The sequence below is a fragment of the Protopterus annectens genome, chromosome 8.part0, assembly GCF_019279795.1.
Source record: "Protopterus annectens isolate FY-2018-M chromosome 8.part0, PAN1.0, whole genome shotgun sequence".
Taxonomy (NCBI): Eukaryota; Metazoa; Chordata; order Ceratodontiformes; family Protopteridae; genus Protopterus; species Protopterus annectens.
The window spans coordinates 21,576,288-21,648,376 of NC_056741.1; positions in this window are offsets into that span (position 1 = coordinate 21,576,288).

Consider the following 72,089-nt stretch of genomic DNA (forward strand, 5'->3'; position numbering starts at 1 on the left):
ATGAGCTCACCTCTCATCCACAAACAGGAATGCTTTAGTAAAGTACCTCCAAGACCCACCATTCTGTCCTTTGCGGGTCCTATAAGGTAATATGTGATAACCTATGTTCTTAATTTACTGTCTGCATAATCGCCTGTTTGTGTACTAATCCTGTTGCAAACTATTCTTTTGCTGCTTACGTATTTATATTTGTTCTGTGTGGGGGCTTTAATCCCTGTGGGTCTGCAATGAAAACAGACCATGGGGGTCAATGTGACTAACAAATAAACACAACTCAAATAAATGAAGAAAATAATTGTCAAAACATTAGTGACTAATACTTAAAATGTAAGCATTCTGGCTATTTGGTTGCAAAGTAAAATCGCTTGTTAATGTATTAATTGTCTAATACTTGCCTTATCCTATTCAGGATTGTGGGGGAGATGACGTCTGTACTGTCAAGCAGTTTCAAGGCAGAGAAACAGTACTGGACATGACACCAGTTCATTGCAAGACACGTACATATAGTCAAACAAGATTACAGTAATATTGTTATCTAATGTTATGTTGCATGAAAACTATGCATGGCAACATAATTTTATTAGGATGGGCAAAACTATATGGAAATGGTTCACAATGTCTGAAATTATAGTGAAGGTAAGCTATCCCATTTGAGACACGTCATTACTCAGTACTGGAACTCCAAGCCTAATTAAAAAATAGACAAAATACAGAGAATGCTACACAGGGAAGTCAAAATTATATATCTAACCATCAGATTATTTATTCATTCATTTCATTTTCTTAACCAGGCCATTTACAGTGAGGCAAAGACTCTGGCAGGAAAAACAAACTCCAAAATAGAACTTTTTAACAATAAGAATAGCCAAGCAACCTGAACAAACTTCAAACTAGATCTCTAATGTTAAATGTAGCCAAGCAACCTGAGCAGCATGTCTTTGAGAGGGAGTCAAATTGCTTAGAGGAAAACCATACTGCTAAAGCAAGAATAGGTCAACAGATCCAGAAAGCATTCAAAGGCCAGACTGTAAGCCTGGAGCTGATAGGCAGAGGCACTATATATTGTGTACCCTCAACTGATTTGAAGACAAAGTCAGATATTCTCAGGACTGGCCTACTGAAATGAAAATAACATATTTACAGAAGGACATAATATGAGTGGATTGATATTATGGATACATTAAACTGATAATAGCTCATGGGAATCCATCAGCTGTATGAACACTCTTTCTGCAAGTGCTGATATCACAACATCACAGTTATTTCACTGAAAACCACTGTCAGCATGAATAGAGTTTGCACTTTATGTCAGGCTTGTGCAACCACTGAGAAAGTATATATATATATATATATATATATATATATATATATATCTAAAAATTTGGGGGGTCCCCTCACACAGGTGGTGCAGGAGGATGCTTCTTGCAAAAATATAAAAATACCTTGAGTTCATTTCAGCGAATTAATTTCAAGAGTTGACACTTGAAGTTCCTTTATCAACTCAGCATGATTCTTAGTTTGGGGGCAACAGAGCTGTGAGTAACTCCAGATCTTTGGGGTATGAGAAGAAGTTTTAGGTTAAGGTAAGAAAGAATGAGCTGGGAGGAGCATACTGGTAGATGTGGTAGGTGCAAACAATTCTCTGCTCAGGTGGCACATCAATATGAAGTTGGGAGAGGGTGAAAGCATCTAGGATGTGGTGCATGTGACAAAACGGTTAAGGTGTTTATCTTACAGACACAAGGTGCAGGCACTGATACTTACATGGGGTAGTTGGCTAAGCTTAAAACAGCCTAAAAGGGCAGTTAGCCAAGTACTAATCTTTGAACCTGTGACAGACTAAAATGGCGTGGACTACATAGATTAATGCAGTTTTGTGTCTCCCTGAGACCCAGTTTTGTTCTATTATCTTTGGACAAATACTTTTTTACTATTCAGGATTGACTCAGTGCCTCATGTCCACTGCCTGCCAGACAGGCTGTTCTTATCACATAAACCTGGCAGAATAAAGAGGGTTTTGGGAAAAGAATGAAACATTGAATTAATATGATTATAGATACAGTTAAACAGTTATTTCCGTCAATTTTCATTCGTACAAAGGTTCCTTAGCACTTTTCATTAATGACCTGAACAATGAAAGTCAGAGAGATGCAGAAGGCCACTTAATAACTCCAGCAGGAACACCAGTTATACCAGTAACAGGCAGATTAGCCTAGTAGTCAGACTACAGATATGAAGATGGCACTCCTGTGCCTTTGACACAGCACTTAGATTTCATGGCTTTGGCACAAATTTTGAGTTGCAGTTTCTGTTAAAGAGAAATTAGATATTTCTAGCTACATTATGTGAGACGTTGGGAAAGCCAGTTTCTAGGTAATCCCACTGTGATTGTGTAAACTTAGATCTGTTACTGCATTCTCTGCATTACCGGTATGTAGCTTGTTGCAGACCATTTCGGAAGTCATAATGTGCAACAGGCATAATGTAAATTTGTTTGCTCAGTATGAGTCACTACTTAATTCAACTAAATTCAAACCTTCTTAATGAATTTCAAGTTATGACTTACACCTCCTACCGTTACTTTTAAATATTTGTTCTGATGCTCAGTGGCTTGGTTGCAAGTTCTTTTTGTACTGCGTCACTTCCTCTGTTTTTTTAGCTTCCAAATCACTGGGGAAACGACTTCTCAGCATGCTTGCTGTTCTGCAGATATGTGCAGATAACCTTAAAAGCCCAGTAAAGCAATGAATGAAAAGTAGACTTAGTGCCTTTCATTCTTGGAAACACTGCCACCCAGTGACCAGATAACCACATCACTGTTGGATTCCATGTGTTTAGCTGTTTTTACCTGCAGGAACATTCTAGAAACCTGTATCAATATTTTGATTAGCATGTTTGCGTTTTTTTATCTTGCCTATAATGATTCAAATTATATTCAAAAGATATCTTCTACAAACATTGCCTCCTTTTGCTTATTGTAACTCAGGTCTGCAAAGACTAGACAAGTATAATTCAACTTTTTATTGATTCACGTCTCAATATTCATTTCTTAACTCGGTAAGTGAGCTAGTCCTTTTAGACCATAGCCATCCACAATCCAGACTACAAAGCATAATGCAGTGCAGTGCACTGTATGCATCAGAGAATCAAAAATACAAACGTTATTGAAATGCAACAATATATATTAATTCAGACACAGTAAAATAACTACACACTGTATTAAACTGAATACACAATCTACAGTTGTTAGATGTATTATTTTCAGTTATTTTCTCATTAATTGACAGGTCATGGGGGGTAAAAAGCACATAAAGTTTGATTTTGAAAGAAGCATTAGAATATTTGCACCTATTTGTATCATGTGGTGCAGTGGTTAACCTGGCCACATGGCTTCCTACAGGCAGCCCCAATTCAATGTTGTAGTGACACAGTTTGTAATATTTGCTAACCAGGTAGGCCCACTGGGCACTGGTGTCCCTTTAAAGTAGCATTGTTTGGTTAAATGGTTTGCAGAAAGTCACAGAGTGCAAACAGTGACTGAGGGAATCAAACCTGAACTGAAGGAAGCAGCACATTAACAGCATGTAACCTTAATCCTCCTGTGTTGTCAGACAGTTCAGCCTTGGAATCTCATGTAGAAATGATTATGACCTAAAGGAGTACAGATGAACAGGGGCTGTCTGTACCAAGAGATCAGGAATCATCTCACAACATAATGGTGTTTGCTACAGCAACATTTTTCCGAATTAAATGTATATGTACAGGGTTCCAAGTACTTTCAATAGGTTACCTGGCAGGACAGTTTAAGATTTTAAACACTGAGGAGATGATTTTTCCAAATATTAGTAAGTCAAAGTGTAAATTATAGCTGAGTGCATCAGCTCCCAAGAGCAGCTAGTAACGTTTCCTCATTTGCTACATCCAAGGTATAGGTCATTTTAATAATATTTTATATTTTCTTCCATGTTTTTTTGCTATCTATATATATATCTATATATATATATATATATATATATTTTTTTTTTTTTTTTTTTTTGATGACAGGCGAGCTGATGTACTCAGCATAGCACACAAGGAAGAAGCCATTCTTTGGCATGGTAGGATTCTGCAGACGTTCTAGTCATTTCATAAGTATCATTAATTTATGCATCCTCAGTTTATGTGAGGTGTGATACTTTTACTGATAGCACATAACAGAAGTTATCACCTGGGCACCGTTAATGGTGATCAGACACTTTAATACAGTCTAGGGTTAAGGCTATTAGCTACTAAGAAGCTTCATGCTGTAGTCTTGGGTTTGATTTCCTCATTTCCTACTTACAGACATCTAGCTTGGCTTGACTCTGAACACTGATTTCCTACTGGCTTACCCAATACACAGAGGACCCAAAAAATCTATTTAATCAGCTCCCTGGCACAGAGGAATAAAATCCTGACTATATTACAACCAAATTGTGTTTGACTAGCAGCTCAAACACTGCAAGATTAGGAAGGTGAAATGATATTGATTCACCCATTCTAGAGGGATGGATTTGGTCAGTGTCTGCAGCTGGATTTCTACATGATGGAAGGTTTAGAAGTATGCTGCTGCTTATTCATAGCAACATAGGAGTGCAAGCCCACCCATGGAGTGCTTGCAGCCTCACTGAGCATAATGGGTGTGCAGATCTACACAAGTTTGCTGGAGTTAATCTTGTCAAGGGCACTGCTCACCACTTCACTGTCTACAAGAGGAGTCCATTAGAGACAAAAAAAAAATCTTGAACCAGAAGAGGATGACATGGATATGGATGCCCTCCCCTCCTCCACAGCACGTCTTGAATAGATGAGGGGTCTGAGAAAAGCAAATCACTGAAGACAGAGGACCCTGAAAGGGTGATGTGTGATACAGTGACCAGACACAGCAGATTGAAAATGCCAATAGGGTACTGAAGGGGCTCATTGGTTTGATTGTTAAGATGCCAAAAATGTCTGTTTAGCAGACCATCTCTGTAATAAGCTGAGGCAGGATAAATGTATAATTAATGCAATATATGATACAAACTGGGTTTAGAATGATTTTCAGAGCTTTCCACATAAGGAACACTGCTGATGCTGCCTTTCTTATTATTTGTAAGGTATGGTGAAAAAAATGAGATTATCCTGAAACTGATTAACTGGGACTGTAATAAAACACAAGGAAAAGCCAATAACACTTTATCTTGGAATAATTGATGTATTTTACGTAATTGTACATGTGTGGAGACTGCATGTCCTCCCTGCAGTTGAGTGGACTTTAAAGACATGTAGGTAGGTGCATGAGTGTGTGCGTGTGCCTTCTGCGAAGGTTTGGTGCTGTGCTGGCAACTTGACATGGTAAAATTTCACTGCCTATCAATAGTGGTCTGGTGATCCACTGTGGCAACCCCTAACCGGGAAAAGCCGAAAGACTTTTCTATGCTATGAGGTGGGAATCATAGACAAATAATGGATGTAATATGGGAAAGGATCACATTTGAGAAGGTCCGTTTCAGACATGGACTCTCCTGACACTCTTTTCCTTCTCATGTATCTACCTTACTTTCTTTATGCAACATACATGTAGCAAGAAGCTGGCATGATGAAAGTCAAACCTGTAATTTGCCATCTTAAAGTTCCCCGTTGTTACAGAATGACTCTCAAAGTCATACGGTAAACTAGTGATTAAGGCAGGATTTGAACTCGGGACCTGCTGAATTTTCCATTATCCAGTAACCTACCAAAAAATATAGCTAAAAATGCCCAAGACGAGAGTTGAACTTGGCACTTCACCTTTCATTCATAAGTAAATTAGCTACTACTTTTAGGCTTTGTATGTTGTGTTGATGAATCTCCATGAGTCCTATTAGAGGAGAAAGCATGGAAGAAGAGTACAGAGCAGGGATAATAATGTCCATATAGTTAGAAAGAACGCATCATACATTATTCTTATCTATCTCCATCGTCCCTCACTAATTCAGTTTCATAAAAACACAAACAGACTGTGCACAATGCAGCAGACCAAAAAGTGAATAAAAGCCACTCATTGACTTACATAATGGCATTCATTTAATTTCTTAGTTTAGAAAATAAAAAAAAAAATGCCAAAAGTTGTTTGAGTTCTAAGGTGGTAAGTATGTAGGAAGAGATCCTTTTTGACTGCAGATCTCTCAACATTTCTTCCATTATCATAAGTTTGTCATCTCACTGCAAGTTTTTAACATTTTGTTAAGCTACTCCCTTTTGGCATTTTTGCAGCTAGCAGCCTAGCCTACTTAGAGACCCAATTCGGTCCATTCTGTGTCCAAAGCAGCCACGAGAAGCTGCATTCTTTATCCTGTCACCAGATGGTGCCCATTTTCGACTGACCAGTGCATTACGTAGAATAAGGAGCCACATTTTCTTATCCATTGCAGCATTATCAGAAGGCCAAAGCCGCTGCATTTCAGCATTCTCTAGTACATCTTCTCCTTGTGACTGTCTCCATTCTCTAGAAGTGTCTATGGGCTCTCCAGATGGCTGTCCCAGATCTTTGTCCAGTAGGCTGGCAAGAAACTGCAAATGCCAAAAAAAAAAGTCATTAGGAACATGACCATTAGGGAAAAAATTTTTTTGATAGAATATAATCATTATTGATTTTGTTTCTTTAGGAATGTCAGCATTTACTGGAGAGACAGAGGAACAAGGCATGCAGAGTATGGGCCGGGGACATGCACCTGGCTCTACCAATCAACATCCATGTTGTAGCCTTCATGGAGCGAGTGTGAAAATGCACATTCTTATGGGCGAAGGTATAGGGAAGCTTCGTGTCTGTAATATGTGTATGTCAGCTACTTGAGCAAGGTTAAGACAAGAAAAAATAAACAACTCATACTGCCTTGATGATGGCTGTGCCATGACTGGTTATCACCCAAGTGACGGGGCATGAATGGACAATTGCAGTGGGGGTCAGATGTCTGGCAGGTGCTGGGACAGAAAGGTATAAAACCCAAAAATATTTTACTAATTAACACTGAGTAAGGATAAATGTTCAAAATGGAATGATTCCAAAATAACTATACTATTCTCTACTGTAACATGACTGAATATCAAGATTAACCAAACAGGCACCAGACAACAGGTTAGACATCCAGCTAGCTTTACTAGAGATATACTATCTGTATATACAGTATCACATGACACAGATAACCTATTAGCACTAACATGCTTGTTAAAGCTATTTTTTTTTATTTATTTGCCCTTTGTTGATCAGATTAGTCCTACTAGGCCAAAAGCCTCTTTTCAGATGAGACCTGAGGTGGTATTCATACTAACTGGGGTAAATTTGGCCAGGACAACAGGAGACTTATTCTATTCTTTTCAATAGGTGCCATGAGATCTTGTACATCCACCTAAGCTACCACCAAGTCAGACAGATGGGACCTCTGTTTAATGCCTCATCTGAAGGGTAACACACTGAGGAGTGCAGCATCCCCTAATACTGCACTCCACTGTCCGTAAAGGAAAAATGACTCCAATCACATCATATAGGAAGAGAACCTACAGCTTTCCGATCTTCTACCATCAAAGGTGCTACCTGATGAGTCACTGAAATTAGCTCTGATGCTCACACTAACAATATAGTATCACAACTAAAATTAACCGCACTCAAAAAATGAACGAAGAGAAGAACTTTTAACTAAGAAACGAACTTCGTGACAATAACAGCATTCAAAGAATAGTAAATCACACCAGCAACTCTTGTAGTACTTCAGCACTTTCGTCTTATTTATTATCAAGACTTCTTCAGAAAGACATGTTTCATAACTGTGAGCAACCTTTTTCACTTTGTTTAAATACATTAGTTCTAGCAGTCCATTTAAATTAACAACAGTTCCTTTCCAATAGTAAAGTGTGAACAGCCAAGGTGCTGTGAGCATTTTCATTAACATAACAATCGCAGTCACCAGACTAATCCCCGCCGACCCCCCCCATCCCTCAGTCTCATTTCTCACACAGCCATTCAAGGGGTGGTACCATCCAAACCAGCCCACGGACGGTATCACCCGCACTGACCCTGTCTTCTGGGACTGTCTATTATACATATTCTCCTACCCATCAAACCCCGGCTCCACACTCCATTTCCTGAGCAGCCCCCAAACATCCCCCCCTCAAGTCCACACCACATTCCTCCCACTCCCCCCTCCGATTGCATACCCACACATTTCTCTACACACATACTGATACCCAAGCATAATAGGATTCTCCACCTGATTCCTCCACCTTCGTCCATGCCCTTCTTTGCTTACCTTTGGAGGCACAGAATCATAAGTTACGCAAAGAAACTATACCTAATTTCTGGGTCATCCCATCGGGGACGCACCAATCTGGGGGTTAATATTAGAATTATCATAGCATGACTCTCATACTTCCCGGTCCCCCCCCCCCTTTTTTTTTTGCACACGGCACCACATGGCTATTACTGTTTGACCAATTTCCCTTATGTAACTTCGATTATTAGGTTAATGAAAATGCACACAGCACCTTGGCGGTTCACACTTTACTATTGGAAAGGAACCGTTGTTAATTTAAATGGACTGCTAGAACTAATGTATTTAAATTAAGTTAAAAAGGTTGCTCACAGTTATGAAACATGTCTTTCTGAAGAAATCTTGATAATAAATAAGACAAAAGCGCTAAAGTACTACAAGAGTTGTTGGTGTGATTTACTATTCTTTGAATGCTGTTATTGTCACGAAGTTCGTTTCTTAATATAGTGTCACAGTTACCATCTGGGCTGTCACCTTGTTTTAATGTTAAATAACTTATCTATAATTTATTTACACATTTATTCTATACTAGCTGTAACTATATGTAAATATGTCATGGGAACTTACTACAGTTCTCAACAGAGCCTAGTAATATAATATAATATAATATAATATAATATAATATAATGTAATGTAATGTAATGTAATGTAATGTAATATAATATAACACAGGGACTAGAAATCCTCCCCTGCTGGTCTCACAGTGAGTTCATCTCCCCAAGCCAGATGTGTCTCATAGCGTTTGCGGCACCTATCCTGTGGCAAATAACACCACTAATATAACTAAAGCCTGCTGGAATCCCAACTGTCCTGAAGAACCTTGCCAAATTTAAATCCCCAAGCCAGATGTGTCCCATAGCATTTGCTGCACCTATCCTGTGGCAAATACCACTCATCATCTTCTTTCGGCTGTTCCCATTAGGGGTTGCCACAGCGGATCATCTGTTTCCATTTCTTCCTGTCCTCTGCATCTTGCTCTGCCACACCAACCACCTGCATGTCCTCTCTCACCACATCCATAAACCTTATCTTAGGCCTTCCTCTTTTCCTGTTACCTGGTAGCTTCATCTTTAGCATCTTTTTCCCAATGTACTCAACTTCCCTCCTCAGCACATGTCCAAACCAATGTAATCCTGCCTCTCTGGCTTTGTCTCCAAACCTTCCAACCTGGGCTGACCCTCTTATATACTTATTCCAAATCCTGTCCACCCTCGTCACACCCAGTGCAAATCTTAACATCTTTAACTCTGCCACATCCAGCTCAAACTCCTGCCTTTTTGTCAATGCCACTGTCTCCAACCCATATAACATAGCTGGTCTCACTACCCTCTTGTAGATCTTCCCTTTCACTCTTACTGGTACTCATCTGTCACAAATCACTCCTGACACTCTTCTCCACCCATTCCATCCTGCCTGTACTCTCTTCTTCACCTCTCTTCCACACTCACCATTACTCTGAACTATTGATCCCAAGTATTTAAACTCATCCACCTTCGCCACCTCTACTCCTTGCATCTTCACCATTCCTCTATCCTCCCTCTCATTCACACACATATATTCTGTCTTAGTCCTGCTGACCTTCATTCCTCTTCTCTCTAAAGTATATCTTCATCTCTCCAGGGTCTCCTCCACCTGTTCCCTACTCTCACTACAGAGAACAATGTCATCTGCAACTATCATAGTCCACGGGGACTCCTGTCTGATCTTGTCTGTCCACCTGTCCATCACCATTAAAAATAAGAAAGGGCTCAGAGCTGATCCTTGATGTAATCCCACCTCCACCTTAAACGCATCTGACACTCCCACCGCAGACCTCACCACTGTCACACTTCCCTCGTACATATCCTGTACCACTCTTACATACTTCTCTGACACTCCCGACTTCCTCATACAATACCACAACTCCTCTCTAAGCACCCTGTCATATGCTTTCTCTACGTCTACAAAAACACAATGCAACTCCTTCTGACCTTCTCTGTACTTCTCCATCAACACTCTCAGAGCAAACGTCGCATCTGTAGTGCTCTTTCCTGGTATGAAACCAGACTGCTGATCAGTAATCATCACCTCCCTTCTTAACCTAGCTTCCACTACTCTTTCCCATAACTTCATGCTGTGACTGATCAATTTAATCCCTCTGTAGTTGCTACAGCTCTGCACATCACCCTTATTCTTAAAAATCAGTACCAAAACACTTTTTCTCCATTCCTCAGCCATCCTCTCACTTTCCAAGATTTCATTAAACAATCTGGTTAAAAACTACACTGCCATTTCACCTAAACACCTCCATGCTTCCACAGGTATGTCATCTGGACCAACAGCCTTTCCATTCTTCATCCTTTTCATAGCTATCCTTACTTCCTCCTTGCTAATCCATTGTACTTCATGATTCACTATCCCCACATCATCCAACCTTCTCTCCCTCTCATTCTCTTCATTCATCAACTCCTCAAAGTACTCTTTCCATCTCCTGAACACACTATCCTTGCTTGTGAGTATGTTTCCCTCATTATCCTTTATCACCTTTACCTGCTGCACATCTTTCCTAGCTCGGTCCCTCTGTCTAGCCAATCGGTACAGGTCATTTTCTCCCTCCTTAGTGTCCAACCTTTCATACAACTCTTCATATGCCTTATCCTTAGACTTCACCACCTCTCTCTTTGCCATGCACCTCATCTCCTTATACTCCTGTCTACTTTCTTCATCTCTGACAATCACACTTCTTCTTTGCCAACCTCTTTCTCTGTATACTCTCCTGTACTTCCTCATTCCACCACCATGTCTCCTTGTCGTCCTTCCTCTGTCCAGATGTCATACCAAGCACCTTTATAGCCATCTCCCTTACTAGCTCTGCTATTTGGTAACTCTACACTGCCACCCAATGCCTGTCTTATCTCATCCCTGAACTCCACCTCACAATTACCCTTTTTCAATTTCCACCATTTGATCATTGGTGCTGCCGTCACACTCCTCCTCCTCTTCTTGATCACCAGTGTCATCCTACAAACCACCATCCTATGCTGCCTAACTACACTTTCCCCGGTCACCACTTTACAGTCTCCAATCTCCTTCAAACTGGCCCTCCTACATAAGATATAATCCACCTGTGTGCATCTTCCTCCACTCTTATATGTCACCCTATGCTCCTCCCTCTTGTTAAAATATGTATTTACCACAGCCATGTCCATCCTTTTCGCAAAATCCACTACCATCTGACCTTCTGCATTCCTTTGTTTAACACCATAGCTATCCATCACTTCCTCATCCCCTCTGTTCCCTTCACCAACATGCCCATTGAAATCTGCTCCAATCACCACTCTCTCACCCTTGGGTACAGTCATCACCACTTCATCCAACTCACTCCAAAATTTTTCTTTCTCATCCATCACACACCCAACTTGTGGAACATATGCACTAACAACATTCATCATTACATCATCAATTTCCAGCTTCATAAACATCACTCTATCTGACACTCTTTTCACCTCCAAAACACTCTTAGCATACTGTTCCTTCAGCATAACTCCTATGCCATTTCTCCTCCCATCCGCACCATGAAAAAAAATTTGAACCCACCTCCGATACACCTAGCCTTACTCCCCTTCCATCTGGTCTCTTGCACACACACTAGACCAACCTTCCCTCTGTCCATCATATCGGGTAGCTCTCTCCCTATACCAGTCATACTCCCAACATTCAAAGTTCTGACCCTCACTACTACAGTCCTAGACTTTCTCCTCTCTTTCTGCCTTTGGCCATGCCTTCCGCTGCTTCTCCTCCTTCGGCCAACAGTTGCCCAATTTCAACCAGTGCCCTGTTGGCTAACAGTACTGGTGGCGGTCGTTGTTAACCCGGGCCTCGACTGATCTGGTATGTAAATATTTACTGGTGTCCACATGAATTATTTGGCAAAGTTTTACACTGGATGCTCTTCCTGACGCAACCCTCCCCATTTATCCGGGCTTGGGACCAGCACAAAGAAATGCACTGGCTTGTGCATCCCTGTGGTAAATACCACAAATATAACTAAAGCCTACGGGAACCCCAAATGTCCTGAAGAACCTTGCAGAACTTAAATCCCCAAGCCAGTTGTGTCCCATAGCATTGCTGGCACCTATCGTATGGCAAATAATACCACTAGAATAACTAAAGCCAGAGGAAATCCCAACTGTCCTGAAGAACCTTGCAGAACTTAAATGTATGTCTCATTATAATACAAAAGGCATTAGTAGGTTGTGTTATTTTTTTTTTTTATTTTGCTGTAATCCGTAACGCACTGAGTATAACTGCATGACCCAGCAGTAGGGATTTCAGTTTGCCCCCATGCAAAACATCCTGGTTTCTAACCTTCAAGTCTGTAAAACACTCCACTCTAAACTATAATACTAGCCCTTAAAGTCTGTAAAGAAATGTTTGGCCATGTGTTCTTTCTTGTATGAGATATATCCCCAGTACCCTTCCAGTCTGTTTCTTAGAATCAACAATAGCTGACTCATTCACTTACAGCCCTTAGACAAGGTAATTTCTTAGGGCAACCAAATGGTCAAATTAAAAGAGGTCTCACTACTTTAAAAAAAAAGGCATTAGTAACAAAAGAAGGCCTAACATTATAGATGTGACTTCAGAGCATGTGATAGTTTATTTTTTAATCGCACATACCTTGCTTAGATCATCCCGCTCCATTTGTCATACGGGCTCACTCCTCTCCCCTGCCCACAATTCCCACCCGCCCCCAATACTCCTACATTTACAGCTACATAACCCCTCCCACCCTCCAATCACAACACTTCACACACTCAACAACCACCCTATAACCTAAATTAGCTAATCAAAAACTAATCTCTAGAACATAACAAACGGCCCTCAGTACACACCCAATCACTAAGCATACATCACCAATACCCTATCCTCACATTAATCCCACATTAAACAAAAACACATACCTACTTACCCTACATCCACAGATAGTACAATATGTTACTTTACCAAATTCCAACCCTTTTCCTCCTATTAATAGCTGCACAGCTCATATCATATCATGCACATCTTAATACCCCATGGCAACAGCAAACCCCCACAACTCCCTATCCACCAAAACAAATAGAAACCTCTATTATCATTGCTACTAACATCTTTAATATCAAGACCACTTCCCTTTACACATTGCACCTTGTCCCCCACAAATCACAATCACCTACATCACTGACAAATGATAAACCATTAACAAAGATACATAAAAGTAATAGTTAACATTGCATCACAACTAATTCTTAGTGGAGATCTACATCCCAACCCTGGCCCCCCAACAATACCTGTCAGCCTGCCATCAACTCAGCTAACTTTCACCAGACAAAACTCCCAATGTCCTAATATTAAATATAAACCCTTGACGTATTCTCAACAAGACTAGTGAACTTCATGCCACCCTCTCACACTACACACCCAATATAGTTGTCTTAACAGAAACATGGCTTAAATCAGAAATCAACAACAATGAGATAACACCCCCTGGGTAAAACAACAATGAGATAACACCCCCTGGGTAAAACAACAGTGAGATAACACCCCCTGGGTAACAACAATGAAATAACACCCCCTGGGTAAAACAACAGTGAGATAACACCCCCTGGGTAAAACAACAATGAGATAACACCCCCTGGGTAAAACAACAATGAGATAACACCCCCCTGGGTAAAACAACAATGAGATAACACCCCCTGGATAAAACAACAATGAGATAACACCCCCTGGTTATACCATACATAGACAAGACCGGATAGGAAAAAGAGGCGGAGGTGTAGCCATACTATACAAAATAATCTAACCCTCAAAGCTATAGACATAAGCATCCCACATATACTAATGCAGAAATACTATTAAGTAAACTTTTACTTAATTCAAAAAAGCAAATAAACATAATAGGTGTCTACATCCCACCAGGGAATAATATCCTAGCCCTAGAGCACATCCTACAATGGGCAAATAAGCTCCTTCCCCAAGCAACAATTATACTTGGAAACTTTAATATTGATTGGTATTCCTGTAACTCAAACATACCCACAAACCACTTTTCTCACTACAGCTTCTCCCTGCTAATCCAAAACACTACCAGGATAGACAAAACATAAAAAAGAATCAATCCTAGATTGGATACTTGCCGGTCAACCTAATGTCTCAACTCACAGGCTGTCTCCCCGACAACCGTAGTGACCACCACTCCACCTTTCTACTCTAGCAGCAAATAAACTCTTCCAAAACCCCATCATATCAGCAAATCAGAAACAAAAAAATTCAATACCCCAAGAGTTCATATATGCACTCAAAAGCTGCAGATGGGCACCTCTCAAGTACCTCCCATTAGACAAGGCAGTGGCGTTATTTAACTCCACCTTCCTTAGCATCCAAATAAGCTTGTAGCACCTAGGACAATTAAGCTAAAACCCAACTACGCCCCATGGCTAACCAAACAAACAAGAGCGCTACTAAAAGCAAGAGACAAAGCTTGGGATAATTGGCACCATAACAAATCACTAACCAATCATCCGAAATACTTAGAACTAAGAAATTCTGCCAAAAAAATGTAAGACGAGAAAAAAAGAATATTATGCTAAAATACAACTAGAACACCAAAGAAACCCACAAAAGTTCTGGTCAGCAATCAAGAAAATCCTTCAGCCTGGTCAAATCACTACCCCCCTCCCCAAACACTGGCAACACTGTAGATGACATACCCACACAGTTTAACAAAATTTTCACCAATTCTATACTCAAACTAACAAACACTAGCCACTCCCCCACTCCTCTTTCTCCAACACAAAACAATAACTTCTCCCTACAACCTATTCCTACTGCCACCATAAAAAATACATCAAAAAACTCAAAACAACAACCCTAGCTGCAGACAACCTACCCACAGACTATCCCAAAATCATTACAGAAGCCATCGTGTACCCTATCTCCATCCTTATAAACTGCTACCTGAACAACAGGTCCCAACTGTCTGGAAAATAGCCCTTATCATTCTATTACATAAAGTTAGTTGGGATATTTTGCAGTCACCCTAATGATAATGGACATCAGCTGGGTATAACAACCCTTGTGTTTCTTATGCTTAGTCAAACACTCTGCTTATGCTATGCTGATGAGGTCATAACAAGGCCGAAATATGCATATCCATAGCTAGTGGGGTTTGGCTTTATTGGCCTGAAATTGTCCATTAAAACAACTTCAAATGTAAAAGTCATGGGCAATCAGAATCACCATATAACTGAAACACCTGATGTTCATAAGGGTCATTTGCATATATCCCATGTGCCTCTGTTACAGGAGGTTTGGGAGGTCACTCATTGAAAGTTCTAGCTTGGCTGGAGTTTTCATTTAGTTTTTTCTGATTGTTTTTTCAGTGTGACCTTCTAACTCTTTTTACTAATAAAAATTCTGGAAAAATGCATCCATACCCAATTCCTCCATTATCTCCTGACTAACAATCTACTATCCAAAACTCAACATGGATTCCGCCCACATCATTGTACAACCACTGCCCTTCTAAGCTTCACTAACTTTGTCAACCTTCTCAGAAATGAAGATAACCTAGTCTCATCTATCTTTCTGGACCTGTCAAAAGCATTTGACACGGTCTCACACTCCAGACTGATAAACACACTATCAGAATTTAAAACCAGCCACTCCACACTCACCTGGTTCCAGAGCTAGCTCACTGGGAGGCAGCAAACAGTCAAATGGGGTCCCACAAGGATCCATTCGTGGCCCTCTTCTCTTCACATTATTCACTAATAGCCTACATACTGCCACTAATGAAGCCATGTTAATACAATACGCCGATGACTCTACCTTAATTTGTGCAGCTCCAACACTCCACTATCTTCAGGTAATAACCCAGCAACCCTTCTCTAAAGTAGAAACCTGGCTAACCAATACCCATTTAATACTCAGTCCCAACAAAACAAACTCATCCTGTTTCACCATACAAGATCCCCAGACCCCTCTTCACTATTCAAAATCACCTCAGCAAACAATACCATCATTACCCCTGTTTCCTACACCAAACTCCTGGGACTAGTAATAGAACAAAACATGAACTTTTATCTCCACATAAATCAAACAATCAAAAAAGTCCACAAAAATGGGTGGCCTGTACAGGAACAAACTTTTCCTCACAGACAAATCTAAAATCTCCATTGCCAGAACCCATCTTCTTTCCACACTGCTATATGCGTCTCCCATCCTTACTAACCGAACGAAAACTTACATAGACAAACTAGATAGCTGCTATAATAAAATAGCAAAGTTTGCTACAGATCCCATCATTGTCACGCTCTCAAAGAACTCTCTTTGCTAGAATTCCCCAGCCTACTAATTTTTAACCAGTTCTCATGGACCACCAAATAGTCAACTAACCTGAAAAAACACTCGCTCTCAAAGGCCTACTTACTCACTGTTCCAATAACCAGACCCTGTGCCCCAGTAACAAAAACCTAGTAAACATCACTAAAAGTAGGGATAATGCTGGTGACTTGCTATATTCAAACAGTATCAGATATAACCTCTAACTACACCTCTATCTACTCTATAACTCCTGTAACCTCCTCTTCCCTTACCTATATCCCCTTGTCTTCCTCACTCAGATATAACCTCTAACTACACTTCTATCCACTCTATAACTCCTGTAACCTCCGGCTCCCTTACCTATATCCCCTTGTCTTCCTCACTCAGATATAACCTCTAACTACACTTCTATCCACTCTATAACTCCTGTAACCTCCTGCTCCCTTACCTATATCCCCTTGTCTTCCTCACTCAGATATAACCTCTAACTACACTTCTATCCACTCTATAACTCCTGTAACCTCCTGCTCCCTTACCTATATCCCCTTGTCTTCCTCACTCAGATATAACATCTGACTACACTTCTATCCACTCTATAACTCCTGTAACCTCCTCCTCCCTTACCTATATCCCCTTGTCTTCCTCACTCAGATATAACCTCTAACTACACTTATATCCACTCTAACTCCTGTACCCGCCTCCTCCCTTACCTATATCCCCTTGTCTTCCTCACTCAGATATAAACTCTAACTACACTTCTATCCACTCTATAACTCCTGTAACCTCCTGCTCCCTTACCTATATCCCCTTGTCTTCCTCACTCAGATATAACCTCTAACTACACTTCTATCCACTCTATAACTCCTGTAACCTCCTGCTCCCTTACCTATATCCCCTTGTCTTCCTCACTCAGATATAACCTCTAACTACACTTCTATCCACTCTATAACTCCTGTAACCTCCTCCTCCCTTACCTATATCCCTTGTCTTCCTCACTCAGATATAACCTCTAACTACACTTCTATCCACTCTATAACTCCTGTAACCTCCTCTTCCCTTACCTATATCCCCTTGTCTTCCTCACTCAGATATAACCTCTAACTACACTTATATCCACTCTAACTCCTGTACCCGCCTCCTCCCTTACCTATATCCCCTTGTCTTCCTCGCAGTTGTAAACTCTACTCTGTCAGATGACATACTAAATATTCTGTAGAGGGTTAAGAAAATCTAAGACATGCTGTACTGTATTTGTACTTTATTTGTGTGTTAATGTCATCTCTCATGTATATATTGTTGTTTATTAATCTCCTATGTATATACATTGCTTTACTGATCTCTGCTAGACTGTAAGTAGATACATATAAGCTATATAGTAAACTTTTTCTTTGTTGTACTAAAAATGTATTCGTAAAAATGAACTTTGCTGGAGCTTTTCTCCTCGGGCCTCCGCTGAAAATGGACACTGTTGTCCAGTCGGACCATCTCGGTAAACAAATGTTAAATAAATAAATATAGTATAATATAATAATATAATATAATATAATATAATATAATATAATATAATATAATATAATATAATGTAATGTAATATAACATAATATAATATAATATAATATAACCACAGCTGTTTTATCCCTCTCTCAAAGTTTAGCCCTTTAAATGATACACTTCATATACCTGGAAGGCTTTTTAATTGCTAATCTGCTTCTTGCAACATACTAATTTTTAGGTACAATGTATACATAGGCTCCTCCCAAAGACCTCTTTACAGGCAAAGGAATTTCTGAACATGGCATTAAGTTACTGGCATGAGTACCACTCTATTCAGGAGTTGTCTGAGTTCACAGCCTGCTTTATACTGACTAGAACTTAGTCAATTTTAATTTGGTTGTGTTTTGCTAATGTCATTTTCAGTCTGAGAATGTCAGTTGTAGGAAACCTGCATAAAACAAGATAGCAGTGAACTGGAGAAATAGCCATATGTTATGGCAGGAGCTTTTGACAAATGTTTTCTGTTTCTCCAGGATGGTCTTTTATCAGCTACTAATGTGACACAGGATCTAGATTCATTGGATACAACTGTTGTTGTAGCAAACTGGATAAATCATGTTCAATGTTCTGATATGGCCTAGGATCTTAACTGGGATCATTACTGGTTAACTTCCAGGTAGACCAAGTCCAAAAGACTCTGTCTCCACATCACGAATCTTACTCATTCGCAAAGCTCAAAATAATTCTGATTCTAATAACTCTCTCACCTTCACAACAGTACCTACAAACTATATAAAATCTCTTCTCTCTAAACTTAAACCATGCTGTCCTTCTGTAGACAATCTACCCTCTTATTTCCTACAGATTGCTGCTGAACCACTAGCTCTTCCTATATCCATCTTATTCAATTGCTCCATCTCTGAATCTTATGTCCCCTCGCTAAGGAAAACATTTTACATCCTGCCTATTCATAAAAGAGGCAACTCCACCGACATTAGTAATTTCAGGCCTATTGCAATCCTGTCCCCCTCTCAAAAATTTGGAAAAATGTATCCATAAACAAATTATGCAATACTTACTTCAGGAAAACCTACTGACCCCCACTCAACATGGCTTTCGCCCCACAGTACCTCAGCTGCACTAATATCTTTTATTAACACCCGTATCCCTTGCCCGAGATAACAACCAACTTGTCTCCTGCTTATTCCTGGACCTCTCCAAGGCCTTTGACATAGTCTCCCACCCTCTTCTTTTGGCCAAACTATCTAACCTTAATTTCTCATCTTCTACAATTTCCTGGTTTTCCAGCTACCTCTCTGACTGTCAGCAATCTGTCAAATGGCTCTATCCCCTCCCCTCCTAGTAATGATGAGAGTCCCCCAAGGATCTAGCCTCGGCCCACTACTCTTTAATATATTCACTAATCTGCTCTATACCTCCTGTCCACAGTCATCCCTTATTCAATATGCTGATGACTCTCAGTCACCACCATCTCTGACACTCCCTCTGACCTCTACTCTCTTACCCAAAAATCCTTTTCGTCCGAGTCCTGGCTCTGTGACAACAAATTAATCCTCAGCCCCAAGAAATCTATGCTATTACTCTTTCTCTCCAAAAACCTTACTAATCTGAAATCTACATTTAAAATACTCTCCAGCAATAACACAATCATCACCGTAGAACCAAGTACAAAACTGCTAGGTGTCACAATCCATGACCAACTTAAGTTTGACTTGCATGTATCTAATTGCATAAAAAAGACACATCAAAAACTAGGACTTCTTTAGCACAATAAAAATATTTAGCTGCAAACACAAACATAACTCTCTCACATGCCTACCTCCTACCTACTCTATTGTATAGCTGTCACATCTTTACCAATCTGAACTCCTTCCTCCTAACCAAACTTAAATCTACCTACAATAAAGTGGTTATTTGCAGCTAACCATCCATATCAGTCTCATCACTGTCTTTCCCTTAAACAATTAGACTGGCTGGAATTACCCCACCAGCTCCTCCTACCTCAACTACGGATTATTCACTCTATCCTTTACCAGAACTCATTCTGTCCTAGCCTAACTCCTATTATCTCTAAATATTGCCCCACCAAACCTCTACATAGCTCTGAACACGATCTGTTATAAATATATAAACCCAAGACCAAAACTGGTTGAACCTTGTACAGTTATACTCCTGTCCTATCCTGGAACAAGCATCCCTTAGAAATTAGATCCCTAAAACATCCATAGCAATTCAAAACAGCCTCTAGAGAATATCTGAAAACAATCTGGGCTTGCCACTGCACTTATCCTCCCTAAGCTACCTACCCCTGCACCTAAGACTCCTTTCACCTCCCCTCATCCCACGTTTACTCTTTTCCTGTTTACCATCTTACCCCCTTCTCTTTCCTTTTTTGCATAATTTCTGCTACCTCCCTCCCTCCTCTACCTACAATCTATTTGTTAGCTTTTCTACTACCTGTTACTCATCTCTTTGCTACCCCCCTCTCCCATTACTCACTCCCACTTTTAAACCGTACTAGGCATAATGGTTTTACAAATTTAGTGTGCAAAGATATAGAACTATTCATCTCTTTGCTACCCCCGTCTCCCATTACTCACTCCCACGTTTAAACCTTACTAGGCATAATGTTTTACAAATTTAGTGTGCAATGACATAGAACTATTTATATATATCTCTTACCCGATTAATGCTATACCCTTTGCATAACCTCATTATTACAACCTTTGTAAAGCCAAACTCATATTGTATGTTAATTGTGAATGGCTACCTGACTTTGTATCCAAAATTTATACTACTATGTTATTAAATTTATCTTACTGTGGAGCTTTTCTTTCTGGGTCTCCACTGAAAATGAGCCACTAGGCTCAGTCAGACTAACCTAGTCAACAAATGTAAAATAAATAAATAATAATCTCTGCATACCTAATAAATGTGGGTAGTATATTCCTTTTTCAACCTGCCCGACACCGAAAGTAATTTCTACCTATTTTCTTATTCATACTTTTCCAGAGTACCAGTAGTTGATTATTCCTTGTATTTTTTCTTATCTTATGAGTATCTTAAGAGTATAATTCCTAAAGTAAATTCAACAGCCTAATTTGTTTACGCAGTTATGTACCATTTTACGTCACCTCTTATTTGCCTATAATATACTGAAAATAAATTAAATCTTTTAAGTCTTTTGTCGTAGTTCATATTTTTTCAGGCCCTTAAGAGTCTTAGTAAAATATATTTTTGCCTTTTCCAGCTTAACTATGTCAGATCTGCTGTATGTGCAAAACTTACACCATATTCCATAAGTTCATAGGTGTGTACTAGGCTAATGGCCCTGGAGCCTTTACAAGCCTAGCCCATAGGATTACTTTGGCATCATACCACCCGACCTTAGTTTCCAGTGCCTCTGTCGAGTAGAGCCACTGGAGTGAACCCCAGGGTGAATTTTCTATTTCCCATCCCCTCATCAAGATTTCTCTTGAAGAGGGTCAGTGAGGTGCTCTGTTTGACATGTATGGGAAGTCTATTCCATAGCATGGGCAGTCTCTGGGTTATGAACCTGTCCCTCCAGCATGTTCTGTTGATTGTGGTAATGAGGGTAAGGTCTCTGGATCGTGTGGTGCAGAGTGATTGGGATTTCTTTAGATGTAGCATTTCTAACAGAGCTGGGTTAGATATGGCTTTGTAAGTCAAGCAGAGATCGCCTCTAAGTAGGCGATATGAGACCGAGAATAGTTGGAGTTTTTTGAGTCTGTCTATATAGGGCAAGTGTTTAAGGCCTAGGATCCTCTTTGTGAGGTACTTTTGCGGCCTCTCCAGTTGTTGCATGTGTCTAGTGAGGTACATGCCAAATGGGGCATTGCAGTCGATGATTGGCCTAATGAGGGAAGAGTAGAGGAAGACAATGACCTCTTTCTTCCTGGATGCAAAACCCTTAGTAATGAGATGTGCCACATAGAAGGACTTTCTGACCACAATGGCAGTGTGGTGGTCAAAAGAGAGGTTGCTGTCAACTTGTATTCCCAGATCTCTTATAACGCCTTCTGTGTTCAGTGTTCTACCATCGATGTGGTAGTTCCTGGGAACTGGGGTTTTCCCAAAGGGGATGACAACACATTTTTTGGCATTGACCTTAAGGCCATGGTTCTGACACCAGTCGTTGGTCTCAGTGAGGCCTTTCTGTAGGATGTCAACATCAGTTAGGGAGTTAATAATGGCTCCCAACTTGCAATCATCTGCAAACTTTGTCAGCCGGAGTCCCTTCGTGTTGGCATAGACTTCTGAGAAGTAGATACCAAAGAGAAGAGAACCCAGGACCGATCCCTGTGGAAATCCACTCATGACTGGTCGGCAGTCTGACTTGGAGTCAGCTACTTTCACACCATGGGTTCTATCTGTGAGCCAGTTTGCAATCCACCTAGTGATACAGGGGTTGATGCCTAGCTTGGTGAGGTTTTCTATGATTCCTGAGTGGAGAATGGTATCAAAGGCCTTGGCCAGATCAAGGTAGGCTGTATGAACCACCTTGCCTTCATCCACAGCTCTGGTGATTGACTCAAAGAGGTCGACCAAGTTGAGCAGGCATGATCTACCCTTCACAAAACCAAACTGTGTGGGATCCAGAGTTTGGAGATTCCCTATATCCTTGTTTATTAGGTCCATGGTGATGCGTTCCATAGCTTTGCATATCAGACTTCTCAGGCTAATGGGGCGATTATTCCCAGGATCTGTAGTCGCTCCTCCTTTGTGGAGAGGGATGACTATAAGCAGTGCGCCATTCAGTAGGGACAAAGCCTGAGGTGAGGCTGTGATTGAACAGGGCACACAGGTGTGGTACCAGTTCACTCTGTAGTTCATGTAGAACACAGCCAGGGATATTGTCAGGTCCCATAGAAGCTGTATTCTTGGCCTTGGACAGTGCTGTTTTAACCTGTGCAGCAGTAATACTGGGTGCCTGGCAATCTACTGGTATTGTGATTGGTCCTTTGGGGAGAAGGGGTAAAGTTGGCACTGAATCTGTTGGCCAGTATATTGGCAATATCTGTTGGCTTGGTATAGGAGGTACAATTGTGCAGTAGATCAGAGCAAATCTGGGTATTGCCATGGAGGTTCTTTACATAACTATAGAAGGCCTTGTGGTTGTCTTTACTATCTGCTGCAATTCTCTTTTCATAGCTAGCTTTAGAGGATTTCATGAGGGATCTCAACTTTATGTTGAGGCTGATAAGGGAGTTTTTCCAGTCTTGGAACTTCACCTTATTCCGCATCAGTTTCCTCCTTCTGTTGTAGAGTTTGTTTATGGCAGGGGACCACCAGATTGGCTTCCTTTTTTGGAGGAGAGCATCTTGTTTCTATTGGGTATGGCGAGATCCTTGCATTTGTGTATGTGTTTGTACAGTGCATTGGCACATGATTCAGCGGTCGTGCAACTATTCTCCATTTGCATAGGTGCCAAGAAGTTAGCCACCTCTGTTCTTAGGAGCCCAAAGTTAGCTTTGTAGAAGTTTTTCATGGTGGTTACCTGTACAGGGGGGGGGGGGGGATTTCAAAGGTGATTAGTTTATGGTCGGATCTAACCAGGGAGGAGTTAACCACTGGTATAGAGCAATGGTCACCCATGTTAGTAATGACCAGGTCAAGGATGTTGCTACCTCTAGTGGGGGTAAGAACGAGCTGGTCTAGGGCATTGGAATTAATGAGTTCCAGGAAACATTGGGCAAGTATATTGGTACATGAGTAGTTTTCCCAGTTAATGGAGGGATAGTTGAAGTCTCCCAGTATGAGAGTGTTATGTTGGACCATAATATTCTCCAGGGTGGTTAGGAACATGGAGTGAGTGTCTTGGGACATGGTTGGGGACCTATAACAGGCTTTAACCTGAATCTCTGATCCGTTATGTTGGCCTAAAGGTGTGGAATGAGTTATAGCCTGGTAGTGCAGGGGTGTCTTCTGCTGCCTTGAACCAGGTCTCTGTTACAGCACAAATGTCAATGTTCTCCATTTTAAGGAGTGTTTCAAGATAGTGCATTTTGAGATTTAGACTTCTAGTGTTGAGCAGCATGACCCTCACATTGCATTTGTTTGTAGCTGTTACTGTGGTAATTTGGTCTTTGGAACACTGCCTATAAAAGGCACTATAGGGGTGGCAAGAGCCTTGGCCAGTATCTGGAAGCCCAGGGGTGACAGATGCAGGCCATCTCTGGCAAAACATCGAGGTCTGTCAGTCATTTCATCTCAAGCAGACATATACTGGATCCCCTTAGAATGAATTAGCCAATTGTTGAAATCAATCATTTTCTGCTTGTACTGTGGTATCATTTATTTATTTTATTTTATTTATTTTACATTTGTTAACTGGGAAATTCTGACTGGACCAGGTCCATTTTCAGCGGAGGCCTGGGGAGAAAAGCTCCAACATCAAGTTATACAAATACAGTACATCCAGCATAATACACAAAACAGGTTACATCATGTATGCTGAGCATAGTAATATAACAAGAAATTAATAAAAACACTCCAGGTAAAATAAGATATAGAACATGGGTAAAAAGACAATGTCAGTTATACACTGGTAAGAGAAGAAAATATATTAAGTAAGATTCTACAGTTAAAAGTACCCTTTCAGATGACCAAGCCTACAGGGGATCAGAGCTCCAGCATGTGATCAGAGAGGAATTTGGGGAGTTAATAGTAGTATGGGTAGGGTTATGTGATACAATCATTCTGGGTGATGGTAGGATGCTGCTCAGGGCTAGGGTTGTACCTGCCTGGGCTACATAATCCAAAAGCTCCTCCATGTCTCGTTTCATGTAGTCCAGGGAGGTACGTCTCAAGTCATTCACACCCGCATGTACAATGACAGAGTCATATTTGCACCTGTTGTTGAAGGACCTGAGTACATGCGTTATGTAGTGGATCCTGGCACCTGACAGGCAGCTGACTGTTACTTTCTCTTTATTCAACCTAGTGAGTGGGACATCAGTGTGCCTCACTATCGAGTCACCCATTACTGGTCTTACTGTTGTTGTTGCATTTATTTTACCTGGGGAGCTACTACGTATTCAGAGTTTTGGAATTTTTCAGCATTGTTTCTAACACACTTTCTCCTTCATGCAGAATGAACTTTGTTGCTGTGCCATAACGCTTTTTACTAAATTCTTTCTTGAGTTTCTGCAGTGTTTCAGCAGTATTACCTGGCTGCATTAGCACAGGTGATGTTGGTAGCTGTGAGTTGCATCTCATATCCATTAATAATTGAGAAGGCAACAAACCCATGTCTTCTAATGGAGTATACCAGTAATCAAGTAATATCAATTAACAGTCTTCTAAGAGTGACGATTCAACTTACCTGAAAGTATTCTTTACAGTTTGACTAGTTCTTCCTGCCTCGCCTTTGCTTTGAGAGTAGAGATGACTGAAGTATTATGATGAAGCTCTCAGTCATAGTTTCATAGGTAAGTATTAGGCTGTCTGTCCTTGAGGGCCAGTTTAAGCCTAACCAGTCTCCCTTTTTGTGCTCAAATTAACCTACCCCATTTGGTTGAAGACTGACTTTACTCATCACATGGTCGATAATTATATATTATCCGTAGTGAGAATAACTGGAATCATACCGTAGATAATTTGAGGAGACATGCATAAGAGATAAAGCATTTAGGTGCTGCCTTTGTCCATTAGTAGCACAGGGGAAAGTTCTGGGGTAAATTTACTGTCTCCCATCCGTAGATCTAAGCTGTGCTTGAATACGGACGGGGTGAACTTTGTTTCATGTGGATGTGGAGTCTATTCCAGAGCAGCAGTATCCTCTGCGAGATATATCTGTTGCTTCCAAGCATTCTGTTGATGTTGCAGAAGAGGTTTAGATCCCAAGACCGAATATTTCTGATGCCACTTGACTTACTGATGTGCAGTAAATCCATCAGTATTGAGTCAAAGGATGCCTTGTATGACAGACACAGGTCACTATTAACAGTCTGTAGGATACAACTAAAAGGACTGGTGCTAGAAGACAAAACGGCAACTGCAGTCAGTAAAAAAACACTTTATTCCTTAAGCACTCCAAATAGCTTTTCATACGCACTGTGTACGAACTTCGTCAGAGGATCAATTAATTAGATAAGCACACCCTTTAAATAACTTTCTGCTAATCAGCTGATGTTACGCTGATTGTAATGTTAAAATTTTAAGAAATTTAAAATTAACAATTTAAAAACCAGCATCAAACAATGACTTATAGCAAATCAAGTGACATGGTAGCAATATGTCAATAAATGCATACAATATTTCTATTCATATTATTATATATGAGGTAAAAAATACATGTCAAATATTATTAATAATAGAATATAGTAATACTTAATACACAATATATATAATAAATTTTTTTTTTAATTATATACTTATATATACATATATGTGTATAATTTATATGTATAATGTATATAATTATTATATATAATTTATAATGACATTACACTACTCCAACCTGCCATAAAGGCTTAAATGCTTTAATATTTAAAGTTATTTGATAGACCATAAAATAAGGTCGTGGAGAAAGGGAAAGAGAAAGGAGGGAAGAGGGGGGGGGAACGGGGAAGGGGAAAAAGGGAAAGGGGGGAAGAAAGTTACCTAGTTAAGCTACGTAGCTTTAAAATAGGCATAATGGAACAAATGTCATTTAACCCAGGTAGGCAATACGAAAATAATCTAATTTGCCAAATTAGTTCCAAACGTTCCAATTGTAATTCAATTGGTCCCCCTCTAATATTTGGTATTAGTTGGTCCAATATCCAGAATTTAAAATTATGGTCTGGAAATTCACTAATATGCCTGGCAAGAGCATTTTCAGCATTACATTTTTTAATATTATACACATGCTCATATATTCTATCTCGAAGTCTCCTAATGGTTTTACCCACATAGAAACAGTGGCATAGCTGGCATATTGCCACATATATAACCATCTTTGAATTACAGTTATTTTTAAATTTACTTCTTAAGGTAAACCCATTTATTTTAACAGTATGTCCCACGTAAATATATTTACAATAGGGGCAATTACCACATACCGACATGTTTTTAAAACTTGTAATTATATTAGAATTATTATTGATAGTATCCAAAATTTGTTTAAAATTTTTATCATGTCTTACTGTAATTTTGGGTCTATCCCCTAATTTCATTATCAATTCTTTATTTTCCTTCAAAATGTTCCAATTTTTATAAAAGATGTTTTTTAATAATGAAAAATCAGAACAATAAGTAAGTGTCAAACTGTATTCAAAAGGTAGCTCGGTCGAATTCAAATTAAAACTAGAAGAATTCGGCTGGTCTGGACTGACTACAGGGAGTGTACTAGATTCAACTCTCTGTAAAATAGGTTTATAAAACCCATTATTTATTTTACCAATTACTTCATCCATGATGTTATCTATGAAGTTACTTGGATATGCTCTATTTAGGAACATATTTCTTAAGTTATTACACTCATCTACAAAATCTTCTAGATTGCTAACCATTCTGGCTGCTCTCACGGCCTGGCTTTTGACCACTGATTTCTTTTGATGAATAGGGTGTGCACTTGTAAAGTGCAGGAAAGTATTAGAGTATGAAACTTTCCTGTATATTCTAGATTCAAATCTACCTAATATTACATTCTTGGTTAGGAAAACATCCAGATAGGCTATTTCATTAACATTAAAATTAAATGTAAATTCGAGAAAAGTTGTGGTCGAATTAAAATAGGCAACCAAATCAGCTGCTTGATGGGCCGAACCTTCTAAAAGGATGAAAATGTCATCCAAATACCTCGTGTAGAACTTTATTTTAGAAGTAATTTCTGTTTGAACTAGAACATATTCCTTTTCCCAAAAGCTCATGACCAAGTTTGCAAAACTCGAACCACAAGGGGAGCCCATGGCTACCCCTTTCTTTTGATGATAGAATTTACCATTAAATGTTATAATATTGTGAGCCAAAACTATTGTTAATAGTTCTTCAATAAGCCAAATCTCAGAGCCTGATACATTCATATTTTTCAGATTTAATGATATCCATTCTATACCCAAATCTTGTGGGATTGACGTGTAAAGATCTTTTACGTCTATAGTTAGTAAATTATAATTTTGATTGAAAGGTAATTCATTAATCTTACCCAGAAATGACCAAGAGTCTTTGCAAATAGTGGATTCCAGTTGAACATATTTATTCAAAAGTTTGTCTACCATTTTGGCACAGGCATAAGTCATGCTGTTTTTTCCACTAACTGTTGGTCTAAAAGGTGGGTTTGCCACATTCTTATGAATTTTAGGTATTCCAAAAAGAATGGGTACGACCGGTGATGTTAAAGTTAAATAATTAAGTTGGTCCAAATTTATTCTCCCTTCTATAAATAAGTCATTAATATAGCCCTTTACCCTTTTAACGGCTTGATTGTATTCATTTAAGGAGACTTGTTCATAAGCATTAGTTGACAACATAGCTTCTATCTTATTGATGTAATCACACTGGTCCATAAAGACCAATCCCCCACCTTTGTCCGGTTTCATTATTCGGACTTTAAAATTCTGTAAAGCATTCAACCAATCTAGTTCATCTGGATTCAGGTTACTCTTTCTTTTATGTTTATTATTATAATAGAAGTTCCTGAGATCCAGTTCACATATTTTTTCAAATAATACAAGATTACTATGCAAAGGGGGGTTGAATGTACTGGGGACTCTATGTTCATTGTTAGTACCAAGTAGAGTATTGCCCAAGGTCATTGCTAGATTTAATTTACGAACGTATAATTTGAGATCAATGATGCAATTAGTAACATTCAAATGGTTGAGAGGAACAAAAGTAAGGCCTTTTGCTAATAAATCTGCTAATTCAGTGGAAACAGACATAGTGGAATAATTATAGATGGTAAAGTCTCCTTGAGTGTTTTTAGTAACATGGAAATTCATAGGAGAGCTATATTCTGCTAATTCCATTTGGTTGTTCTCTTCCTCTGATTCCATCTGTTCTGGCCCCTTCCCCTCTGAAAATTTAACTGTTTGTTGTTATTACGGTTGTTATTAGATGGCCCTCTATTAGATGGGGCAGATATTGAATTTCCAGTGTTCTTATTTAGGTTTTGTATACGTTCACTCCTCCTAGGCCCATCCGGATTGTCCTGTAAGGTACTTGCATAGGATGTGGAGGGGGTAGGTTGATCAAATTCAGTCATTGAACGTCTAGGTGGTACATCTGTGTTCCCATTTGCAATGTTAATACTAGTACCAGTATTAACAGGTGGACACTGTGAAGTTGGTACCCCCCCCCATCCTCGGTGGACCATTTGTTTTTGGTTTATTCCACTCTTGAGCCGGTGGGGGGACTGGGTAAGCTGTCCCTTCATCATACTGTGTACAGTCTCTTTGTATCTTTTTATTTTTGGTTGCTCTGGCTTTCATTAGGTAAGCGTCAATTGTTTCGAAAATTTTTACATATTCAAACTTATACCTAAGAAAGTCAGGATGTGATTTGATTTGAGTATCCAGTAAAGAAATGTTATCATTCAGTTCTTCATTAAACAGAGCATAATGGGTCTTCATTACTTCAATTAACTCCAAACCCTGTTTATTAAATAGTTTAATCAGTTCTAGATGAAAATTGGAATTAGGAACTAGTCCTGTTGGATACTGCCATATTCTTAACCCTTTAGGTACTATTTGTAATCTAAGGCATTCATTGAAATAATCAATTTCAAGTGCATACTTTTTATATTTAAGCAAAATGTGGTCAAAGTCATTCAAGAGATTTAAAATACCATTATTTTCCCTAGCCGGACTCACCATTCCTGGCATTGCAGTGTTCTGATTCCAATTGTTACTTGCATGTAGCCAGTCTGTTAGGTTAGGTAATCCAATAAGCCCTGGGATGTTGGTAGTAAGACCAGTCGATTGTGCAGGTATATCAGTGGTCAAAAGCCAGGCCGTGAGAGCAGCCAGAATGGTTAGCAATCTAGAAGATTTTGTAGATGAGTGTAATAACTTAAGAAATATGTTCCTAAATAGAGCATATCCAAGTAACTTCATAGATAACATCATGGATGAAGTAATTGGTAAAAGAAATAATGGGTTTTATAAACCTATTTTACAGAGAGTTGAATCTAGTACACTCCCTGTAGTCAGTCCAGACCAGCCGAATTCTTCTAGTTTTAATTTGAATTCGACCGAGCTACCTTTTGAATACAGTTTGACACTTACTTATTGTTCTGATTTTTCATTATTAAAAAACATCTTTTATAAAAATTGGAACATTTTGAAGGAAAATAAAGAATTGATAATGAAATTAGGGGATAGACCCAAAATTACAGTAAGACATGATAAAAATTTTAAACAAATTTTGGATACTATCAATAATAATTCTAATATAATTACAAGTTTTAAAAACATGTCGGTATGTGGTAATTGCCCCTATTGTAAATATATTTACATGGGACATACTGTTAAAATAAATGGGTTTACCTTAAGAAGTAAATTTAAAAATAACTGTAATTCAAAGATGGTTATATATGTGGCAATATGCCAGCTATGCCACTGTTTCTATGTGGGTAAAACCATTAGGAGACTTCGAGATAGAATATATGAGCATGTGTATAATATTAAAAAATGTAATGCTGAAAATGCTCTTGCCAGGCATATTAGTGAATTTCCAGACCATAATTTTAAATTCTGGATATTGGACCAACTAATACCAAATATTAGAGGGGGACCAATTGAATTACAATTGGAACGTTTGGAACTAATTTGGCAAATTAGATTATTTTCGTATTGCCTACCTGGGTTAAATGACATTTGTTCCATTATGCCTATTTTAAAGCTACGTAGCTTAACTAGATAACTTTCTTCCCCCCTTTCCCTTTTTCCCCTTCCCCCTCCCTCCTTTCTCTTTCCCTTTCTCCACGACCTTATTTTATGGTCTATCAAATAACTTTAAATATTAAAGCATTTAAGCCTTTATGGCAGGTTGGAGTAGTGTAATGTCGTTATAAATTATATATAATAATTATATACATTATACATATAAATTATACACATATATGTATATATAAGTATATAATTAAAAAAAATTTTTATTATATATATTGTGTATTAAGTATTACTATATTCTATTATTAATAATATTTGACATGTATTTTTTACCTCATATATAATAATATGAATAGAAATATTGTATGCATTTATTGACATATTGCTACCATGTCACTTGATTTGCTATAAGTCATTGTTTGATGCTGGTTTTTAAATTGTTAATTTTAAATTTCTTAAAATTTTAACATTACAATCAGCGTAACATCAGCTGATTAGCAGAAAGTTATTTAAAGGGTGTGCTTATCTAATTAATTGATCCTCTGAAGTTCAGACACAGTCACGAAAAGCTATTTGGAGTGCTTAAGGAATAAAGTGTTTTTTTACTGACTGCAGTTGCCGTTTTGTCTTCTAGCAACAGTCTGTAGGATACCGAGTATAGTAACAGAGCTTTGGGTTGGTCCATGTAAGACATGTTGATTAGGCTTTATATCCTTTTAGTAAGGTACCTGTGTGGGCATTCCAGTTGTATGTGTCTGGACAGATAGATGCCAAAGGGAGCATTATATTCAATGACTGGCCTAATGAGGGCTGAGTAAAAGGGGACAACAGCATCCCTAGATATAGCCAGATTTATGACAGTCCTTTACAAATTTATGGTTCATAATCAATTGTAGGGGAAGATCCATGGTGCCTAGCTACATTTTCCCTAGTCTGCATTAATACCACCTTGGGTGTCTCTTTAAAAGAGGCCATTGGCTTAGTTGGACTAATCCAATCAAAAACGTTAAAATAAATAAAATTCACAATGGCTTTCTGTCATTGAAGTCTAATCATTTCACAAAACATCATTTCCTCTCTCTTGTTTTGGTTTGTGACTTTTGCATAGCTATTGCTACCCTATTGGATATTCAGGGCTAGATAGAGTGAGTCCCAAAACTACGAAAAAAAAAAAAACTAAGTGCATTTCCTAAGAAATAAAAACAAACAATGAAAGTTTCACAATTAGAGAGATAATATACAACCTTAGATCTTAGTCATGTCAAGCTGCTTCAGTTCATGATATCCTCACATCAGAAAAGGGACTGGACACATATGGTTGTTAATTGCAAAATAATGTCCCCACTTTGGTTAGACTTTAAATATCTTTGTAAAGCTCTATGGAATGACAACTGTATAATTTCTGACTCCCTTGTCCTTTTCAATGTTCCTGTTCCTGAAGTCATTCCTGAAAACCAAACATTTTTACTATGGTCTATCCTCTCTATAGCAAGGAAAATTGTTACTAAAAATTGGAAATCCCAATCTGCTCCTGTCTTTAAAGTTGAGTTTATTCAATAGAATAGTGAAATAGATTTGTAAGAATGTGATTGCTACTATAAAAGCAAGGACTAACAACACAACAATTTAATTGCTTGGACAAAATTGATTAATCTGTTAGGGAAATATTAAATGTTCTCCTATGTATATTGCTTTTTTAGTTGTTATGGACATTGTATATAGTTTAGTTGTTTTTTTCTTGTTACTATACTGTTAAGTTATCGTGTTATAAAATGAATACAAACATTTTGGGAAAAAAAAGAAAAGTGCAGTGATCATAGTTTCCCTGTCCCAGACCCTAACATTTGGAAGTCTATTCCTTCTATCAAAAGAAACACTGATACTATTTTTGAATTTAGGAAAAAAATACAAGCACCATCTCTTTGGATGCCAGTGCGTCTCTCATATTACTTGACTTTAGTAAAACAGGTGTTCCTTCTCTTTAACTTTTATCTGGCTAATAAATGTTATGACCACTGCTAATTGCACGTGTTGTAATTCAATATACAAAGGTCTTTTTTTCTTCTCCCTTCTTCCTTCGCTCTGCTCCATATTTCTGTTAAAGCTATGCTACTCTTTCTGCATCTTATCTTTCCCACACCTTCTTCACTCCTGCTTTCTGTCTTTCCTTTCTTATTTATAGTTTCTGTACTTCCGTCCTCGTTCTTTTACTTCTTTAGCCTTATTTTTATTTGCTTTCTTCATATTCTTCTTGTTCTTCATTCTATTTTTAACATTTATTCCCCTGTTCGTTCATTTTCTACAGTTCCTGCTCAGGCATTTTGTTGTTTTTGCTCTTCGTCATGGACGATAATATCGCAATAACCCACGCCTGGGTGTGGGTAATGCTGGACTTACCCACGGTTGGCGTGGTTTGGTCATGAGGGCGAAACCCGAGTGGCCAAACAAAGCCAACCTTGGGTAAATCCAGTATTACCCACACCCAGAAGTGGGTTATTGTTATTATACAATGACATTATTTAAGAAAAAAAAATTACTTTTCTTAAATAATGGCATTGTATAATGCCTCCTTGCTGCCCTTCCGCAGCTGTCTGGTATTTTGCGGCAGTTCTGATGTACTGCGCATGTGTATGCCTACGCAGTACATCAGAACTGTGGGCAAAAGCAACGGAGAAAGCAAGATCTCCATTGCTTTTTACAAACTGTTTTTGCTATGTTAAATGGGTTTAACATAGCGAGACAGCTTTAAAAAAAGCAACAGAGAATCTCCATTGCTTTTTTTAAAGCTGTCTCAGTATGGTAAACCCATTTAACATAGCAAGGCAGTTTTTAAAAAAGCAACGGAGAAAGCAAGATCTAGTTTGGTGTAATTCCTGACCATTTAGGAGACCACCTTCCCGCCTTCTCTATTCGAGCCACTCCCACTTCTCCTCACTCTCATCATTTCATTCAAACACGCAACCTAACCAACTTTAACCAAGACTATTTCTCTAGCTCCCTTAGGCTAACTAATTGGAACCCCCTAAAAACACTGCCACTAGACGAAGCCGTTGAATATTTTAATTCTACATTCTTAAATATCCTACATTCTTAAATATCCCTAACTCCAAAGCTCCTATGAGAAGAAAAATAATTAAATCTAAACCCACCCCTTGGCTCTCGAAAGACACAAAAAAGATTATGCACCAAAGAGACAAATCCTGGAAAGCTTACCTCAAACACAAACTGCCTGATATTTACCTTCAGTTTAAACAACTGAGAAACCTGGCCAAAAAACTAGTCATTAGAGATAAAAAGTCCTACTACATCAAATTACAAGAAAACCATACCAGAAATCCAAAACAATTCTGGAACTCCATTAACTCCCTCCTTACACCTGGTACTAAAAACAACCCCTGTCCTGATACCAGCAAATCTGACCCTGAAATTGCCTCACTTTTCAATTCCTTCTTCACTTCTTCCATCGCTGAACTAACCAAGACTTTTAATAACAACCCTCCCACCCACATTAATCTTACTCTCCCTTGCCACTCCCCCCCCATTTTTGAACTCAAACCTGTTCCTACCTACCTAATAAGGAAACTTTTCTATAAACTCAAACCTTGCTCAAATGCTCCTGATAACATCCCTTCCTCCTTCCTAAAGATAGCTTCTGACTCCATTGCCATACCTATCAGCATCCTAATAAACAGGTCTCTGATTGAATCCTATGTACCCAAACTCTGGCATTCTGCTTTCCTTCATCCACTTCACAAAGGTGGTAAGAACTGTAATGTCTCTAATTTCCATCCCATTGCTATCCTCTCCCCTATTTCCAAAATCCTCGAAAAGTGTATACACCTCCAACTCCTGCCTTTCCTTACTGAACATCAACTACTCTCCCCCACCCAACACGACTTTCACCCTGGACACAGTACCACCACTGCCCTTCTCTCTTTCCTTCATTCTGTGAACTCTGCTCGTGACTCTGGTAATCTAGTCTCAACTGTTCTACTAGATCTATCTAAAGCTTTTGACACCATCTCCCACTCCCTCCTTCTAAACCATCTCTCCAACCTTAACCTTAGCCAAAAGGCTCTTTCCCGGTTCACTAGCTACCTCTCAAACAGATCCCAAGTTGTGAAATAAGGCCTAGCTACATCTACTTTCCTTCCTTCACCTACCGGAGTACCTCAAGGCTCCATTCTTGGCCTATTACTATTCAATATCTTTATTAATGACTTCCATAAAGCCATCCCCAACACCACAATTGTTCAATACGCTGATGATTCCACCCTCATCTGCCATGCCACTAATCAAACTGAACTCCAAGCCCTAACCCAAACTGCATTTTCTACCACCGAAAACTGGATGTTACAAAATCACCTCTCCCTTAATGCCAACAAAACTAAGATCATCCTCTTCCCACCCTCCAAATCCTCACCACTAGACAAAAACTCCTTTCATATTACCAGCCTTTCCAACTCCACTATCGAAATAGTAACCTCCACCAAACTTCTCGGTATATTAATTGATGACCAGCTGAAATTCAATCATCATATCCAGCAAAACATCAAAAAAAACAGACATAAAACTGGGCTTATTGTACAGAAATAACCACTTTCTGTCTCCTTCCACTAGGCTAACCCTCACCTCCACTTATCTCCTTCCCTGTCTACTTTATGGCACTACTATGCTCACTAATCTATCATCCTGTCTATCCTCCCAACTGGAACAATGCTATAACAATATATCCAAATTTGCTACTAATGCCAAGTCCATCACTCATTACTGCTCTCCCCTCCACTCTCTAAATTGCCTTGAACTCCCCAATCAACTGACCTTTTTCCAACTCACCATAGCCCATAAACTACTGTTCCATCCAACTAGCTGTCCTGCTCTATCCAACATTCTTCTACCCTATAGCCCCCCTAGATCCCTTAGATCTTCTCATCAAAACTTGATCACTGTACAAAAACCCAAGCACCCAGCTGGCCAAATGCTTTTATCCTTCACCCTTGCTAAAAAATGGAATGCCCTACCCACCTCTGTTAGATCCTGCCACAACCTAAACAACTTCAAAACGTTACTTCATTCCCACCTCTATCTAAATAGAATTTGCAACTGCATTCTTCAACCTACTCCTTTCAAACCATCCTCCTCCTCCTCCCCAGGCTAACTTCCATTCTCTACTAAACTCTCTTTTAGTCTCTCCTAAATAGTAGCTATATAGGTCACTTTTATATTTCTTACTTGATGAATCAACTGCTAAGTCACCCTAGGCTGGCCTTCTTTTTCTCCTCTTCTCTCCTATATTCCTACCTCAAGTTATTACCTCCTGCTTTCTTTAACCTAAAATATTTTACTTCATTTTTTTCTTTCTGTGCTGAAACCTAACTAAAAATGTTAATTTTATTATTTTGCCATTAGACTTGTCTATTGTAGGCTGCTTGTAAAATCCTGTTTCATCTATTGTTATATTTTTGTCTAACTCTTTTGTAATCAATATTGTTTGTTGTTCTTGTGGAGCTTTTCTCCTTGGACCTCCACTGAAAACGGGCCCCAAAGCCCAGTGGACCTCTCCAGTAATCAAACTGAAATAAATAAATAAATAAATAAGTAAATAAATAAATAAATACAGTTGTGCTAAAATAGTAATTAAAATATGTATATACACTATATATATATATATATATGTATATATGTGTGTGTGTGTGTGTGTGTGTGTGTGTGTGCGTGTGTGTGTGTGTGTGTGTGTGTGTGTGTGTGTGTGTGTGTGTGTGTGTGTGTGTATCCATATACATTATCTATACACGCACACACCTATATATAGTGTTAAATGGCTGTTTTTGAATGACTGGTTGGCTGAGTTTTTTTCCTTAAGTTTGTCATTTCAGGAGCTAGTATTTTTTTTAGTAAGTTGTACTGTCTTATGTTGCTTACTAAACAAAAAAAAAAAACTCCTGAAATGACAGACTCAAGCAAAATAAAAATTTTTAGTGGCACATATGTGAGGCAGGGGAACTGCATTTCAAAAACTGGCATCCTTGCACATGTATTTAAAATGCCTGCAACATATATTTGTTTGCCAGATTTATAGTGCACTTTCAAATCATATTTCTGTAAGTTAAAAAGTATTCTCCAGAATATAGCTGAAGCCTGGAGTGGAAATTTTTTCATGACATACTGTAAAGACTAGTGAGCCAATCCTACTGTTATAGTTTTATGAGTTTTATGATGTATATAAATATATATATATATATATATATATATATATATATATATATGGTTCCCCTTCACAATCCCGAATACATGCATATATATACATGCATACATACACATGTATTTATATCACTCTATATTCTGATTTTTCCCTACAAAATACACAAGTTTTAGTTTTGTTTTCATTGTTATTTGTTTTCATCATTTTTAATCTTGTTTTGTTGTTTGATGCGTTTGTACTTCAGTATTTCAAGTACATCTGTATGTGTGTGTATATATATATATATATATATATATATATATATATATATATATATATATATATATATGTGTGTGTGTATATAAAGCTTCCTATCAGAAGGGGCTTGCCCCTGGCAAAAGTGAAGATTTTTTTTTTCAACCTTCCAGGTTTTCAGTGTTCCGGGATTGGTCTTTTGATACTTGCTTGTGTGAGCCTTCATCCTTCTGCTAGGGATCCATATGTCTGTATGTATGTATGGCATACAACTTGTCAATCAGTTTATTTAATCACAAATTATTGAAAACTAATCACATTTTATCTAATGATATTCTTTGATACATTTTTCCAGTTATAATTTTGATAACAAGGAATGTTTTTTTTTCAGTTTATGATTTTCTGGTCACTGGTAAGAGTTTTCTTCAATACTTGTAATATTGCAGTTTGCTTTACTAAGTGTGCTGGATTTTGTGAGCTGGTGGTATATTTCCAGTGTTTTCCCCTTTCTTCCAATGTAGTGTGACTATGAAGTTGTTATATATAAATTATGCGGGGTGGGGAGTTTGGCCCCCTGAAAAAGAAAAATCATATGTGAAGTTGTTCAATCTCACCTTTCATTCTTGACTGATGGGTTCACAGCCAATCCCTCGGCTCCGGTACGGCCATATGCAAAGCTCGAGGTCTTCCAGTAGCTCGAGGCCAAGCCCCTATCCCATGATGCACTGTGAATGACCTCAGATCTAGTTTGCCGCGACATCTGATCGGAGGTTCCAGTGAAAGCTCGGGCCAGTAAACTTTAAAAATTTTTCTATTTAGCAGTTTATTATATAACTTTAGTATTTTTTTGATTTAGGATAGTTAGATAGTTAGCTTTATAGCTTCCTTGCAGTTCCCCTTCCCGTGTGTTCATAAATATTACCCTTTAAATATTTGGCCTTGTTGTTTTGGCCTAGTTATCTTTGGATAGAGTGTGTGTGTTTAAATAGCTTTTTCTAGTAGTTATAGTTATAGCTATAGTTATAAATAGCTTATTCTAGTTATATAGAGTTTTTTGGATATTTTATCTCAGGCTCGTCTGTGCGTGTTTAGAACCTAGTATCTTTATTAATATTTGGTCTGCATGTATTAATATAGTATCATGGCAGATGATAAGGACAAACATCCCAAGTCCGGGTTTAAAAAATGTTCAGACTGTAATCAGAAAATGTCAGCCACTGATGGACATGTTACCTGTGTATATTGTTTAGGGGCTGTCCACTTACAAGAATCTTGTGCTATCTGCCATTCCTTTTCATCCAGGGTGCTGTTAGAGAGGAAAAGGATGTTAATGGACAGGGACTTGTTAAAACACCCCTTTCAAGAGGCATTGAGTGACCAGGATGTGGCCATATATATATGGTTCCCCTTCACAATCCCGAATTACTGAATGCTCGAAATTCAGTAACTCGAGATTATAACGTCAAAAATGCAGAAGGGCGAATCTGCATAAGCGCAAATTCAAATATCTCGAATTCGCGCTTATGCATGTCAGCTACGGGACGGGAAGTGTGTGAGATGGGATGTTTTACTGAAGTGAAGGTAAGTGAGTGCATGTGTGTGTTTTGTAAGTTGTGCGTGTGGGTTAGGGTAGGGAGGTGGGAGTATGAGTGTGAGTGTTGGATATGTCTGTGTATGTGTGATGTGTTTGTGTGTGTGCAAGGCAGTTTAAAATGTCTGTGTGGTGTTTTTTTTTTCTTTTTGTGTATAAGTGCAATCTCGGAGTTAGAATATATAAGTGGGGGGGTGTTGGGGGTGCAGGGGGGCTTGCCGCCCTGCGTACATGTAATGTAGGGCTTGTAGTTTATGTTATGTGGGTTGTATGGTGTGCATGTTGTGTGGCGTATGTGTTCTGTATATTTGGGGTTTTTTGTTTTCATGCCTGTGGGTTTTGGGATATTTGTTGGTTCGACTTTATAATTTCGAGTTACTAAATTTTGAGCATTCAGTAATTTGATATTATGAAGGGGAACCATATATATATATATATATATATATATATATATATATATATATATACATGCATACATACACATATATTTATATCACTCTATATTCTGATTTTTCCCTACAAAATACACAAGTTTTAGTTTTGTTTTCATTGTTATTTGTTTTCATCATTTTTAATCTTGTTTTGTTGTTTGATGCATTTGTACTTCAGTATTTCAAGTACATCTTTATGTGTGTATATATATATATATATATATATATATATATATATATGTATATAAAGCTTCCTATCAGAAGGGGCTTGCCCCTGGCAAAAGTGAAGATTTTTTTTTCCAACCTTCCAGGTTTTCAGTGTTCCGGGATTGGTCTTTTGATACTTGCTTGTGTGAGCCTTCATCCTTCTGCTAGGGATCCATATGTCTGCATGTATGTATGGCATACAACTTGTCAATCAGTTTATTTAATCACAAATTATTGAAAACTAATCACATTTTATCTAATGATATTCTTTGATACATTTTTCCAGTTATAATTTTGATAACAAGGAATGTTTTTTTTTCAGTTTATGATTTTCTGGTCACTGGTAAGAGTTTTCTTCAATACTTGTAATATTGCAGTTTGCTTTACTAAGTGTGCTGGATTTTGTGAGCTGGTGGTATATTTCCAGTGTTTTCCCCTTTCTTCCAATGTAGTGTGACTATGAAGTTGTTATATATAAATTATGCGGGGTGGGGAGTTTGGCCCCCTGAAAAAAAAATCATATGTGAAGTTGTTCAATCTCACCTTTCATTCTTGACTGATGGGTTCGCAGCCAATCCCTTGGCTCCAGTACGGACATATGCAAAGCTCGAGGTCTTCCAGTAGCTCGAGGCCAAGCCCCTCTCCCATGATGCACTGTGAATGACCTCAGATCTAGTTTGCCGCGACATCTGATCGGAGGTTCCAGTGAAAGCTCGGGCCAGTAAACTTTAAAAAATTTTCTATTTAGCAGTTTATTATATAACTTTAGTATTTTTTTGATTTAGGATAGTTAGATAGTTAGCTTTATAGCTTCCTTGCAGTTCCCCTTCCCGTGTGTTCATAAATATTACCCTTTAAATATTTGGCCTTGTTGTTTTGGCCTAGTTATCTTTGGATAGAGTGTGTGTGTTTAAATAGCTTTTTCTAGTAGTTATAGTTATAGCTATAGTTATAAATAGCTTATTCTAGTTATATAGAGTTTTTTGGATATTTTATCTCAGGCTCGTCTGTGCGTCTGTGTGTGTTTAGAACCTAGTATCTTTATTAATATTTGGTCTGCATGTATTAATATAGTATCATGGCAGATGATAAGGACAAACATCCCAAGTCCGGGTTTAAAAAATGTTCAGACTGTAATCAGAAAATGTCAGCCACTGATGGACATGTTACCTGTGTATATTGTTTAGGGGCTGTCCACTTACAAGAATCTTGTGCTATCTGCCATTCCTTTTCATCCAGGGTGCTGTTAGAGAGGAAAAGGATGTTAATGGACAGGGACTTGTTAAAACACCCCTTTCAAGAGGCATTGAGTGACCAGGATGTGGCCAGCAAATCTTCTAAGCCCTCTAAGTCATCAGTTGAATCTAAGGACTCTAAGCATTCAAAAAAATAAAAAAAAATCTGATGACTATGCGACATCGGCTCCACAGATTTCAGAGCCAACTGTCTTTTCTTTTTGGAGCCGGCCCACAGCATTGGAGCCGGTATCCAAAGTGCCTCAGTCACCATTGCTCCAGTCGGCACCATCGGTGCATTCATTTAGGTCATCTGTCAGCCTTTCAGATTTGGATATGGATCGATTGGTGCAGAAGCTTCTACAGGCACCAGGCCTTGCTAAATTGCTGTCAGCTCTGACCCGAGCAGCTTTGGAGCTGAAGACCACTACTCCTGCTTTGACTACTCCTCCTCCGAGCCATACCGGCCCTTTGGAGCCAGAAGAATCAGACCTGTTGATCATGGAGCCTTTGGAGTTGAGACCTGTTCCAGTGTCCATGGCTCCATCCACTCTGACAGCCTCAGTGCTGACCGGGGACTCTAGAAGCTGACACTCCCTAGTCAGATCCGGGGAGGATAGTCGGACTGACTTGTCGGTGTCAACTCTCCCTCTCAGGGCTTCGGCTTGGATGAGCTCGGCTCCTACCTCCGGCTTGGAGCCCACTGCCTCGGTGCGGGGGGGGGTTTGACTGTTCCCTTGGATCCGTTGACTCCTTCCCATTGGAGCGATGGTGCCTTCGATGCTATGAGGAGAGCATTGTCCCTCAAGACATTGACTTCAGGCCTTGCTTCTTCATCCCCAAAAGCATTTGTGACTGCTTCTGCTTCCATGATCCAGGCTAAGCGTAGAGCCCCAGAGCCCCAGGTAGCCCCACAGGGTGGCCCCTGCACTTCCGAGACCTCTCCAGAAGCTCCCCTTGAGGAGGCACCTAGGAAAAAATTGTGCAAGAGGAAACACTTGGACTCCACACAGGAGTCTTTAACATCTGATACTGACTTGGATAAGTCCAAAGGGTCCCCACGGTCCCCCTCTGAGGATATCTCCTTTGCTGAGATACTTGAGATCCTTAGGCAGAGGGGTGATTGGCAGTCCAAAATCCCTACCGAGGATGAGTCAGTTTTCCTGAAGGCTTTCGGGTCTCAACCCTCCACTTCTTGGGTGTCTCCCCCTTCGATGAACTCATACAGTTGGTTTCTCGAAGGGCGTGGGAGTCACCGGATTATACGGAGCCTGTCCCTAGGATGCCTAACAAATTTATATCAGCCCCACTAGACAAAACATTCTTAGACAAAGGAGTTCCTGTTGATGCCATGGTGGTGATGGCAGCCACCAAAAAGGAAATGTCTGAGACTTCCTCCTCTATCCATCCTCCTAATAGAGAGTCTAGGATTATGGATAGATATGGGAGACGCATGATGTTATGTAGTCCTATCTCGCCATAATTCTTGCTGGATGGGTTCGGAACTGATATTCGGCTCCGACTCTGCCAATACTAAAGCTCGAGAGCTTTTACTGGCTCAAGGCTAGCCCCTATCCCATGGTGACTCACAGCAATTCACCAGATCTCATTTGCCGCAAAAGCTTCGAGGTTGTGTCTTACTGGCTCGTTGGCTAAGTAAAATGATTTTTTACTATATTTAGTCTTTTCCTACCTTTTTTCTATCATATATATATATATATATATATATATATATATATATATATAGTTTCTTGTCTTTTGTGTGACTATTTTTGAAAGTTATTCAACCCCTATTCCCCCCTTAGGACTGTACGGCCCATTTAAGTTAGAGGGCCATAGTACCCATTTAAGTTAGAGGGCCTTTCCTCCCTGTGTGTGTGTGACTGTTTAAAAAAAAAGTTATCTGCTTCTCTTCTTACCTTTACTGTAGTTAATACATTTGTCTTAATTTCTAAGAATGTCAAAAGATAAAGATAAGGATCATAAGGATCATCGCCCTTCGTAGGTGATAGGTGTGCACAGAAAATGTCTCTTATAGACAGCCACACCAGTTGTGTATATTTCCGTGGCGAAACCCATTTACAGGAATCCTGCACCTTCTGTCATGCTTTTAGCACTAGAGTTTTGAATGAGAGAAAGAGAAAACTCATTGACACAGGGGTCTCATGACCAGTTCCTTCTAGGAACAGCTGGAACTTGGTCAGGCAGCTCCAAAATCCTGAAAGAGAAAATCATTGGCCCCAGCTTTGGAGTCAACAAAAAAGACTAAATCATCGGAACCAAGAAGCTCTGGTTCTGACCCAGCTTCATCTACTTCGGTGCCATCGATTTCATTGGTTCTGAGACAATCTTCGTTACCGAAAATTTTGCCTGGCATCGAGACTGTATCGCCTACATTGAGATCTCCTATTTTGGAGAGAAGGAGGTCTCCTTCTTTCTCCACCAGATCCTCCAGGACCCTATCAGATGAGGACATCGAGAGGGTGGTGAAGAGGTTGCTTTCGGATCCAGCTCTGGCTAGAAAACTGGCCCCTCCAGACCCAAAGGTCTTGGAGCCGACCCCCTTACCGACCACTGTTCCTCCTCCGACTGCTTCGTTCTCGGAGCCTATTACATCAGATTCCTCTGTCTTGGACCCTTCGGCTCCAGGGATTCAACCTGTTTCCATTTCAATTACTCTATCCTTGGTGGCTCAGTCTGGAGCTGAGGGTTCCGGGAGCCAACACTCTCGTGTCGACTCCGAGGGGGACAGTCACCTTGGGTTCTCGTCAGAACCGACCCTCCCTCTCGGAGCCTTGGCTCGACTCAGCTCAGCTTACACTTCTGCTTTGGAGCCGTTCCCTCTAGCTAGGAGTCGACCATCTGCCCCCTTGGAGCGGAGGTCTTCTTCGGAGCTGGGGGGAGGCTTTTAAAGCTATAGAGAAGGCTTTATCCTCTGCCAAAGCCATTCCCTTAGAACCTGTGTCCCACCAGCAGCAGGCAGCAACCTCTTCCCCCTGCCACCCCCACAGCGTAGGGAACCAGAGGCCCAAGTAGCCCACATTGGAAGTGCCCCCTCTTCTGAGACCTCCCCAGATTATCCCAATGGAAAGCTCCCTCAGAAGAGGCTGTGTAAAAGGAAACATGTCGACTCACCTGAGTCTGTCACGTCAGACACTGATTTAGAGGAATCAGAAGGGTTCCCTAGATCTACCTCTGAGGATGTCTCCTTTTCTGACATCCTAAAAATCCTTAGACAGAGTGGTGATTGGAAGACCTCTAACCCTACTGAGGATGAATCAGTGTATCTTGAGGCCTTTGGTTCCTGACCTTCCACCTCCTGGGTGACGCCGCCTTATGAGGGGTCATATTGCAGAAAGCATGGACCTCTCCAAATTCATTGGAAGCCATCCCGAGGAGGTCAAACAAATTTATGATAGCACCTGAAGACAAGTCTTTCCTTAGTAAGGGAGTTCCAGTTGATGCTATGGTGGTAGCAGCGGCCACCAAGAAGGAATTATCTAAGATGTCTTCTAATATCCATTCTCCTAACAAGGAGTCCAGGACGATGGACAGGTACAGGAAGCATACTTTTTCTTCAGCGGCATTTACATTAAGATCGCTGAATTACCTGACTCATTTTACTCGTCTTCAGAGGGATCTCCTGAAAGAGTTAGGAGATACCCTCCAGGGTTCAGTAGCTCCAGGTTCCATGGATAAGGTTTCTGTGCAACTCTCCACCATTACTTCCATAGCTAACTCCTCCATGAGGCTAATCTCATATACTGCAGATGGAGCAAGTAGGGCAGCCACAGCAGGAATATCCCTCAGGAGACATTCATGGCTGCATCTTTGTAATTTTACAGAATCCTTCAAGTCTTCCTTCACTAATGTTCCCTTTGATGGTTCATCTCATTTTGGAACCCAAGTGAAAGAGACTTTGACTAGGTGCAAACAGGAAGGGAAAACCTTATCTGCCGTCAGAGTCCATTTCTCTCTCCCATCCAGACCCTATCCCAATGGTAATACAGGAGGGAAAATGTGGCTCTGCAAATCCCAAAAAGGTTTCCCCTCAGGCGCAAAGTCAATCCTTCCCCAGAGGCAGAGGGGGAGGATATAATGGAAGATGCCACCCAAGTGGCAGAGGAGGTCCACAACATCAGGGAGACAGAGAAACTTTCTCTGATCGTCCCTTCCATCGACCCTGAAGGGTTGCCCAACTGTCCATCTCTAGAGGCAGTCGGGGGTCGTATATCGCTGTACCCAAGCGCCTGGCTAACCATCACTCAAGATCGTTGGGTACACACAATAATATCCAGAAGTTATCTGATTCCCTTTATTTCTGAACCCCCAACAAACTGGTCTCTACCAGACATACCACCCATTCAACTAGACCGTGCAACATCAGAGGTCATCTTGTTGCTGCAAAAAAGAGCCATCCAAGAAGTCCCTGCAGAGGAAATAGGATCCGGAACTTACTCTCGATTCTTTTTAGTTCCAAAAAAGACAGGGGACTGGAGATCAATTCTAGATCTCAGCAGGCTCAACACTTACGCTTCCAGCTGGGAGCCAGTAATTTTCAGTTCGGAACACTGCCCTTTGGCCTCACTACAGCTCCCAGAGTGTTTACCAAATGCATGGCAGTGGTAACGGCTCACCTGAGAAATCAAGGATTCCAGGTGTTTCCGTACCTAGATGACTGGCTCTTCACTGCTACCACTGAGCATCAACTCATAAGGACTAGGGACGAGACTCTATCCTTGTGCGCCAGTCTAGGCATCACTGTCAACTTGCAAAAGTCAGTCTTATCTCACTCGCAGCACATTGTATATCTAGACTCAGAAATGGACACAACCACCATGTCAGTAAGGCTAACACAGGAAAGAGTGGAATCTCTACACAGTCAGGTCAGATCCTTGCTAAACAAACAACGAGTTCAGGCCAGAGTAGTCCTTCAAGTCCTAGGGACTATGGCGTCCGCCATCCTATTAGTTCCTCTTGCCCGCCTACACATGAGGATTCTCCAATAGCTGCTATTTGCACAATGGTCGATGCAAGACCTTCCATTGTCTCACCAGATATTGATAAATGCATGCAGAAAGGATCTGACATGGTGGTTACACACAAAACAACTTATTCTAGGTTGTCCACTTGTTCCTCCCCAAGAAAAAGCAGTTTTGACCACAGACGCTTCCCAGATAGGGTGGGGGGGCATTATCTGGGAATGACAGTCCAAAGTACTTGGCAGAACTACGAGAACCACTTGCACATCAATGTTTTGGAGATGAGAGTGGTGCTGTATGCATTGCAAGCACTTCACAGCTCCCTTCCCACTGGGACGATTACGATTCAGTCGAACAACATGTCTGTCATGTGGTACATAAACAAGCAAGGAGGAACCAAGTCCTACCCGCTTTGCCGAGAGACCTTAAGAGTTTGGGAATGGGCGATGGATACTCAACACTTCCTGATAGCAATGCATATCCCGGGGAAATTCAACGTAATAGCAGACAAACTCAGCCAAGCAATTCTGATGCCTCACGAATGGTCCCTGAATCCAATGGTTGCAAAAGAGATCTTTCACAGATGGGGCCAGCCTTGCTGCGATCTATTTGCCACTCACCTGAACACCAAATGCAGCAGCTACTTTGCCCTCTTTCCTCATCCAGGGATGCTCTAGTTCACAACTGGCCCCCGGGACTTCTTTATGCCTTTCCTCCTTTTCCACTCATCCCCAAAGTAATACAGAAAGCAAGACAGTTGAGGAGTTCCTTGATCCTCATTGCTCCGTACTGGCCTCGACAAGTTTGGTTCCCCTTCCTGTGGCCTTTCCTCTTGGAGGAACCATGTATTCTGGACCCATCTCCAGATCTCCTGATTCATCAATTGGGACAGATCCACCCCTCCATCCACACCCTCAAATTGACAGCATGGCTGCTCCAATTCCACAAATAGCCAGGTGTATTCCTCTATCCCCTGTGGTCAAACACATTCTAATTTCATCCCATAAACCTTCCACTCAGAAACTATAATCCAGCAAGTGGAAGTGGTTTTCCCTTTGGGCTATTAATTGGGGCTTAGATCCATATACGTCTCCTTTAAAATCCATTTTATCCTTCCTAGCAACAATTTTTCATGAAGGAGCGACAGATGTTACAGTTAGAGTTCAATTAGCTGCTATTTCCAATTTCCACTTTGGTTTCATGGGAAATCCAATCATGCAGCACTCCTTGTGTAAAACCTTTTTAAAAGGAGTTCTTCACAGGCCCCCAATAAAACAACCATTAGAACCCTGGGACTTAAACTTAGTCCTCTCATCTTTGCTGTCTGCACCCTTTGAGCCATCCCCGTCATCAGACCTAAAATTGTTATCATGGAAAACATTATTCTTGGTAGCCATAACATCTGCTAGGAGAGTTTCAGGACTACAAGCTCTATCTATTTGACCTCCTTACATTATCTTTCACAAGGATAGAGTCTCTCTCAGGACAAACCCTTCCTTTCTTCCCAAAGTATGCTCAGAGCACAATCTGAATACCATCATTGAGCTACCTGTGTTCTTTCCAAACCACTCTAATAAATCAGAGTATAGACTATACCAGCTAGATGTTCACAGAATACTCAGGTTTTATATACACAGGACTAAAGAATTCAGGAAATCTGATCAACTTTTTTTCCTTTTCTGACAAAAGGAAAGGCTTGCCTGTTTCTAAAATTACTCTTTCAAAATGGCTTTCGGATTGCATATCCTTTGTTTATCAACAAGCTGGTAGACAATTACCTGTCAAAGTTAAAGGTCACTCTACTAGGGCTGTAGCTACTTCATGTGCCTTTAGATCTAGGCTCCCAATTGATACTATTTGTGCAGCAGCTACTTGGGCAAGACCACATACATTTGTCACTCATTACAAATTGGATTTGGTCATCCTTTGGGTCCACTGTGCTGAAGAGTCTTTTCGCTTGAGCCACCCGGGATAAAGGTGGTAGGGACACTGTGCCATCCAGCAAGAATTACGGTGAGATAGGACGACATAACATAAAGAAGTTATATACTTACCATAACATTCCCTGTTTGTAGTCCATCTCGCCTATATTCTTGCGTCCCTCCCTCCAACCCCCTTCCTGTTTCTGGGGGATCTGGTGGACCATTTTGGTGCTGCCTGACATTGTTCTTTTTGTTGTCCACCTGGTATGGATTATATTTCTAATCCTTTGCTTTATTTATACAGCTCTTAGATTACTCTTACCTGATAGATATTTATTGCTTTCTTGCAAACTAGATCTGGGGAATTTCTGTGAAGTACCATGGGAAAGGAGCTAGCCTCGAGCCAGTAAAAGCTCTCGAGCTTTAATATCGGCTGAGTCGGAGCCGAATATCAGCTCCAAACCCATCCAGCAAGAATATAGGTGAGATGGACTACAAACATGGAATGTTATGGCAAGTACATAACTTCTTTTTCAGTTCAGCAACCTTTGATCTCTGTTCACTGAACTACTTAACCCATTTTACTAGGTTACAAAGAGATCTCCTTAAGGAGTTTGGAGATACTCTTCAAGGTACATTAGCTGCAGGAGCCTCTGATAAAGTTGCTGCCCAGCTTTCTACCCTAAATTCTATTGTCAACTCATCCATGCGTCTCATATCCTATGCAGCTGATGGAACAAGTAGGGCAGCAGGTACAGGAATCACTCTTAGAAGACATTCCTGGATGCATTTGTGTTCCTTCACGGAGCCCTTCAAGTCATCCTTCGTGAACACTCCCTTTGATGGCTCATCCCTTTTTGGGCCTAAAGTGAAGGAAACCTTGACCAGGTGTGAACAGGAGGGAAAGACTCTTTCTGCCATCGGAGTCCGTTTTTTCCACCCTTACCTGACCTTATCCCAAAGTTCAAAGGGGAAGAAAAATCTGGTTCCGGAAAGCCCAAGGAGCCTTTCAGGAACACGTGGTGAACCCCCCCTCCAGGGGCAGAGGAGGGAGAACCAATGGAAGACATTGCCCTCGTGGCAGAGGGGGTCCGCAACATCAGGGTGACAGAGATCACTTTGCTGGGCAACCCTACCAACGCTCCTGAAAGGAGGCCTGACTGTCCTGCTCTGGAGGCAGTCAGGGGTCACTTATTTTTGTACCCAGATGCCTGGCTAAAAATAACAAAAGACAGCTGGGTACAAAGTATCATTTCCAGAGGGTGCTTCATACCATTCGCCACACCCCCTCCAACCATAAGGAGAATCCTGGATGTTCCACCCCGTTGCAGGGCACACGCAACTATAGAGGTCTGAAAGTTGCTAGAAAAAAGAGTCATCCAGCCAGTCCCAGCAGACCAAACAGGATCTGGAACTTACTCAAGATTCTTTTTGGTTCCAAAGAAAACAGAGGACTGGAGACCCATTTTGGACCTCAGCAGACTCAACCAATATGTAAAGAAAGAGAAGTTCCAGATGGTCACGCTTCAGTCCATACTTCCCTTCTTAGGGAAAGACAAGTGGATGTGCTCGATAGATCTCAAGGATGCGTACTACCACATAAAGATGGCCAGGCCATCCAGAGATCACCTGCGTTTCTGACTGGAAGCCAATCATTATCAATTTCGAGTCCTACCCTTTGGTCTCAATACAGCCCCCAGAGTGTTCACCAAATGCATTGCAGTGGTCACGGCTCACCTGAGGCATCTAGGATTCCAGGTGTTTCTGTACCTAGATGACTGGCTCCTTACCGCTACCACCAGACATCAACTAATTCAGGCAAGGGAGTACACTCTGTCACTTTGGCATTGCAGTACTTCCAGGACTCTCTTCCTCTAGGAACGATTGCGATTCAGATAGACAATATGTCAGTAGTCTGGTATCTGAACAAACAAGGGGGAACCAGATCCTACCCCCTTTGCCGAGAAGCCCTCTGAGTTTGGCAGTGGGCTGTTACCTCCCGGCACTTTCTGTTGGCAATGCACATCCTGGGGAGATCCAACGTGACAGCAGACAAACTAAGCAGGGCAATCCTGTTGCCACACAAGTGGTCCCTCAAGAAAGAGATTGCGAACAGGATTTTCCACAAATGGGGCCATCCTTGCTGCGACCTTTTTGCCAGTCACATCAACACAAAATGCAGAAGCTACTTTACCCTGATTCCTCCTCCAGGAGAAGCCCCGAGGGACGTACTCGTACACGATTGGCCCCCGCGTCTCCTCTATGCATTTCCAACAATACCATTGATACCCAAGGTTCTACAGAAAGCAAAATCCCTGGGAAGGACCATCATTCTTATAGCCCCTCACATCATCTTGTGACCTCAAATATTTTTCGTGGAAAACCATTTTTCTGGTAGCTGCTACTTCTGCCTGCAGAGTGTCAGAGCTTCAGGCTTTATCTATCAGCCCTCCTTATTTGATTTTTCATGCTGACAGAGTATTACTTAGGACAAATCCTTTCTTTTTGCCCAGAGTTTGTTCAGAAACCAATATTAACCATGTTATTGAGTTACCAGTTTTCTTCCCTAATCATTCCAACAAATTAGAGTATATGCTGCACCGACTTGATGTTCACAGACAGCTCAGATTTTATTTGGACAGAACAAAAGATTTCAGGAGATCAGACCAGCTTTTTGTTTCATTCTTTGAATCCAGGAAAGGTAGACCAGTGGCTAAAACAACTCTGTCTAAATGGTTATCTGATTGTATCACTTTTGCCTATTCAGCTGCTAATATGCTCTTGCATCACAAGATTAAAGCTCACTCAACCAGAGCAGTTTCTACATCCTCTGCATTTTCAGCCAAACTTCCCCTCAATAACATTTGTGCAGCAGCTGCTTGGTCAAAACCTCATACCTTTATCACTCATTACAAAGTTGATAAGGCCTCCAGGGACAGTGCTTCCTTTGGGTCCACGATCCTGAAAAATGTACTCCCATGAGCCACCCAAGATTGATGGTGTTTGGGATGCTACCCATCAGTCAAGAATGAACGGCGAGATTGAACAACTTCACATTAAGAAGTCATGTACTCACCATAATGTTCCATGTGAGTTGTTCATCTCGCCTTCATTCTTATGTCCCTCCCTCCTACCCCCCCCCCCCCCCCGGCTGATAGCTGACCTAGATGTTGGTTTCATCCTGGTTGCTCAAATTCGTCTTCCCTGCTATAGGGGAATAGCTATTATATATGTTTATAGTATACGCAGCAAACAAGATCTGAGGTAATTCACAATGCATCCTGGGATAGGGGCTTGGCTCGAGCTACTGGAAGACCTCGAGCTTTACATGTGGCTGTACTGGAGCCAAGGGATCAGCTTGGAACCCATCAGTCAAGAATGTAGGCGAGATGAACAACTCACATGGAATTTTATGGTGAGTATGTAACTTCTTATTTTTTATGTTTTGATGAAGTGAGTATTGCTTAAATATTTTGTATTTTTGTCTTTCAGATAAAATGATGTACACCCATATATATATATATATATATATATATATATATATATATATATATATATATATATAAATGATATAAACGTAAACATCAGTATATGAATATATGATTGGCACCATTTCTTTTTCAATCTGAACATATATTAGAGGTCTGAAACCATAAGCAACCATCTGTCTTCTTGAAACAATATAGAACTAAGATCTATTTGCTCGCAACAACTTCTAAAGTCAAAAGTTGCATAACATCATAGAAATTTAATACTGGAGTTTATGAGAAGCTTCAGAGCGGTACAATCACATCTGACAGGTTAGGAATAAACTTTAAAAGACATTGGACAGTTCCAGGAATCACATCAAACGAGGCTTGACAGACTTCTGCATATTTGCAATAGCATTAATTTTCTTATACTCAGTTTGAGGCCATCATCAGTCAGAATATGATCCATATACTTCAGATGAGATACACATATTTGGCATTTAATTTTTACAGATTTAGTCTGTCCTTTATGTCTACATCTGTGAAGCAGTTTAATTAAGTCTACAGTCATGTTCCTGCTTGGTGGAAGCCCACTCAGGTAAGTCATGAATAATATTTACCACACCAAGTAAACCTTTAATAATCTCAACAGCTATGCTTAAAAAAAAACTTCAGGTGCACATGGCATACCAGGTGGCAATCACAAGCAACTATATCTACCCACTAGCATTATTATTAACCAGCTTTGTTTGACAAGACTTGGTTTACATCTAATATTGAAAAATATTTGGCATTAGGCATGTCTGAGACCACTTTTTGTACTATCTGCAAGTAATGTTCTTTTGTGACCCACTCATTTATATGTTGTCATCAATGTGAATTCTTATTTCCTGTAGCCTTACCACAACATCCATGCTACTGTCCTATTCTGTAGGCTTAATTTGTTTGACAGCAACACTAAGAGATTCATATCTTAATTACTTTGCCCATTTTATCTCTCACAAAACAGAATCGCTTTTTGGAGTATATATTATAGGAACAGCTTCAGGAGACATTTTTGGTGTGATATTCTTCAGGAAGACCATCTGAACCATCATTAAGTCGCTGAAACTGATCTCTGACTTTACTGCACATTTTTCAGGAGTCAGTCTTGAACTCATTTTCTGTGCAGCAATTTGTTCCACATTAATCTGATTTTATACTTGACCAGATATTGCATGAACTGACTGATTCTAAGAATCGTTGTTTTAAGACCACATTTCACTAACATGATGTTCTTCGTGTTTCACTGTTGCAGTCATCACACTTGGGTTATCTGCCTGCAGGTAGCCCTCGGTCGGCCAGAATACCAGAGTCTTGGGATTTCTGCGTCGGATGCTGTCGCCTCTTCCATGACGTCAGGTCATCAGGGGTATAAAACATGCAGCCGATGCCATTACATCAGTTTTTCTTGCCATGCGGGAGCCCGAAGCAGAAGCAGTTCGCAAGTGCCAGTCGGCCGCTACCTGAAATTTTCGTTTTTTGAGTTTCAAACCTGATATCTTCTAAAACTAAGTACCCCGTTGGGGATCCTTTTTTCTTGCTCTAACCGATGTCAGAAACAGTTAACAGTTGTCTTGCCTGTGGAAAGCAAATACCTCATTTTCATTCTTACTGCATCACCTGTTTAGGCCCAGACCAGTAAAGAGACTCCTAACTTCTCTAGGGTATACCATCAATGAAAAGAAATCACATCTGGTACCCAACCAAAAGATTGCATTCCTGGGAGCAAGCTTGAACACAAATTCCCAGATGGCATTCCTCACTCCAGAAAAGCAGGTTTATTTGACAAATTACTTCAAACTACTGGCCTCCAAAACCCAGCTATTTCCAAGAAAAATACTGCAAGCCCTAGGGTTCATGGCCGCATGCATTCTCCTAATTCCATATACAAGACTGCATATGAGGAAACTTCAATGGTACTTAAAAAGTCTCTGGTGTCAACATTCTCAGGTCCTGGAAACAGTGATTCCTATCATTCCTTGCCTAAGGACAGAGTTCCTTTGGTGGGCAGAGGCTTGCAACCACAAGGGACTCCCTTTCACTCAACCCCTCGCCGCCCAAACCCTGACAACAGATGCATTAGACTATGCATGGGGGGCTCACATGGCAGGCAAATGCATTCAAGGTAAATGGAGCCCAGGACAAATTCACCTGCATATCAATCAAAAATAAATGTTAGCTGTACAGAATGCACTGACAGCCTTCAAATACCTTATCCTTCCAGGGCAACTCTTGATAAAGACAGACAAAACCACAGTTATGTGGTACATAAACAAGCAGGGGGGAGCTCATTCCTACCCACTCTGCAGGTTAGCCATGGCTTTGTGGAACACAGTCTTGAGCAATCAAGTGCATCTGCAAGCTCATTTCCTGCCAGGCAAACAAAATTCACTGGCAAACGACTTAAGCAGAAATCTACTGGTCCCACATGAGTGTAAACGGGATCCCAACTCATTCAAACTTCTACACCACAGGTGGGGGACACCAGAGGTGGACTTCTTTGCTTCCCCCCAAAACCATTAATTGAGCAAATTTTGCACCAGAACTCCCCATAGCCAAGCATGGAAAATGGATGTCCTATCCTTTACATGGGAAAACCTCTCAATCTATGCCTTTCCCCCTCTACCCCTCCTCTCAAAAGTACCACTCAAGATCAAACAGGACAGGCCAAGGACAATCCATATTGCACCAGACTGGCCACGCCAACACTGGTACCCACTACTTCGCAGTCTGACAGCAGTGCCACCAAGGCACCTACATCAGACCCCCTCTCTGCTGTCCCAGCAGGAGGGACAGATTTTCCATCTTGTACCTTGCAGCCTGGCTTATTCCCTGAATACATCACCAGCAGCCCTCAACAAACAGGTGCTGGATGTCATCCTTGAGGCCAGGAGGCCTAGTACTAGGAAATCCTATTCAGAAAAGTGGAAAGGATACTGTTCTTGGAGTCAGTCTCAAGGAAAGGACACAGCCGTGCCCACCTTACCTCAAATCCTAGATTATCTAGCAGAACTGCTCCACAAAGGCCTATCCTTCTCATCAATTATGATTCATGCCTCTGCCATCTCAGCTCATTGCAATACTGAGCCACCCCTCTTCTCTCACCCTCTTATCAAACATTTCCTGAGAGGAGCTAACAATTTAAGACCCCCGAGGAGCGCTCCCACCTCTGCCTGGGACCTTAAAGTTTGTACTAGAAAAGCTTATGCTTCCCCCTTTTGAGCCTGCTGCTACAGCAACGTTAAAATTCCTCTCTTGGAAAACAGCCTTATTTCTAGCCATAACTTCAGCAAGAAGAGTGTCTGAGTTACAAGCTCTTATGGCTGTGGAACCCTTCATTATCTTCCATGCGGACAGGGTTTCCCTCAGGACTAACCCATCATTTATGCCCAAGGTGGTATCCAGTGTGGCCTTAAACCAATCCATCCATTTACCAACCTTTTTTCCTAATCCTCAGAATAAAGGGGAAATGATCCTGCATTGCTTGGATGTGCACAGACAGCTCAGGTTCTACCTTGACAGGACTAAGCCTTTCAGAAAAACTGACCAACTGCTAGTCAGCTTTGCTACAGGGGCAGAGGGCAATGCCATTTCAAAGCAAACCATTTCCAAATGGATAGCACACTGCATCCATTTCTGCTACAAACACCATGGAAAACCTATCCCACAGGGGATCAAAACTCATTCCACTAGGGCTACCTCAACTTCTACAGCATTTCTCAGTGGAGTCCCTAACAGGAACATCCTGGAAACTGCAACCTGGAGTTCTGTACACACCTTCACCAAGCATTACCACTTACCCGTCTTTTCTAAATCCAGAGTTGGATTTGCCGCAGTAGTCTTACAAGGCCTGCTAGCCAGCCCTAATACTTCTTGACTGCCTCCACCCTTCCTCAACTTTGGGAATCAACCCAAGTGTGATGACTGCAACAGTGAAACACGAAGAACATAGTACAGTTGTGTACACTTACCATAAATGTAGATGTTCTAGTGTATTCACTGTTGCAGTCCTGGTTACCCTCCCTCCAGCCCCCTGACTTCTCTATGCTTAAAACCTTTACTGTTTTTGGCCACATCTTATGGCTGTGGTATTTACTTTTTACTGGAGGTGTTCCACACCATGTAATTGCTTCCTATTTTGGGGGCTCCTGACATATGGGACAAGAAAAACTGATGTAATGGTGTCAGCTGCATGTTTTATACCCCTGACGACCTGATGTCATGGAAGAGGCGACAGCATCCGACGCAGAAATCCCAAGAGTCTGGTATTGGGGCTGACTGAGGGCTACCTGCAGGCAGATAGCCCAAGTGTGATGACTGAAAAACAGTGAATATACTCAAACATCTACATTTATGGTAAGTGTACACAACTGTACTTTATTAACTTTGATATTATATGCATACATGTCATTCTGAGTGAGCATATTCTTTGTTTCAGTCTGTTTTAGCTAAATTGCAAACAATTTCTTTTTCTTTCAGACACTTTTAGAAAAAAATGTTTTTCATCCTGATTATCTTCAGAAGCATTCAAATAATACACCTGCATGTTATCAAAAACGTCAGACTTTTTTATGAGACTTATAGGTTCATAGGTTGGTACTAGGCTATTGGTCCTAGGGCCTATACAAGCCTAGCCATAACAATTCCCTGGCTATTTCTTCCCACACTATTTACTTCCCTGGACCCCTGTCTAGCAGGGTGACTGATGTGATCCCCGGGGTGAATTTTCTTTCTCCCATCCAATCGTCAAGGTTCCTTTTGAAGAGGGCCAAAGAGGCGCTCTGCTTGACATGTATGGGCAGTCTATTCCAGAGTCTAGGGAGTCTCTGGGTCAGGAACCTATCCCTCCAGCATGTTTTCTTTATTGTGATGACAAGGTTTAGATCCCTGGAGCATGTGGATCTGAGGGATTGGGATTTCTTTAAGTGTAGCATGTCCAACAGCTCTGGGGTTGATATGGCCTTGTAGCAGAGATCACCTCTGAGTAGACGATATGCGACAGAGTATAGCTGGAGTTTTTTAAGGTGGTCAGTGTAGGGCATCTGCTTTAGCCCTGTGATTCTTTCAGTGAGGTATTTTGCAGCCTTTCCAGTTGTTGCAGATGTCTTGAGAGGTACATACCAAATGAGGCGTTGTATTCTATAATGGGTCTAATGAGGGATGAGTACAGTGGGACAATGACCTCTTTTTTTCTGGATGAAAAGCCCTTAGTGATGAGGTGTGCCACATAGAAGGATTTCCTGACTGTTGTGGTGATGTGGTTATCGAAGGTGAGACCACTGTCCACCTGTGTCCCTAAATCTCTTATCACACTTTCGGTGTTTAGAGTACTGCCACCTATGTGGTAATTCACGTGAACATGTTTTTTCCCAAAGGGGGGATAACTATACATTTCTTGGCATTGAGCTTGAGCCCATGTCTTTGGCACCAAGCATCTGTTTCTGCAAGGTCCTTTTGTAGAGTATCCACATCATTTGGGGATTCAGTAATAGCTCCCAGTTTGCAATCATCTGCGAACTTTGTTAGCCAGAGTCCCTTAGTGTTGGCCTGTACTTCAGAGAAGTAGATGCCAATCAAGAGCGGACCCAGGACTGAACCCTGAAGTACTCCACTTGTCACTTGTCTGGAGCTGGATTTGGAGTCGGCTACTTTTACAGTGTGGGTTCTGTCAGTAAGCCAGTTGGCAACCCATCGAGTGACGTAGGGATTAATGCCCAGCTTAGTAAGTCTATCTATGATTCCAGAGTGGGGGATGGTGTCAAAGGCCTTGAAGAGGTCCAGATAGGCTGTGTGGACCGCCTTATCCTCATCCACAGCTCTGGAGATTGATTCGAAGAAGTCAGTCAGGTTCAGGAGACAAGATCAGCCCTTCACAAACCCAAACTGGGTGGGGTCCAGTGTTTGAAGGTTGCCAATGTCTTTGTTTATAAGTTTCATGATAATACGTTCCATGGCCTTGCAGATCAGGCTCATCAGACTGATGGGGCGGTAGTTCCCGGGAACCAAGGTGGATCCTTCCTTGTGGAGTGGGATAACTGTAGCTGTGCGCCACTCAATGGGCATGAAGCCTGAGGTGAGGCTATGATTAAACATGACACTTAGGTGAGGTGCCAGTTCATTTTGTAGTTTATGTAATACACAGCCCATGATGTCATCTGGTCCCATGGATGCTGTATTCTTAGCTTTGGAGAGTGCATTTTTTACCTGTGTGGCCATTATTACCAGAATTTGGCAATCTTCTGGTAGTGAAATGGGTCGTTTAGGGGGTGAGAGGGGGGTGAAGTTGGCACTGGATTAATCTGCCAGGATATTGGCAATATCCTTGAGATCAGTATATTTAATGCCATTCTTTTGTAGCTCAGAGCAGATCTGAGCATTGCCATTTAGATTCTTGACAGTTATAGAATGCCTTGTGGTTGTCTTTGGAATCTTTGGCAATTTTATTTTCATAAGTAGCTTTGGAGGATTTTATGAGGGATCTCAGCTTCTTACTGAAGCTGGTAAGTGTTTTTTTTTGCATCCTGGGATTTTCCTCTCTTCTGCAACAGTTTCTTCCTTTTGTTGTAAAGTTTGTTTATGGCAGGGAACCACCAGATTGGCTTCCTTTTTTGGAGGAGAGCATCTTGGTTCTATTTGGGATGGCACGATTCATGCATGAGTGGATGTGCTCGTACAGTGCCTTAGTGTAGGATTCAGCAGTTGAAGTTTCAGTTCCCGTCTGCATGGGTGTCATGACGTTTGTCACTGCTGACTTGAGTAGCATGAAGTTGGCTTTGGAGAAGTTTTTTATGGAGGTTTCCTTACTGGGGGGGTGGAGGTGGGATGTGGATGTTAAGATAATTAGCTTATGGTCAGACCTGACCAACGAGGGGGTGACCATAGGTGTGGAGCATTGATTTCCCATGTTTTTAATGACTAGGTCTAGGATATTGGACTCCCTGGTGGGACTGTGGATTAGTTGATCCAGGGTGTTTGAATTTATGAAATCCAAGAACCGTTGGGCAAAGGTGTTGGTACACAAGTAGTTTTCCCAGTTAATGGGAGGGTAGTTGAAATCACCCAGTATTAGGGTATTTGGTTGTATCTTAACATTCTATAATCTCTCTCTCTCTATATATATATATATATATATATATATATATATATATATATATATATATATATATATTATGTTCTCAGATTCATCTTTGCAAGTACTACCAGATGACTGAATACTGTGAATCATTTTAATCATACCCAGCTTTCCAGAAGCTATGTTAATTTGACCAAGGATGTTTGGTTGATTAATACACGCTTCACACAGCTCTTGTATTTGTAAATTCATTCATTCATCTGCACACATCCAGTGCTTTTTTCTAGTGTTAATTCAGACTTTCATTAATTTGTCTCTCACTCTATCATTCCAAATATCTGTCATTATCAAGTCATGTAGATCAACAAACTGACAAGTTTCGAGCTCTGTTTTTGAGCTCAATTACATGTGCATTAGTGAACTCCTGAGCTCCTTGTTTTCTGGTGAAGCACATCTAACATAAAGAAGATTTTCTTTGGCTTACAGTGCAATTGAAATTTACTTTTCATTACTGCTAATTTGTATTTTCCATAGAGTACTCCCCTCCCTTATGGTGGCTTTCAGAGATATGCTATAGCTGCTCTTTAAGTGGACATGTGCCTTCAGATGCTTAATTCCCCTCAGTTTGTTGTGCGACTTGTACATGGCAGCCCAGACTCACTAGGCTTGAGCTGCACAAGGTGAATACTTAAGTGATCCCACTGGATATACCCATGTGGCAACCCAGAGCCACCTTTCTACCTGCAGGATGGGTGAGTCGGCAACAACAACAATGACAACCACACACTCACATCCTTACCCAGCAGCTCCTACAGGCAGCCAAGCTGCTGTATAAATTTGGATTGCCTGCAGTGCAGACAGGGCTTTATCCCTCTACTTTACAGAGCTGGCATCATTAGAGACCATCTTTATAGGCACTCATATGAACTGATGGTATATTTATGGACTAAAACCTAGTATTCATGATGTTATTTTACTGCCATAAAGTTATATCAGTCTTTTAAGCTGTTTTTATACACAATTGCAAGCTGTTTTCTGTTGAGCGATATACATGTAGTACAAAGATGTATGATTCCTGTCTCTGTTTTATTTGCGTGCATATTTTTTGATGAATGATGTGAGGAGAGAGACAGAACACCTGGTAAGCCAGGAGAGGTAGCCAAATGAGAGGGATGAGAGTATAAGTGAATCTTATATCAGGCAGTATCCCTGGGAATTCACACGATAAAAAGAGATGAGGATTTCATACGTTGTGCATTAAGGTGTGATACCTCACCAACCATAGCTGCTGAGTCCAGGTTGACTTGTAGTGGAAGCCACACCTGTAATGTATGTTAGACAACTAGTTATATGAGAGTATGTATACTCTTGGTACTGTAGGAGGAGGAATGAATTGTCTAAGTACGGTTTGCAGGGTATTGCGTATGCAAGTAATAATGTCCGAAAGGGTGGGCATTATCAGGGAATTAACACACACCCAGAGGTGTTGTGAGACCCAGCACCACAAGTGTAAGGTTTAATTCACCTGGCCTAATACGCTGCCATGAAATGGCAGCCTTGATTTTTACCAGGCATTACCTGCACATTAACACCCTGCTGAAGAACATTTGTTCTCCAGTCAGGGTGAAGATATACTCTTTGCCCATTCCCTAAGGGTTCTTTTAATAGAGTGTGTAAGAATATTAAGCATTTACTCTATCCTGGGAGGAAGGGAGGTGGCTCCCAGCTGGCTATTCCTCTCCATCTTGTACCAAAAGCCAGAAGTGTGAAGGCACAGAATTAGGAGAAGGCATAAGCTAAGAATACAGCATCCATGGGACCAGATGACATCCCAGGCTATGTACTACATGAACTACAAAATGAACTGGCGCTTCACCTAAGTGTTATATTTCATCATAGCCTCGCCTCAGGCTTTGTGCCCACTGAGTGGCGCACAGCTACATTTATCCCACTCTACAAGGGAGGATCCACCTTGGATCCTGGGAACTACTGTCCCATCAGTCTGACAAGCCTGATCTGCAAGGGCATGGAACGCATTATCATGGAACTTATAAACAAAGACATTGGCAACCTTCAAACACTGGACCCCACCCAGTTTGGGTTTGTGAAAGGCCGATCTTGTCTCCTGAATCTGATTGACTTCTTCGAATCAGTCTCCAAAACTGTGGACGAGGGTAAGGAGGTCCACACAGCCTATCTGGACCTCGCCAAGGCCTTCGACACCATCCCCCACTCTGGAATCATAGATAAACTTACTAAGCTGGGCATAAATCCCTATGTCACTCGATGGGTTGCCAAATGGCTTACTGACAGAACCCAGACTGTAAAAGTAGCCGACTCCAAATCCAGCTCCAGACAACTGACAAGTGGAGTACCTCAGGGTTCAGTCCTGGGACCACTCTTGTTTGGCATCTACTTCTCTGAAGTACAGGCCAACACTAAGAGACTCTGGCTAACAAAGTTTGCAGATGACTGCAAAATGGGAGCCATTATTGAATCCCCAAATTATGTGGATATTCTACAAAAAGGCCTTACAGAAACAGATGCCTGGTGCCAGAGCCATGGGCTCAAGCTTAATGTCAAGAAATGTATAGTTATCCCCTTTGGAAAAAAACATGTATCCATGAATTACCACATAGGTGGCAGTACATTAAACATTGAAAGTGTGATGAGAGACTTAGGGACACAGGTGGACAGTGGTCTCACTTTTGATGACCACATTGCCACAACAATCAGGAAATCCTTCTATGTGGCACACCTCATCACTAAGGGCTTTTCATCCAGAAAAAAGGAGGTCATTGTCCCACTGTACCCATCCCTCATTAGACCCATTATAGAGTATAATGCCCCATTTGGTATGTACCTCACAAGACATCTGCAACAGCTGGAAAGGCCACAGAAATACCTCACTAAAAGAATCACAGGCCTAAAGCAGATGCCATATGCTGACCACATATCGTCTACTCAGAGGCGATCTCTGCTTGACATACAAGGCCATGTCAAACCCTGAGCTGTTGGACATGCTCCACTTAAAGAAATCACAATCCCTCAGAGCCACATACTCCAGGGATCTAAACCTTGTCATCACAATGAACAAAACATGCTGGAGGGATAGGTTCCTGACCCAGAGACTCCCCATACTCTGGAATAGACTGCCCATACATGTCAAGCAGAGTGCCTCATTGGCCCTCTTCAAAAGGAACCTTGATGATTGGATGGGAGATAAGAAATTCACCCTGGGGATCATGTCACTCGCCCTGCTAGACAGGGGTCCAGAGAAGTAAATATTGTGGGAAGAAATATCAGGGGAATTGTTATGGCTAGGCTTGTATAGGCCCTAGGGCAGATAGCCTAGTACCAACCTATGAACCTATGATGTGCACTGTAGCTTCCGAAGCTGGTGATAGTAGATCCTGTCCTGCAAGAGTGGATGTTGGGAAGCCCTGACATTCCTTGTGGAGAAGCAGGTGGAGGGGGATAGATCCTTACTACAAATGCTATCATTGCTGGGATGCCATTAAGAATACAAGTATCATCAGTGACTGCCCATGTTATGGCCTCCCCACTCCCATACAGACTCCTGCCCTAGTGGATCTGAGAATGATTTTCATCACTAGGAAATAAATGGGCTTGTCTACTATTGCAGAGCTCGATGGTCATTGGTCAGAGGGGAGAAAAAGATACGGGGGGAATCTTAGGCATGCATAGTTTTCTACTCCTCCTTTTTTAATTTCTTCAAGTCCTTTGGATTTTTAATACCATTATGGGAATGCACCCCATTCCTTAGTCAAAGTATGATTAAAGTTCATGAAATTAGTATTGTTTCAAAGTTTGATGTTAGCCAGAAGTACTCTTTGCAGCACTCGCAATGTGCCCAGTAATGACTCATTTTGCAATTCGTACGGAGTTACATGTATTGGTAACATATCTAAATACGACTGTAAATTCTTTTTTTAAGACTCAATAATATTATCTACAAGGCATTAATGTTGTTACTCACATGTCTTTGTATCTTGCCCTTTTTATGTTTTCAAACTTGTGATGTAACTTGGTTTTATTATGATATATGTATATTATTTTTTGGCATCATCTTTTTTATCATGTGTTTGTGGAGCTTTTCTCCTCAGGTCTCCACTGAAAATGGGCCCCCCAGCCCAGTGGACTAACCTGGTTAACAAAGGACAAATAATAAAAATAATAACAATATGACCCGTTGTTCCTACTACTATTGGAACTGTCTGGGCATCCTTTGTCCTCATTGCTCTCATTTCTGCCTGCAAATCCTGGTATTTTATGACTTTGTGTCTCTCTGTACGTAAGACACTGTAGTCACTGGATGCAGCAATTTCGATAATCAGTGCTACTTTTGTCTTCATTTCATGCACTACTATATCTGTTTTTCTTGCATCTGTTTTTTGAACTCTTGATAATGGGTGATCCCCTGTGATATACCTGTGATATAAACTTTATCATTTTCTGTAATGCTTTGTGGCTCATGTTTCCAGTGTTTTTCAGCTACTTCAATATTTTAATGTTTGCACAATCCCCAGTGCAAGGGTCTATATTAGAACACTGAACATTTGAAATGTCGGGTGTTCTAATATTGACCCGTTTTCAGTGAACGCTGAAAATATCGAAGTAACAGGAAACCGAATTCTTTCCTAGGGAAAGAATTTGGTTGTCCGCTTCTGTTGCTTCGGTATTTTCATTGCTCTGGTGGAAAGTTACGGGTCGAGTTCAGGTAAGTGTGCGATTGTGTGGATGTGTGGGTTAGGGTGGGTTAGGTGAGTTAGGGTTAGGGCGCGGGTCAGGTAAGTGTGCGATTGTGTGGACATGTGGGTTAGGGTGGGTTAGGTGAGTTAGGGTTAGGGCGTGAGTGAGGTGACTGTGAGATAGTGACAGACCTTTGGGTTAGGGTTTGGGTTAAGGTAAGTGGATAGTTAGTGGTGTTTGTATAGTTTAGTGTAGGGTTAGGTGTTAGAGTTTAGGTGTATGTGTGTGGATTGCTGTTTGTTTGGTGTGCTTGTGTTGTTTGTTTGTGTTTTGGAACAGCAAATTTTTTCCCTAGGAAAAAATTCGCTGTTCCGAATGTTCAATGTTTTTTTTTTTCGATTGCTAGGGTTCAATATTAGAACACTCGATATTTTGAGTGTTCGGTGTTCTAATATAGACCCAGTGCAACAGTCTTGCCACATTATTATGCCTTTCAGTATACAGTCCTTCTGCATTAGTATGTCATAACCAGGAACAAGGTGTGCAACTGTTTCCAATTCTGTTTTACTAAACCTACATTTGTCTTTTTCTCCCACATTTAGTAATATGAGTTCTTTGACGTTCATTGAGTTTAAATTCACATCTCTTTAACATCCTGCATTTCATCCTGATCAACATGAGGTTCTTCCAGTAGTTTTCTATACTTGCAACTATATTTATGTATTTTCCACATTTCTTGCCTTCTCATCTGATCCTTCGCCTCATTATTCTTTTGTTTTTTGGCACATTCAGTTGCTGCCTGATTTTTATCTACTTCTGGTTTAATTTCCATTCCCGCTTGACGCCGATATGCTTATGCTAAACTAAGCAGGGAAGTCATCTTAGACTTAATCTCCTCATGTTTCAAAACTTTCACTATGTTTGGGTCTTGTGAGATCAACAAATATTTATTTTATTTATTATTTTATTTTATTTTATTTTCATTCGTTAACTGGGCAGTGTCTGACTGGGCAAGTAGCCCGTTTTCAGCAGAGACCCAGGGAGAAAAGCTCCAGTACAGTACGTAGATAATAGTCCAAGTTATCGAGACCAAGAATATTAAAATATGCACATTTAACAAAATACTTTATAAAGAAAAAATAAAATGTAATCATGTACAAATACATTATAAGGAAAATAAAATGTAATCATTTGCACCAGTATTAGAACAATGCAATTAACAGCATACCTAAGAGCAATTAGTGAGAAAAAGCATATCGTGTAATGTAAGCAGATTTTAACAGAGGGTAAGCAAGATAGTTTAAAAAAGGAAAAATGAAAGTACAAGCACTAGCTGCTTAACGGTGCTGTGAGAAAGGAGTTGAGAAATAATAGTAGTGGGAATCTACCCAGGAGCCATACAGGGACACAGCCAGTTGGTACTGAAATAATCTTTTAGGCTTTTTTTAAATGATGGCATGTTGGTTTCATTTTGTCTCAATTTTTTTTTCAAATACATTTGAATGAATTCCATAGTATTTATACATAACATCTTACATAACTGTGTACACTATTTACATTAGCCTGACACTATAACAGATCTTAATGTATATAGTTACTTTATAAGTATGTCCAATCCATTACCAGAGTGTCTGATTAATTATTGTATAGTGTCAATCAATGATAAGACTTTTCCCCAAGGGTTGTTGATATATAGCTTTGGATAAATTCTTAGTTGTTTAATTTTAATTTCCAATAATGCTGTGGTCTTCAGTAGGCTATAGATGTCTTCCAAAGTTGGTATTGTGTGTGTATTCCATCTTCGTGTTATACACTTCCTTGAAATTGCAAGTATAATCCATACTAGATACATGTTTGACCTATTCAAATGAGGACCTTCGTTCACATTTAATAATACAAGAGCTTTAGTTAAATAAATGATTCATTAAATAAAGCCTGTAGAAAGTTATTAATAGCATTCCAAAATGGCTTAATTTTAACACAATCAAAGAAAATGTGGTTCCAATCTGCATTGTGTACTTGCTCACATCTCCAACATATTCCTTTTATGGAAGAACTAATTTTACTGATTCTAACTAGGGGTTAAGAATGCTCTGTGCAAGCATTTCCAATTAAACACTTTCCAGTATTGTGTAAAGGATGTATATTTTATTGATAATAAGATATCTGTTTTAATATCGTCAGTTAACTGTATTGAGTGTCCTTTTGTTATATATTTCCAATATGAGGTTTTGAGTGTTGTTTTATAGTTTATCAATATTTTGTAAATTTTTGAAATACTGTTTCCCATGTCAAAGTCATTATATATGATTTCATATATGTATTTCGTAAATGTAGGTATTTCTTTAAATGAAGAATTGTTAATTATTCTACTTAAATCTTGCGAATATGACAGAATACTCTGTAAAGTTAGCCAGTCCTGTTGTGAAATGTTGTATGTTGTATATTGTTTTTATTACTTGCATATCTAAAACTTTTAGTTCTTTGATACATTGGAGCCAACAAACAAATCCTTTCTGTTCCCAGGAATTAATAATTTCTCTATATATTTTATGTGGAAAGTTCTTTGTAACTATAAATGGTGTTAAAAGATCAAACCAAATTATTTTTAAATCTATATTTGCATTAATAATTTTCCTAAATGAGTCAATGTAATAATTAATCATACGAGTTTTAGTTATCTTATATTGCATACTAATACATAATATGTGCCATGGCAAATTGTTTTTATCTGTTATTTGAAATTATTTTTGTAAATCAAATTCATTTATTGATATTACAGTTAGTAATTCTTCCCACTTTGCAGAGTAATTTGGACTCATCCAATCTGAGATTGTTTTAGATATTGATGCTTTTATATATGTTTCTATATCCGGAAAGTTTAATCCTCCCTGTTTCCATGGTCTGACATGATGTATTAAAGCTATTCTGTTTCTTTTGGGAAACAATAAAAATTGTATTAGGTATGAATTTATTTCTTTAAGTATATTCTTTTCTGGTAACAGTTGTATTGCCAAGGCTATATATAGGATCTTGGGCAGTAAAACCATTTTTATTAACTGTAGTCTATCTGCAAATGTTAATATTATTTTGTTCCATTTTTCCACAGAGATTTTAATTGTACTGATGATATTATTGTAGTTTTTTGAAACTAATTCATTACTATCCTTGCATAACTCAATTCCTAGATATTTTAAGGTAGATTCTTGTTTCCCTATGATGTGATCCCCCTTAGTCTGCAGTTCTTTCTTTTATTTAAAAATAAAAATTTTAATTTTGATTTATTGAAATGGAGTCCTGAAGTCATGTGAAATTTGTCAATTAATATATCTAATTCTTTTAATTTCTTTTTTGTATTAGATAATGTTAGTAATATGTCATCAGCAAATAGCATTGCTTTAGAATTGTATTGTTCATAAACATCTATTCCTTTGATTTTTATATTGTTATGAATTGAATCTGCCAATATTTCAATAGTCAGAGCAAATAGAATTGGTGACATGGGACATCCTTGTTTAGTGCCTTTTGTTGTATGTATAGATTCAGAGGTAAAAGGATTAACTTGACATACATTAAATTATTTGTGTATGTATATATATATATATATATATATATATATATATATATATTCTTTAGGAGATGAACAAAGGATGCAGGACATTCAAATATCATTAGGATTTTGAATAAATTGTCCCAATTTAGGGAATCAAAGGCTTTCTCTACATCTAAGCCAATTATGAGTGTTTATTTTCTTTATTAACATAATCTATAAGATAGATTATCCTTTTGACATTGTCATGTGTATGTCTATGATATATAAATCCAGTTTGATCATTACTTATTGTTTTGGATAGCGGTATTTTCATTCTGTTAGTTAATATTGTCATAAATATCTTATAGTCATTTTTTAATAATGATATAGGTCTGTATGAGGTACAGAGGTTTGGGGATTTGCTTTCCTTTAGGACTGGTGTGATTAAGGAATATCTCCAAGAGGTTGGTATTAAAGCTTGTGAATGAATTTCTAATGGAATTTTATGGAAGCGGGAGAGTATCTTTGAAGGAAAAAGTTTATATATTTCCAGAATTATGCAGTCTATACCTATCTGTAATTTCTTTGTAGGATATGGATGCTTGCAGATCTAGTTTTAATTTTTCTGGTATTTTTTTATATTAGAACATTTTTCATCTAGATTTAATTGATCAATATGTATATTTTCTTTTTGGAAATGTTCCATATAGTGATTTCTATAGGCATCAAGAATGTCACCTATATCTGAGACATTTTTCCCTTTCTTTTCATGGAAGATACTTTTAATGTTATTAGCTTTTGATTGTATTTTGTTTCTTGTGGATAAATTATGTAGATATTTGGGAGAAATTAACAAGGTATTAATTTTTAGTTTTTCTAAAGCTAAACTAGTTTTATGTGTTAGAATTTCATTGTATTTATTGTTTAATACTTCTACTTACTTTTTCATCTCCAAATGATTTTGATTTTTTTCAGCTTTTACTGACAAAAGTTTGGATTGTAGATCTAATAATTTAGAATCCCATTCTCTGATTTTTTTATACCAAGTTAGGGTTGTACCATTTATGTAAGCTTTTAATGAGTCCCATATCATTATTTTATTTATCTCTGTGGTGTAATTAATATCTAAGAAGAACTGTAATTCAGATAATAACCAGGGTTTGAACTCTTTAATTTTAGTTATATATGCTGGAATTCTGGAGTTAAAAAGTAATGGTTTGTACCCATTTTGAAATTTTAGTATCAATGAATTGTGGTCTGAAAAGGGGGCAAGGAGTGATTGAGAAATTAATGATTTTAGAGTGTAAGTTATGGGCAAATATTTTATCTATTCTAGTTTGGGTACCAAATCTGTGATCTTGATGGGAAAACAGCAAAGATTTATCTTCTTTAAATTTGAAAGTATCTGCAAGATGAAATGATTCTACCCACTTGTTTAAAGCTTTTGATACAGCAGATGTATGCAGCGGTCTTTTATTTGTAGTTTCAGAAATATCAAATATACAGTTCAAATTTCCTCCTAATATTAAGTTGCCTTTATAATTATTGGAAATGAAATCCAAGTGTTTTTTAACAGTTCCTGTTCCAATGCCTGGGAACCAGTATCAATTGGCTAGGGTCCGTATTCTGTTATTATATTTAACTATTACTAATGCCATAAGGCCTTCTTTATCTTCATACTTATAAATGATTTCTGGGTTAATCACATTTGTTTTCCATAAAATCGTTACCCATTTTGTCTTTGCACCAATATCATATATTCCCTAGGATTCCATTTGTAATTGCCATTTGTTTTGAAATGAGTTTCTTGAAGGAAGACAATTTGTGCTCTGTTCAATTTTAAATATTTCAGTAGATTTGATCTCTTGCTAGGGCTGTTTAAGCCACTGGTATTTAAAGATAATAAAGTTAAATCCAGCTTAGGTTATTTAGACTATGTACTTTTTGGTTTGTTGTGACTATTAAACATTTTCCTCTGATAACTATAAAGTATATGTTTGAGCTTTTAAAGGAAATTGTACTTTAAGTGTTTGCCAATAAAGTAATGTTTTAGTCAGGCATACTAAAAATGTTTTTGTGAAATAAATTTAAATTAATAAATGTTAACAAAACTAAGATCTACACTAGCCATGGAATGAAAATCATTCCTAATCTGATGGATAAACCTAAATCCATCAGATTATCACTCATACCTTGACAATCCAGAACATCTGAGCTCCATAAATTGAATTATCATATGGAGAATATTAGTAACAGGAATAAGCAATATTTATATTATTTTGAACAAATATAGTACTATTGTAGATTAGACATAATTCTAATACAATATAAATGTCTACTTATTGTATAAGCAATTAATATTTGCATGAAAGATAGATGACAAGCAATTCAATCATAGTAAAGTAGGATGTATCATATATAAAACCTCAGTAAAAGATTATAGCACACAGTTAACATATTCACCCTTATTGATGAAGTCTTTCAAAACATATTACTTAATATAAATAGATGGTAATAATATATCATCAGCTCCACAAATAGGCAATGACGAAATAATATATACCAACCTCAAAATTAACCAAAACAAAACCATCAACATAATTGGATGCTACTTCCAACCTGGCCAAAACATCCCTCCGCTAGAAAACCTCCTCAGCTGGTCTACCCACCATCTCCCCAAGAAACTATCATCTTAGGTGATTTCAATATTGACTGGCAATCCTGTTCTGGCAACAATCCAACCCATCATGTACACCTTCATGGCTTCACTCAACTAGTCCAGTCACCATCCAGGATAAATAAAAACTCCACCGAGCACACTACCCTGGATTGGATACTAGTCAGTAATAGCCCCCAGTCATATATAACAGGCTGCTTATCAGATAGCCTCAGTGATCACTCCCCAACATTCCTACTCAAAAAATACCTATACCAAGCTAAACCTGTCATCTACCGTCAAATACGTAAAAAACTAAACTTTAACCCACTTACATTCATCTCATCCCTCAAAGAATGTAACTGGCATCCTCTAAAGTACCTCAGTCTAGATTATGCAGTTGAATTTTTTAATACTACCTTCCTGAACATCCTTAATTACCATGCCCCCATAAGATTCTCCAGAACCAAAGCACAACCCTCCCCATGGCTACAGAAAACCACTAAGTCAGAAATGAAAAACAGGGATAAAGCCTGGGAGCACTGGCACAAAACCAAAACCCCCTCAGCTAGACAGAAATTCCTAGAACTACGCAATAGAGTCAAAAAGCTAATAAAACAGGACAAATCCCAGTACTACCAGTCTGCCCTAGTCTCCTCACAACACAGCCCCAAACAATTCTGGTCCTCCATAAACTCCATCCTCCACCCAGGTAAAGTCGGTACCCCTCCTCTTAACATCCCTCACTCCTCAGAAAATATTGCTACCTCATTCAACACACACTTCACCCAAACCATAAACAACACAACCCCCCTCCCCTCCAACCCACACCTTCAACTAGTAATCTCCCCACTGCCTTCTCTTTTTCTCCTGTACCTACCTCCAACATAAAAAACTCTTAACTAAACTTAAACCCACCAAATTAGCAGCAGACAGCCTCCCAAGTGAATACCTACAAATCGCAGCTGATGCTCTGGCCTACCCAGTATCCATCTTGATTAACCGATCTCTGTCAGAAAGTTACGTTCCCACACTGTGGAAAGTATCACATATAATTCCTCCACAAAGACGGACCCTCCACAGAACTAACCAATTACCCCCCCATAGCTATTCTCTCCACTCTCCAAAATACTAGAGAGATGCATACACCCTCAGGTCTCAGACTACCTCCTTACTAACAACCTCCTTTCCAGTACTCAGCATGGTTTCCGACCAAACCATAGCACCACCACTGCCTTACTCTCCTTTACTAACACTATCCTTCAGCATAAAAACAATGGCTATCTCTCCTCTGCTACTTTCCTAGACCTATCTAAAGCATTTGACATGGTCCCACACAAACCACTTATCTCTGTCCTCAATAACCTAATCTTCTCACAATCGGTCACCAACTGGTTTCACAGTTACCTGTCTGACCGCCAACAATCCGTTGTATGGCAGAATGACATATCTCCCCAACTACCTGTCTCCATAGGGGTTCCCCAAGGATCCATCCTTGGACCCCTACTCTTCTGTTTACACCAATAATCTAGCCTCTGCCACCAAACATGGCACACTCATACAATGCGCAGATGACTCGACCATCATCTGCTCAGCCCAGTCCCTACCAAAACTGCAAAAAGTCACACAGGAAGCTTTTTCCTCTGTTGAAACATGGTTATCCGATGCCCGATTAATACTCAACCCAAACAAAACTAAACTACTCATCTTCCAACCCACCAAACATACTCAAAACAACTTTCACTTTAACATCACAGCAAAAGACAACACCACTATATACCCAACTGAACACACCAAATTGCTAGGAGTGGAAATAGACAATAAACTAAAATTTGACATTCACATATCCATGACTATAAAAAAAGTCCACAAAAAACTAGGAGCTTTATACAGAAATAAGCAATTTCTCACCAAAGCAGCAAAGATTTCAATAGCAAATTCCCACCTTATCTCCACCCTACTTTATGCCTCTCCAGTATATACCAACCTAAGGCAATGTGATCTAAACAAGCTAGAGACCTGCTACAACAAAATCGCCAAATTCACCACAGGGGCATCCTATCGTAGTCACCACTGTCTCTCACTTGCTGAACTGGGCTGGCTTGAACTCCCTCACCTCCTTCAGTGGTATCCACTAAATGTCCCATCCCTCCAGAATCTACTCCAACCCTATCGCACCACCAGACCACTAAGTTCCAGCAGCAAAAATCACTTGCAGATCACTAAAGCCAATAACTCTGCTGGTGAAGCACTATTCTCTTGTGCCATAGCCAAATTATGGAACACACTCCCACCCACAATTACCTCCATACCATCATGCACCCACTTCAAAACTTTACTAAAAGTGCAACTAAAAACATGCTGGCTATGCCCTTGCAACTCTCACTCTAATATCATCCACCCCATCCAACCACTACCTTTCTTTTCACTCCACTAACTACCTTGATTATAGCAAGTTCAGATGCTCATAAGCCAGTACTTATTATACAGCACAAACTTCTTCTTCTTGTAACGTTTGATGTAATGGGATCCTATCTCGCCTACATTCATGACGGATGGGACAGATGGGTCCGGAGCCGATCCATCGGCTCCGACTCGGCAACTAATACACTAGCACGAAGTCTCTCATTGGCTGGGCTACTCCCTATCCCAGGATGCACTACACCTGCTTCCCCAGATCTCGTTTGCCGCTTTACAAGCTGGACGTGGTCTCAACTTGGCTGGAGCTAAGTGGTTTCTTTTTACCTTTTACTGGTCTTTGACCTTAGGGTTTTCTTCTGAATTTGATAAAAACAGC